General features: G+C 38.9%; 3 protein-coding genes across 5 annotated transcripts in view; 1 reads left to right on the top strand and 2 right to left on the bottom strand.

Annotated features, from left to right (window-relative positions):
* Positions 1-518: 518 nt before the first annotated feature.
* Positions 519-10,650, bottom strand: csnk1db (casein kinase 1, delta b). The gene is made up of 10 exons (XM_053639602.1): positions 10,147-10,650; positions 7,356-7,466; positions 7,055-7,203; positions 6,321-6,549; positions 6,009-6,179; positions 5,428-5,576; positions 5,100-5,268; positions 4,322-4,464; positions 2,300-2,370; positions 519-2,173 (listed from the first exon to the last, which is right to left on the bottom strand). Exons 1-9 carry the CDS (start codon positions 10,220-10,222, stop codon positions 2,338-2,340), a joined length of 1,230 nt encoding a protein of 409 aa, XP_053495577.1. The 5' UTR covers positions 10,223-10,650; the 3' UTR covers positions 519-2,173; positions 2,300-2,337.
* A 7,328-nt stretch (positions 10,651-17,978) lies between these two features.
* On the top strand, positions 17,979-30,494 carry c1qtnf1 (C1q and TNF related 1). The gene is made up of 4 exons (XM_053640198.1): positions 17,979-18,169; positions 26,319-26,494; positions 26,691-26,809; positions 28,375-30,494. Exons 2-4 carry the CDS (start codon positions 26,319-26,321, stop codon positions 28,923-28,925), a joined length of 846 nt encoding a protein of 281 aa, XP_053496173.1. The 5' UTR covers positions 17,979-18,169; the 3' UTR covers positions 28,926-30,494.
* Positions 30,495-59,596: 29,102 nt separating this feature from the next.
* The window catches only part of rbfox3a (RNA binding fox-1 homolog 3a), a 272,370-nt gene continuing 271,018 nt past the window's right edge, over positions 59,597-60,948 (bottom strand). For all 3 annotated transcript variants that reach the window (XM_053639962.1, XM_053639964.1, XM_053639963.1), the window contains one exon: positions 59,597-59,860. In XM_053639962.1, coding sequence (XP_053495937.1) covers positions 59,858-59,860 — 3 coding nt within the window. In that variant the 3' untranslated portion in view covers positions 59,597-59,857. The remainder of the gene's footprint in view (positions 59,861-60,948) is intronic.

The following is a 60,948-nucleotide window of genomic DNA, read 5'->3' as shown; positions in this document are numbered from 1 at the left end:
TTATACTGAAAATGGCTGTGCATGATATTTTCGAATAAATGATAAAGAAATGATATTCCAACAAACTTTTCTGTAGAAGCCTTTCTTTGGAGAATGTGTACTTTATTTAATAACACCAAAAGTCTAGATTTTTTGTTTGCAAATATTAAATTAAATGTAGCATCATTCGCATGAATAAAAGTAAGAATATCAGCAAATACTGATCATGATATCTTGCTTAAAAAAAGAAAAGAAAAAAAAAATCGCTGTTTTGGCAAATTTAATATTGATTAAAATTTTCTGCTGTTCTTGTTGTTGACATTACAGATTTTCACCAGAAGAGGGCAGTTATCAGATGTGTGCACTCCTCCAGTAATAGCAAAAGAAAAAGAAAGAAAGAAAGAAAAAAGTTTATCTTTATAAGCAGAACAGTGTGGAAACTTTGGGATGAGGTGTGGACCTTCTTGCCTCAGAATTATCAATTTGTTTTACAAACAATACCAGAAATAAATACACTCAATAAACAAAGGAATATGCAGTTAAAATAATACAAGTAACTCATTTATTTACACATGTACAAAAAAATGTGGTGCACAAATACAGTGATACAAACTGTAGTAGGGCTCATAGATTGGCATGACAAGACCAAAAATGTGAAGCCCAAATGTAAATGGGCTTTAGGAAACCAGCGACGCCATCCCCTTATTCAGGTCTCAAACACACATACACCCTCCCTCAAACAGAATAGGTACATTATAACTAGTACATGATCATCTATCAGACACATCAAAGAAAAGAGCATGGTATTCTAGACACAGCTTTCTCCAGTCCATCAGGACATGAAGAAAGCAGCTCAGAACAACATGCTTTCTGTAAAAAATATAATACACCAGCGTTTAGGTTAACCTGTAGAGCCAAATCAGTGCTGGAACATTCATTAGAGAGGACTCCGTATTCAACCTTGACAGATGGGCTGCTGTGGAACACATCTCACTGACCACAACCTGGTCACAACTTGGAGGAGTCAGTTCGTTTTAAACATTTAAAACGTTCATCAACCATGCCTCAACATGTTTAAACAACCGATGACTTACTTGCATGATGTGCAACAGTCAACAGCTGAGCCCAAGAGACAGCCGAGTTGTAATCGGTAACCTCTCATGTCCAGCGCTTCATTTTATTGGCTTGGTGTAGAATTAAGAAGGTGGGACAGAAGAATGTAAACCCGTAATGTTTCTGGACTCAATGTAATTTGCATCTCTTTCATAATCTCTGTTAGGTGAAAAATGGAAACATTCACACAGATATATTACAATGTTCACAGCTTAGAAACAGAACAGCGCTCCAACAAGGTAAGGGGCAGTAATAGACCTTAGAAAATGTCAGAAGGAAGAATGGGAGCAAAAAACGAAGCAAAAATTCATTAAACAAAACAGGTGAGTTCCACAGGATGCTGTTAAATGCATGATTTAGGGTTCCAAGATCAGTAAATAATCCAATATGGTTTATCACGAGTTAGAAATGCTGACAATTTGGCCCCTTTGCTCTTCAAACTAAAACACAAACATGCAACAGTAACCCATCTTGCACCACATACAAATAGAATTATCAAACCATAATAAAAATTATAATGGGCAAAATAAAAGCATGGCAACACTTCTAAATATGGAGCCTTGCAAAGACAGTTTTAGGACATGGGAAGGATTTATATATAAAAACAAAAACAAACAAACAAAAAAAACAGTATACCAAATGGAACCAAGTAAACTTTTAAATACATAAATCTTATCAGAAAAAAAACATACATGATGGGTTATGCAGCAGTGTGGATGTACAAAGAAAGTACTAGTATGAAGAGAGACACCAGTGTAAAGGACACTGGAGTTTAGCTGGTTGAGTCTTTGTTAGTTGAGTCCCAAAGTCTCCTTAGACAAAGTATGATCATAAAACTCTGTGTGCACATATACCAGAGTGGGAAAAAAGGAGAGTAAGAGACAGTAGAAGATAAAGTAAGAGCAAGAGAGAGACCCTTAAAGAGGTCAAGTCGATTTGGAACCATTTTGGTTTCATCGGTTAAAGAGACATGGTCTGCTCTGCTTTGTCATGGTACAAGAAGAGCCATGAGTCTGCCATGTGGGTCATCCTCTCCACTCCATGGTCTAGAGTGGGGGCTTCTGAGAAATTTATTCGGAATCTAAAGCAAGAGTACAATATTTTAATATTAAATGACAAACACCGAGGTGACAAATTAAAAACAATTAATTAATGCAGGTTTGAGATATATATATATATATATAAATAAAAGCTAACTCAAACTCACCAGATGTTGCCGCCTTCACACTAGAACGTGATGAGCAGCTATTTGCCGTGATGATCGAAGGGAATGCTATTCTGAGGTGAAGATAGAGAACATTATAGCACCCTTCTCATTCCTTCAACTAATATGTTTGAGAAGTACTGCTATATCTTCAAACAAAATCTCTGCAACAATTTAATTATTCATTTAAATTATTTAATAATAAAATAAAGTTGTAATCATTATTCACAACAGTGATTAATTACTCCATGAAAACATGCAATGTTAGCCAGAGGCATGGTAAATGTGAAAATGATTAAATGCTGCAAAACAAAGATATTTCTCCCCCAAGTGAAAATTTTAAAGAGGTCATAACATGATTTTATGTGTTTCTTCAGTTTGGGTGTGTAATGTATCGGTTTGTGCATGTATAAGGTGTACAAAGTCCCAAAAATCACATTTTCCCCTCCTCCAGACCTGGCTTGAACGCCTCGTTCTAAGTCCAGATATTACTTCCGTAATTTGTCACAGTCACAGCGTGCACTATGACCATAATCCCACCCAAAGGCAGCCAGAAAGAAAGATGAGGCTTCAGTGAATTCAGGTGCCATGTTGTGGAGACGCTGTGTTTCGGTGTGAAAGGAAAACATTTGTTTAGCCTTACGAAAATGGACGAAATCAGTGGTTACCGTTTATTTATAACTCTGTTCCTGAGCAGTACAACCCGAACACATTTGCTTGTGCACAGCACATTTTACGGAGGACAGCTTCCTGAACCTGGGCAAGAACATGGCAGGCTACACATGAAGGTACTCCTGAAAAGTGAGGAGATTCCCACTTTGCTTGGACAATCTTGCTCTTTTGAATCAGAACCTGTTGTGTTTGGTTATTTTATGAAAGTATCTGCTACTGACTATTCAAATGCTGAGTTTTGTGTTGTGGCTCAGTTGTAGACCTCTGTTAACTTGCTACCTAAAGTTTGCCAAGTTTTTTTTTTTTTTTTTTTTTTTTTTTAAAAGTGTTTGTATGTTGATGACAGAGACATTGACTGTAGCTGCTGTTGTAATTGTATCTTGAAACGGTTTATATCAATCGAATCACAATTAAAAAAAAAAATCATAGCTTTCCATAGCTATATTGCATGAGTACCTGTGTACACACAGGGGCTATGTACAGCATAGATAGTCCCGCCGACAGGGTCAGAGTTTACATTATACCTGAAAGGTGAGAGTGTTAAAAAATAAAAACTTACTACTGTGAAATGTTCTGCTCAAGTCGTGTTTGCAAACTTGCTTCGGCTCGATCAACCTTTTCAGAATCGGCCTTGAACTGATGCAGTAAAACGGACGACATGTTTGATTCTTCGCGAACGCAGCAAACTTTTTTTTTTTTTAAATAGACTCGATGCCGAAACTCCTGCTTCACTGCTGCTCACAGCCAGTGTGAAAGCACTCATTCGTTAACATGCACGCCAGGAAAACAACCCCACACTGCTTATGCTCTGCTGCTATTGCTTTAGAAGCCTAGGAGGCTAAAGCTGAGGATAAAGATAATGCTAAGGGACGTTACTTTTCCGACACACGCAAGGCCTTTGGCCAATCACAACGCAACGGGTCAGTTGGCCAATCAGAGCACTCTGGACTTTTCAGAAGGAGGAGCTTTGGTAATATCGGCGTGTTTTAGACAGCCTTAGAACAGAGGTACTTCAATAATGTACAGTATTTGCCAAAGAATGCATTTTTTGAACATTAAAGTAAGTTAACACATTCTTACAACCAATAAACAACATAAGTAACATTTACAAACCATGATCTGACCCCTTTAAATAGTATGTTTGCCCTAAAAAGCCCATTGGAGATGCCCTTTTTGCATGTAGTTTGTGTCTAAAATGCTTTTCCTGTGTAGCTGTTAAGTCCATGGCACTCAGGAAAACAGCAAGCTGCCTCAGCACATTAAAAAGTATCACCTTAATATAGAGTCATATATTAGGTTGACGCTAGAGCTTCTAACAGACGGATTTGCTACGCTAAATCTGCTAATCTGTACCTGTGAAGTGGACATGCGCGAGGTGTCTTGCCGTCCTGTCAAATCTGATGAAGAGACATTAACAGGAGCTCCACGATGAAGCCTCATGCTCACCTTCCGTTCCCGATCTATGCCGGTTACAGGACGTGGTGAGGATGTATTTGCTGTGAAACCAGAGAACGGAATTTATAAACAGGCAAAGTGTCACATATTTAATGTAAAGTAATATAGCCTCCATGCTGTGATAAAGAGTTAACAGGAACACACAGGGGGGGAAAAAAAACAACAAAAAAACACTAGGTGTACATGCTAACCTACAGAGCCCCCCAAGTGCCAGGGTTTTTTTTTTTTTTTTTTTTTAAAAAGGAAAAAAAAAAAAGCCGCGTGTAACCCGTGCCCTCAGTTTTGTAAACCGTACCCTTGGTTTTGCAATCCGTGCCACATAAAAATCTTATACAGTTGCCCAGGTCATGCACTTTTTAGACAGTCCCTTACTGACTCCATTACTATAAGGCGCTGATGACCTGCGTTTCCCAAACGCAAACGGGTGAAAATTTAAAAATATATTCAGTTGTGTTGGTTCTATGTCTACTCAATACACATTAATAAGACAATACACATTATGTCCTTTTTGGGTGTTTATTTCTTGAGAAATAGAAGAGAGAAGCTCAAATGTACAGCGAATGTTCAATATAAACCCAACTTTAACGCGGTGCGTGCGGTTTGCAAAACCGAGGGTACGGATTACACACAGCTGTTTTTTTTTTTTTACCTGGCACTAGGGGGGCTCCGTACTAACCTGTGTGCGAGGTGGGAGTGAGGGGTGTAGGTGGGGCGACATCTTGTGTTCCGCGGGGTCTCCCAGAGGCTGATGGGATGCCACTAGCGGCAGGATTCCTGCTGTGTCTCAGCCTCTCCTCACGGTCTCTCCTCTCTCTCTCTGCCTCCTCTGCTGCACGGTTAGCACCCTGTGGGACAGAAAAATTAAGAAACAAAGACCATTCAAGTGCTTGAACAATTACCCAGAAAATACATAATCCAAAAACATGCTTACGTATATTCCAAAGCAGGGTCAAATTGATTAAAAGACTACTATAATTTAAAAAAAAAAAGTATGTAGTACTTACAAATTTGAGCATGTTCCAATCAAAGACATAATCGTATGAGAAGCCCTGTCTGTGGAAGAGGTTCCTGAAAAGCTGCCTGAGGTAGGAGTAGTCAGGCTTATCATCAAAACGTAGTGAGCGGCAAAAGTTGAGGTATGTGGCAAATTCAGCTGAAAGGAGGCAAACAGACAATGTTTTATTATTGTTTGCGTGAGGTACATCCACGTACACGGACTACGGCATAACTGTTGCTAAATAATTCTCTGCCTACACCCAATCATTACTTCAACAACCAAAAGCAAATCTTCAGATTGTTAAAATATTTTTGATAAAACTGCAAATAGCTATAATATGAGATCCAGGCTAATGAGCCAAAAAAGGTCATATATTCCTAGATATACAGCTCAGTACCTATACTGGTACGGGGTCCAACACCCTGCTCATTGGTGCACACTTATTTCACGATCGCTGATGCATTCCTGTTCCTGAAACACCTTTGAAACCCCTTTGCGTAGCTTTTCTTACTATAATATCTGTTAACCCTGAGAATGAGCAAATCTCAGCAGATCAAAGAAAAACAGTGGAGTCACACAGATACATACAAGGGTAGCCCTTGCAGAGAACTTCAATAGGCGTGGACATTTTCTTCTCGCTGATGCGCTCGTATTTCTGCCTCTTGGTGGCAGCCTTTAGGCCCTGCCACGGCAGTGAACCCAGGTTAAAATACATCAACACATATCCCAAAGACTCCAGATCATCACGCCGAGACTGCTCTGTAGAGACACACAGATAAACACACTGTTGTAAGCATGCATGGTGAAAGGACAAGTTCTGAACACAAAAATGCAAGAAGCATAAGGGAAGTTAACCAGCACCAATGCAAATAGAACTATTGTAAACTTTATAATCCTTACCTATGCCCAGATGAGTGTTGATAGAAGCATAGCGGGCAGTGCCAGTCAGGTTCTTGTTCTCTCTGTAGGGAATGTGCTGGTGGGTGCGAGCGTCTCTGTACTTCTTGGCCAGACCGAAGTCAATGATGTAGACCAGGTTCCCTTTCTTCCCTAGTCCCATCAGGAAGTTATCAGGCTTTACATCTCTGTGGATAAAGTTCTTCGAGTGGATGTACTCAATGCGGCTGATCTGTAGGGAGGTCAGAAAATACGTTGCAGGTAAATCAGACACAGTGTCATGCAGTTATACCTCTTAAAATATTTTTTATTCTGATGTCAATATGCAATGGCAAATCGGATGCTTTTTGGGCCAAATGACCCATCATGAAAAACTGGGTCTTCAAAATCATTCAAATAGATAAATTATGAAGACCATAATTAAATACTAAAAAAAGTAAGCTAAATCTAAGATTTTGGGATTTTCCCCTCTCTGGTAATCAATATGTTTTAATAATACAGGCATGGATAATGCTACATGTGTCTGCCTTTTTGTGAAATAAATTCACATTACCAAGAAGAAAAAGAATGGTTACATGTTCATGTTCTTGCATACTAATTGGTGATAGCTGTTTGAGGGATAAAGACTATTTGTTTGCAAAAAAGAACATTTTGTTCTTCAGTTCTTTTCACCGATATAAGACCAGCTTCGCCTACTTCCTGTCCTCCTTTTCGCTGCTCTAGGGTGTGTGTCTCACCATCTGATCAGCAAGCAGTAGAACAGTCTTAAGGCTGAATTTCCTGGAGCAGAAGTTGAACAGATCTTCCAGACTGGGCCCCAGCAGCTCCATGACCATCACATTATAGTCCCCCTCTGCACCACACCACTTTATGGTAGGGATACCAACTGCCAAATAACAAACACTTATTAATTAGAAAAAAATACAATCTTCAATTTAGAACATTTTCATTTTGAGACTCAAAACTCAAGCTTGCATTGGTGCCTTCTTAATAGTCAGGTTTCCAGAAGTTTAAAAAAATTGCAATGCTATATACTACCTCCTCCCTGCATCATCTTGTAGATCTTGCTCTCGATGTGAAGCTGAGGATGCTTCGTCTTCACACATTCTAGCTTGATGGCCACTTCCTCCCTAACCGAAATGTCAGTCCCTGAAATGAGAAGAAAAAAAAAAAAGGAGAGAAAATATATAAAAAGGGGCCCAATCAGGACTGTGAAACAGGTCAGGGTAACTGTAAACTTTCCATTCAGTATGGCATGATTCTACTTGGATGACTGTAAACTTGGAGCCATGACCCAATATTTAAGCAGTGTCAATGCTGTAGAAAGTACAAGACTATTTGACTGATGAGTATAGGGGCTTCTGATGACCAATAAAAGCCTTGCCATACACTGTTTATACATTTCACGATAAGCACAATTTACATGAACATTTTAGTTTTAATGAATAAGGTCATGCAATAAATCCTTCAATGGAATTTTTCAGGCTAGAAAAAGGAAACTGGTTATAAGTGAGTGAGTAAAAACATTCATCTTTTATCACAAGTCATCAGTAATGTACCGTTTAGATTTCAGTTTTTTTTTTACTTTCTTCTCAATATTTAAAAATATAATAATAATAATAATAATAATGTTTTAGACCACAGCAATCCAGACCAGGATAAACTCATTACCGAATGAGTAAATGAACACATTAATGAGTCACAAGGCCCTGCATCCCTAGCCTATCTAAAACAATGTACTGAACATGACGAATGAATTTTTTGATTTACACTTAAGATGTATTTGTAGTAATAATAATACTCAAAAACAACCAGACACATCCCATCTCAACCAATTAACATTCACCAGAAGTCTTTTTGGAGGACGGCACATTCGCAAGTCAGCACAACCTGTGTGCTACACTTACCCATAAACCCACCAAATACGCTTGTATAAACCAACCCTAACTGCCTATGTCTGTTTTCATTGGCGGATGATCAAAAAAACTAATTACGGGTCTGATATCAGCCAGTCAATATAGCACTCATATCCAAGTGAAATTTGAATCATTAAACTCTGTATTCTGTAAAATCTTTATCTCCTAATGAAGCATTTACCTGACAGAGCATAATTTGAAACACTAATTGTTGAAATACACAATATAGACATTGTCATTCAAATATCAAACAACTTTCTAACTTTAAAACCAATGAACAGTAGATCTAACTTCAGAATTCTTTTAAACAAAATCAAAAACCTGTTACACAGGGTCTACTGGTGTTTCAAATACAAACAACGCTTCAGTGTCAAGCAGATCAACAAGTCCTGACAATCACCTTCTCCTGCCCTATCTAGAAACTTCAGTTTCAGGTCTGAATTGGTAATGACAAACATGCTTGGTCAGATCCTTTTGAATAGACACAGATTTCAGTGAAGGCATTCTCTTAGCACATTGTTGAAATAGTGAGCAGGTCAAGACCCATCCTCATCTGAGAGCAATGTAAACTGTACCGTGTTATCCGGCTGTAATACGACTTCATAGGCTCTGTAAAGACAACGCATCATCTAAACTCAAATTACACATCTGCATTAGATGAAAGGACACACTTCTGGTCAACAAACAGCCACAAAATTAAAACCCTAATTTTCTATGTAACTGAGGCAGATTGTTAGTACAGCTTTGCCACAAAATGCCAAAGACATACATAACATTCACAGCATATGGCACGAACGCAGGAGGATTACGTGAGCAGTATCATACAGAAGCACTGACGTAACGAGGTGCAAATCCTGGATGAATGGAGCAGAGAAACTGCTTTCTAGGCGAGTCACTCACCTGTGGCCTCCCTAGAGCCCAGTGACGTTTATGTACGAAACCTGCAGGAAATCCCTAACAAACAGGTCAAGGAGAGCTAGAGGAATATGTTAATGCCAACAGAAGGGGAATTAGAGTGGCTGCACTGTTATTGAGATAATCATTGTCTACATGTAGTACCGCTAGGCGATCCCAACTATTTTTTGTTTAAAACCTTATAAATGTCTATCTACAGCTTCTCAGGCCCAAGTATTCTGCACTTTCACTCCAAATCCCTCTGTACACTATTGTTTCAATTTAAAGCAGGGTCAGTGGAGCTACAGAAAAAAAAGAAAAGAAAGAAAAATCCTCAATGTAAACAGATCATAGACTACGGATATACAGAAAGGGTGTTTCATAACTGTTTAATAACTCAGCACCAATCATAGCAATGATGCCATTGAGTTATGTAACATACATATAATCATGAGGTTGTATACTTGGATGGTGGTGTAACCAAATCAGCTGACATTATCCACTGGTCTTCACTGGAGACTTCATTTTTTCAGTCATGCTCAAATAACCAATCAGCTAGCTTGAAACTTGTGTGTCAGCTTACAGGAAAAATGTAAAACTTGACACTAAGCACAAAAACTGCACTGTGTCACTGATAACATTTGAAAAGGACACAAGTTTACACAAGATACTGCTTAAACATTTTTTTTAATGTGACGTACCAAAGCCTGATATGATTAATTAGAAAGCTGTTAAAGCAATTTGAGACTCATTTATAAAGAGGTTATGTATACAAGCACAACTTCATAGCCAAGCTATTATTTTATGTTGTTATACATATTGAAATGTCATTATGACAATAATCTAAACCGAGCTAATATTAACTTTAAATGTTTGCTCGGGACAAACAGCTCTCCGTAGCTTATACACACACAGCTATCCTTTCGCAAACTAGCCAGACATTTCGTTTTTAAGCAGAATAACGACACCAGGTCACATTTTCAGGTAAACGTGAAAATAAACTTTAATACTTTACTCACCCAAATAAATGTCACCGAAAGATCCACTTCCAATTTTTCTGCCCAGTCTGTATCTGTTTCCCACTCGAAGATCCATGGCTGTTATGACAAATACCCACTGACTAGCAGGAGAGCTATTGTATTTAAAATCACGAACCGAGCACAAAAACTCGTCACCGAACTAAAACCCGCTGTTTAACAACAAACACCTACAATCCCTTTATTTTTATTTCAACTTTAAGCCACTCCAACCCTCCTGAATCCCTGAGAAGAATTCGGATCCTTTCGTCGGACTTCAGTTTTCACCATCACTTTTCTAACGTACCAGCTAACACACTGCCACAATATTAGCCCCTAACGGAAGCTTAGAAACTGTAGATTATGCTCTTCTAACTTTCATGGTCATTCTTTCTTTCTTTTAAGAAGATGGAAATGGATTTTATCGCTCGACCCGTTCGCTGCTCCAGGTCTCTCCAGTTGTCACAGGCCTTCCATCCTCACAGTGGAACACAAACGCAATGTGGTGATGTCACTTCCTGTATCAACGACTCATCAAAACCGGAACCTTAAACATTAGTCATTTGGATGAAATATATCCGGACCACTAACTGCAGTTAATATGTTACAAAAATATTACAAATAATACAAATGTGACTTAAACATCAGTACAACATCAATTTATCAGTCAGAAATCCATCCTTTTGTAGATATTATAATCTTATGATAATAAAGCCCAAGGATATCAAAATTATATTTTATTTAGATGAATATATAAATATATAAATTATTAAATTACAAATGTACATTTTAACACAGTGTAACTGGCTTATTTGGTTATGTGAGTGTAATATGCACTATATTGCCAAATATTGTCATCACACCCATGCGTGCTTTTTGAACACTCCACTCCAGATTTAGTCCCACTTTACTATAACAGCCTCCACTCTTCTGGGAAGGCTTTCCACTAGATTTTAGAGCATGGCTGTGGGGATTTGCCCATTCAGCCACAAGAGCATTACTGAGGTCATGTACTGATGTCAGGTGAGGGATACAGCTTCCAACTTTGTGAAATCAGTTTGGGGAAGGTCCACATATGGATGTGAAGGTCAGGTGTCAACAAACATTAGGCCATATAGTGTGTGTGTGTGTGTGTGTGTGTGTGTGTGTGTGTATAGCGATGTCCCTAATATTTGATTAGTTGGATTATATACATAAGAACATCTGTGCTGTGATCGTGATTATTATTATTATTATTCATAATAATAATAATAATAATAATAATAATAAACTGGCACACTATATATATATATATATATATATATATATATATATATATATATATATATATATATATATAATAAACCTCATTTGAAAGTCGCTTTGGATAAAAGCGTCTGCTAAATGAATAAATGTAAATGTAATAATCATCATCATCATCATCATCATCATCATCATCATAATATCACTAGAAGGCATCCCTGGGTATAAAAAACCTGAAAAGTGTGATAACCCGTGAATTACACGAAAAGTAAGAAAAAAGGTTAGAAGAGTTGTTTGTTTTGTAACTCGATTTCTATAACTACTCTTGTGAATATGGGTCGTTACACTTGTTACATTGTTCAATTCGGCAGCACGCGTGGAGACACACAGCGCCACGCCCACCAACTCGCTGATAGGTAGAGAATATTTTATTGGTCTCACAAGAGCCAATCAGAAGGCCGCCACCCGCCTCTAGCGTGCCAGCTTATTGCATAATAGGAAACGCACGTGTTCTCCAACGCGCTGCTCGAGGGTTCTCAGATAAACAGGATAGGGACTGTTATTCCTTTTAATATTCAATCAGCTATGACCTGCTTTTTATTGGCATGTATAATAGTTGGTTTAATGACAACTGAAGAGTTTTTTCTTTGTTGAAGGCTACTACTGTTTTATTTGCTACCTGAATAAAGAAGGTAATAGTGCCATATCTATAAATACCTTGGCTAACAGGATTAGGTATTAGGTTTCAGAAGATACAGATACGTATGTAATCAAATGATCACGTCTTATAATATGGCCACCATAATGGAATTAGAAAGAAATTAAATATGTTATACCATTACCCTGTATAATAATAGGAGTAGTAATAATAATAATAATGATTTATTTATAATTATATTATATTATAATTATACTATTTATATTATATATGATTTATAATAATTATTATTTTATTTATTTCTTTTTCACCATATTTTACAATGCACAATTCAAGACTAAATCTCAAGATGCTACTTAAAAAAATAAATAAATTAAATGTCATATAGAATTTAAGGAATGTCAGAGTACAGCGAAACATTTGAAATATTTTTACTGTATAACTGACAAGGGGTTTGTTGATTTACAAAAGATGGCACTCGTAGAAAATATAGAACCCTTTAGGGTTCTTCAGTTGTCCTACTGAAGGCCTCAGAAGTTCTATGTAGAGCTACAACAAAGTGTTTCCCTATTAGAAAAGAAGCTATGAATATTATAAGCTTTTAATAGTGTAGGTTATAAAAACCCAGTGGTGGAAGAAGTATTCAGATCCCACAATACCACACTATGAAAATACTCCACTATAAGTAAAAGCCTTGCATTAAAATTGCACTTAAGTAAAGTATCTAAGTATTATCAGCAAAATGTACTTAGAGTATCAAAAGTAAACATAAGCCCTGTTCACAGCAGGACGATTTTTGCAGCGCAAAAACGGTCTTTTTAACGCACTAATGGCTGTCAGAGTGATAGTTTCACACCCAGGCAAAACGTGTGAAATGTTTTTTAACGACGAGGTTCGTTTTTTTTTTTTGACTGGGCGCCTCAAAACTGGCCGACCAATGAGATTCGCGCTTTTGTTCACGTGCCCGGAGCCGCTGAAGTTACATAAAAGTACGACTTGATGGCACTCAAGTAAAAAACACTGTCTTACGACGAAGAAGATGCCAGTACCCACCATTTTAGTGAGAGAGTGCATAAGTGACAAACACGAAATAAAATGTTCACTGTTAATAAATCCCTCTGCCTACACACATAAACAAGGTGTCCTCTGAAAGCACCAGATACAATATTACACATTAAATACTATAAAAGTGTATTTATTATGTTGTGGCTATTTTTTGACCACACTGAAATGCAAGCATATATTCTAAATTATCCATTTAATTCTTTCAGTGTTGTTTTCTACACTAAATGACATGGTTTGTTTCTTTGTCTCTTCCCTGCAAATGATAATCCGCTGATTGATAGTCCATTGTATTTATTTTGCACCTGGCATATATCAGTAAGTATACAAGTGTTCTTGACCTCTTATTCAAATAGCTAAGTGCCCCATAATTGAGTCGTTGTGTTATCATACTGACCACAAAAAAAGACTATTCATATTCAACATTTCATCAATGTGCAGGAACATTTATATTTTTGGGCACAACAATAGTTGCCTTATACCCACCCCTCCAAAAAACAGAATTAGATTAAAAAAAAAAATCTGGGTCTTCCCATAAGTATGTGAATGCTATCGCTGTGACTTTGATATAATTCAAATAATTACTTATTTAAAATGAATATAGGCCTACTGCTTAAAATGAAAACTTTAAGGATTTAGCTTTAAAGAAGCATTTGTTGCAGTGGCCAAATCACCAAAATACCTTACATTTCACAAAAGTGCATAAGTGCTTTAGCGAGTTTGCAAAAAGTGTATGAAAGGCTTAAAGACGTAAATACTGGCGCTCTGCTACTTCTTCTTCTTCTTCTCAGTGATGAGCGGGTGTCAGAAACGGAAAGTTGTGCAGCGCCACCTTGTGTACCGGAGTATTTCTGCTTTTCAATAAGCGCCATCTACTGTCAGGGAGTGAATCTGCACTTTCATTCAGCGTCCCGGTGTGAACAGGCCCTTACTCATTGTGCAGCAAAATGGCCAGTGTTTTACTATAATTTAGGTCTACGTGATGTTTTTGGATTAATGTTACTGCTGCATTAATGTGTATGTTGCATTTTACTGCTGTAGATGTTTAAGGTTGAGTTAATTTTAAACTACTTTATATACTACGGTGTAGTTTAATTTACAGCAATGCATCATATTCTATAAGATCATCATATGTTTGCAGCGTCACTTTATGGAAAATGTTTTTAAATCAAGCTTGGAAAAGTTCTCAGAAGCTTGGTGATGGTGACATTGAAGTCAAGCGACCGTGGTGTAGTTTGTTTATAGCATACGGTTAGCTTTTTATTTCTGGCGATTGTATTTAGGTTTCAAACTTCATAAAAGTTGTGTTCATTTGTGAAAATTATCTTGATGGACAAAACGTGTTAGTATTTTAAACTTTTGTTGATCACACAGCTTATTTTTAGCAATAATCCAAAAGCCTATGCGAAAATCCTATTGGGTTTTTGTCAAGGGAACCAGTGTGATGCTAACTTCTGGGTTTCGGTACAAAATGACATCATCCCTGCATCACCGCTCTATTGGGTGATTTGGCTGCGTCTCTCCTCCTGTAAACACTGTTATTGCCTTTTATGCATTGGCCTGAATCGTTTTCATTTGGTTGCATATTTTTATAATTAATTGCATATTTTCATTTGGTTGATGGCATTTTTATTTTTACTTATCCTATATTTTGGGTACAATTTTATTTATATTTTGCTTCTATGAGATGATGCATTTTAAGGATCAGTCTAATTTGATGCAAAGATTTGTAGATTAGCAGGAATGTAGCACAACATGGAGGTGAAAGCAACGGTCTGTTTACTTAAATGTGAAAGTGCAATAAAAATATGGTGTCCCTAAAATCAATGAATAATCGAGATAAATAATCGTGATCTCAATATTGATCAAAATAATTGTGATTATCATTTTGACAATAATCGTGCAGCCCTAATTTAAATACATCAGTCTGGGAAGGGTTACAAAGCTATTTCAAAGACTCTGGGACTCTAAAGAACCACAGTGAGAGCCATTATCTCCAAATGGAAAAACTCAAACCTTCCCAGAAGTGGCCAACCTTCCAAAATTCCTCCAAGAGCACAGCAACTACTCATCTAGCAAGTCACAAAAGAGCCAAGGACAATATCAAAGGACCTAGAGGCCTCTCTTGCATCAATAAACGTCACTGTTCATGACTCCACTATCAGAAATATATACAGAGCAATAATGCTCATTTAAATTTTGCCAAAACATTCCTTTATGATCCTCAAACCTTTTGGGAGAATGTTCTGTGGATTGAAGAGTCGAAAGTGGAGCTGTTTGGAAGACAGGGGTTATGTTACATCTGGTGTAAACCAAACAACAAATTCCACAAAAACAACATCATACCTACGGTCAAGCATGGTGGTGCAAGTGTGATGGTGTGGGGATGCTTTGCAGCTTCAGGGTCTGGGCAACTTGCAATTAAAGTTTTGGCGTGGCCTAATCAAAATCCTGACTTGAAACAAACAGTTGTTGGAGGACCTTAAATTGGCAGTTCATGTTCAAAAACATTCCAGTGTGGCTGAACTATAGCAATTCTGCAAAGAGTGTGCAAATATTCTGATCTCCAGTTACTGGTTGCAGTTATTGCTGCTAAAGGTGGCACAGCCAGATTTTAAGTTTAAAAGGGCAATTAATTTTTCACATAGGTGATTGGTGTTGCTTCATTAAAAAATAAATAAATAAAAACTGTATTGTGTGTTTACTTTATTTAGGTTGCCTTTTGTTTTATGTGGTTTTTCGTTTGAATATCTAAAACTATGTAGTATTCTAAAACTAAATAGTGGTTCACACATACATGGACTAGAAATAGTAAAAAAAAATAGTGTTATAATACATATGCATATGTATGTCATGATGTAACCATTAAAAAACAAACATATCCAAAATACTGTACTTCTAAATATTAGTTATTTCCTTAGGATTTGAAATATTTTTCAAATTCTTTGTTGATGGCGACATCTAGTGGCTATTAAAGGATATAATAGAAAATTTACTATTAGTAAAGAGACAAGCGTTCAATACAAAATTGTTTAAAGCTTTTGTTTTTTTGGTAAATCTTTGGCAATACTTAACCAACCCCCTTCCACCCACTCAAATAAAGTAAATAAACCAGATTATGTGGATGATGTAATAATTAAAATTACGTTCACATACTATTTATAATGAGATAAAATTTGACTTACACTATCTTAACAAATGTGTAGTAATTGTAAATAGTGTGCAAAGAAAAATGTCAGATTTCATGCTTCATACACTTCTTGAAAGTAAGACAGTTCTGAACATCTTGTTTATTTGTTTACATCAGAGCATTTGATGGGAGGGGAGTGGAGGAAGGAAACCAGGGATCTTGGGAATGAGGCTGTGACCCCTTACGTTGTAAATGCTAAATGTAATGTAAATACTCCTAAATTAAAATGAAAAGCCACTCTTTTTCAATAGAAAAAGCTCATTCCAGGAGCATCCAAGCCAAAGGCACCCATAGTATACAGTTTAGTTCTGGGAGTCTGGAGGAGGTGGTTTATGTTAGACCTGACACGTCCGTTAGAATTATTGGGTGTAAACAGTTTCTTCAGATACTCTGGTGAATTTCACTAAATACACTCATACGAGGAGAAATTTGTAGTCAATTCTATAAGACATAGGAAGTCAGTACATACTTGTCTACATAAACCTCAAGGGGTTAGAACTGCTTATTTACCTAAGTGCCCAATTCAACACACCTGACTCAGATAAACCTTTCAGGAGAACCTGATTGTACATCTCTATATGAGTAAGGTTGTAAAGAAACATTTGCAACAAGAAAAAAAAAGAGTTGTACAGTAGTCCTTTAGACATTCATAAACATTACAGTCCATTCTCTTGTAAAAAAAATTGTAAATTTTTTTTGTTCATTCTCACTGGCTTATATATTCTGTACAAACATTCTTAGGTCTACTTAATACTTCTCATTCCCTCCTCTCCTGACCCCTGAACACCATACTTCCTCTGTCAGAGAACTCTTTGAATCAGTGATGCTAAAAAAGAAAGAAAAGATAAACACAGAAAGAAAAGATAAACACTGTTTATGCAGTGGCGATCAAAGCGTTTTGATCTTCTCTGCCCCTCATCTGTTTGCCTTGGGCCTGGAGTGTGTTTTGTGGACATGCATAATATAATATAATAACATAAATGTGCTGAGATGGTCATTTTTGATGCGAGTGTGATTATGGATCACTTCGTGCAAAATGTCATATACACTTGGAGTGGATTTCCTTTTTCCATTATGCACGTATGCAATTGCAAATCAATGACCAAAGCAGTAGCAGCACCACTTGACAGATTTCTTCCTTTCCATCCCCAATAACCCCTGTGTCAAGCTTAGATAAGATTTAATCACAGCATTTTTCCTAAAACTTCCCAGCCAAAAAAAAAAAGAGAGAGAGAGAGGAAAATTTGGGCTACATTTCAGAGTTGGCCAGATGTTAAAGCAAAACGTTATCAATCATGTTGTGCTTGGTGTTTGTTCTTTAAATGAAATATTTCAGAGTATTTTCCCTCTTCCTCTCTCTTCATGGACATCAGCTGTTCTGAATGGTCCTCTGTGCTATGGTATAGGTAAAATGAGGCAAGCAAGGTAAGAGACATCTGTCAAATAGTCTGAGAATGTGGCATGACGTAACTTGACTTTAATCTGGTGCCTCTCTTTTTCTCATTTCATCTCTCTCTGCTTTCCCTCCACCCTGTCTTTCTGCATTTCCCCATATTCCTCTTTTAGGCTTTTTATTATTCCTATACTTAAGGATTCTTCTTTTTCTTCTTTGTGCTTGTGTTGTTTTCCCTTCATCACTCCCTCTCGGCTGTATCTGTGCCCCTCCCTCAATCCTCCTCCCTTCCTGTACACTCTCTCTCTCTCTCTCTCTCTCTCCTGATGGCATGCTGGGTTTTGGATTGCAGGAGGGAGATGTCTCACACAGTCTGACATGAAAACACACTCTTAGAGAAGAACAGCAGCATCCATAGTGCAAAACAAAGACGAAGAGGAATCATAGTCAGCCTTTAGCTTGGCCTTTTCCAACTTTAGAGGTAGGTGTTTTTTTTGGACAATGTATGAAATTTAGTAACATCATTGAATAAGTGTGCATTGGAAGTTTGGCTTTTGGATGGCATGAGTGATTTGAAGCAGCAGTCTGACTGGGATGGCTCTTTGTTAACTGAAACTAGTTTCGTTGTAGCACAAATGCACAGTGGTTGTTGCATAAGCTCAACAGTGTGAGATATGATATGTGATAAATGTGTGGCAGGAAAATAACAAATAACAGCATCATGATTTAAATTGTTCCATCCTGTTCCGTTCTCAAACTTTTTTTTTTTTTTTTTTACAGTTAGTGATTACTTTAATTGTTAAAAAAAAGCACACATACAAAACAACAACAAAAAAATGCACATTATTTAAACATATACAATAATATTTGCCTGTTTATTGGAACAAGAACTTTCAAATGAAAATTGTCATTAGATTACAGTGGACATTATTTATAGGTATAATAACTTGCATAACTCCTCACTTTGAGACAACTCATGCTTTGTATAAAGAATAGTAAGCAGCACAGTAAAGTATCTACAAAAATCAAGCTGCACAACAAAAATAAACAAAACAGATCTGTGTTCTATTATGATGCAAGTCTATAACAATACAGTGATTCATTGATGAAATCTCTGGAATCTCTCGTAACTGCAAAATAATTAACTGAGCCACAGGCATGCATGAATCTAGGTCAAGAATTCTTTAGGCATGCACTCATCAAGCCCAGTTCAAATTGCTTTATTATTGGAAGAGGTTTGTGCAGACAGGCTCGAGGAAACATTTCACTGATCTGTGATTGTCAGTGGTGTATGAAACTCAGGATATTCATCATTTTAAATATGTTTCACCTCTCACCAAGCAAAATGAGCACGCAATTCAAAGGTAAGGAGTGAATGAGTAAAACTTGACTATCATTCTCACCATATCTTTACCTATGTCAAATGGATGTGTCTGATCTAATTTATCCTCCAGAACTACTGCTAGTATTGCCTGTTCTTCTGCATCATTACTGTATATAGAGACCACACTGAGGGGCTGGGGATCTTCTAAGGTCATGTGGTTTCACTCAGATTTGTTTACATGGGTTAGACGTGCAGTAATGTGCCACATGGACTTCAAAAAAGTTTTTCTTGACTCTTGGCTTTAATGCAAAGCTCAGGAGCAGATTTAGCTCTGCTTCCTCTTTTCACCAGTAACAATCACACAAGACATAAGAAAAGCAATGTTGGAATTGAATTACTGAGGTTGGAATGATTTGTAATCTCTGACTACAGTTTATATCACAATGTTTTGTCACTCAGCTTCACATACAATAGCACCTTTAAATATCCATTCACAGACAGCAGATGTTTTTGTCTCTGCTGTTCAGCCTTACAGAAAAAGTCACACACATGATTCACATATGAATGTTACACAGGTCGTTTTTAGACACTTCACATGTTACATTTTATGCATTTTTCACACGTGGACTCACATGTACTGTATGTGTTTTTATTTCTCCAGACAGAGGTGTTTCATATGATTCATTTATTTTCACTTTAATTTTTTGACATATAGATTATGTGGTTGTATTTTTCATACATGACCACATATTATGCACATAATGTCACATGAAAAAACACATGCCGTGCATGAAATGGGTGTCATTTTCCTATAAGAGTTCCTTGCAACTGCAAGAGTCTAATCTGAGGAAATGACATATGAAGTGTCATGTCTGCTAGGAGAGTAGTGGATATTGTCATCTAAGTTATACTTGAATACTAAGATGACACTTTTGAAATAATCCTTTACAATACATTTTTCCTTTGTAAGCTTTCCTGTATAGCCATAGTTTTCACTACATATCATAGCAACACAACATATAGACATGTTGGTACACATACTACCATAAAATGTCCCATCTTTTTCTTCTTACTGCAGTTTGAATTGTAGGGTGGGGAAGAATGAAGTCTGCCAAGACGGCGAGTGCAGGTGTGTGATTACCCCAGAGAAAACAAAAGGAAATTTACTCCCTTTCACCCTCTCTCTGTCTGAGAGTAGCTTTTCTTCTTGCTGAGTTTTTATTATTTTTTTTCTAACAGCATTGGAGCATGAGTGCACACTTAAGGAAGCATTTCTATCAGTAAAGTGGTGGCTCTTATGAGAGGATGTTCTGGTGCTCTTTCATCAGGCACCTAGAGCTATACACGCTATTAGATTCTGCATTCAAGATCACTCTAGCTGATCGTTCAGTGAGGTATGGAGGTACTGGCTATGTGGTGAATGAAGTACAGGCATAGATAGAAAGTGAGGAGCGATTCAGGGAAGTTTGGTGCAGTGAGCAGAACCCTGATCAGATGGAAACAGGGCATATCACATGGCTGTGGGTTCTAACAGCCCATATCAAGCAAATCTAATGCAAATGATGGCTCCAACAGTGCAAGGACACTAGGTCATATTATATATAATTCAGTCTGTAATGAACTGGTCAGGGATGCAGATTTCATTGTTTACAATTCTCCAATTCAATTCTTTACTGATAATTTTTTTCAGTGAAAAGAACAGCAAGTGTTCTTGTTTTACTGCACAGAGCCATGGTTTTCAAACTTTTTGCAGCCATGGACTCCAGTGTTTAAAAAGAAATCTGTACCCTTTTAAGATTGCACCACAGATTTATAATTTTAATATTCAAACGTTTCAAACATTAGGCATTTTAGGCATATGGGTTTCATTATGTATTTATGGCTGCACCTTCCACCTACCGAACCCGAAGACATGGCACTCAAAACTTTTCTATCATAATACCATCACTTACCCCTTTAGTTTTATTAAAATTGCTGTAGGGTTATTACTCTTTAGATTAGTAAATGAATAACTACCTTTACAAAACCCATTTGTGCGACTGGTGTAATTTTAAAACAATTTAATAGGCCAGTTTTTATATGTACACCCTTAGAGAGGTTCTATCGAGGACCCTAAAGCATTCTTCATTTTGTTCCTCTGTGCAAATTCCTAAAAGGTACTAGGTACAGTAGAACCCAATAACTCAGGGTTCTATTTTTAGAAAGTGTTGCATGTAGAACCCTTTAGGAAAGTAAAACTTTATTTAAAAACCCTTGGATGAAATTAGTTTTAATTTGGCAAAATGGCAAAATAATAAATGTAACAACTTATGGTCACTGTCACAGTAATAATAAATAAGTGTAGCATGCCCGGGCCTTCATGAACAAAGCAGATGCAAAAAACAAACAAACTTTTTATCCATTATTTGCTTCTGTTGTTGACTTGACTAGCTCAGAATCAGCACAGTAGAATATAAAGGTGTGTAAAATGATCTGAGGAAAGGAGTTGGTTGCTGATTATTTAAAGCTTGGCATGGTGTTGTGCAAAGCAATAACAATCTTATGTAAGACATTTATGGTCAGCTCACAGGACATGTTTATAGAGCCAAGCCAACTTTTTGGCTGGAGTGAAGGCACCACTGAATGACGTGCTGTATGAGTAAACATCACCTCCAGACCTTTACATCCGCAGGAAGGAGAGAGGATCTGAATCAAGGATATCAGATATAGAACTGTAAACATGACTGAGCATGAAAAGGGGGGACAGGCAAATTAACTGGACAAACTGCAGAACAACAAAAAAGAGATGAAACGCCACACACACACACACACACACACACACACACACACACACACACACACACAAATTGTCTGAATTGTCTGTCTGATCAGAGATGAGTAGCAATTGAGGGTCACATGACACACAAGTGAGCATATCAAAAGATTAGTGAGGGATTAGTGCACCCTTCAAAGCAATGATCCACCAAATGCTTTGAACTTCCACAGGTTCGAACCCCATGGTACCTCTCAGACAGTATTCTTACACATCACATAGGGTGTTTTATTGTAAACACTATGAGATGCATCAAGCATGAAAGGATTACTATATGGCTTACTATACAGCATGTTATACACTCACTGGCCACTTTAATAGGAATGCTTGTGAGCTCACTGAAACTGGATAGTTGACGATTGAAAAAAACATCACCTGGTCTTTTTTCAATCTTAACTAACTGCCCAGTATTGGTGAGCGAGTGCCCACTGCAGCCTCAGATTCCTTTTTTTTGTTGACAGGAGTGGAACCTGATGTAGTCTTCTGCTGTTGTAGCCCATCTGCCTCAAGCTTCTGTGTTCTGAGATGCTTTTCTGATGACCCCGGTTGTATAGAGTAGTTATTTGATTTACTGCAGACTTCCGGTCAGCTCAAACCACTCTGGTCATTCTCCTCTGACCTCTCTCATAAAGAAACCCCAAAACATTTCCAGACCAGAGACGGTAAATGAAATGACAAATGTGTGAAATGGATCAGAGGATCTGCTACAGAAGCCCAGCTAATTCATTTTCAGAAAACTAGTGTCACTGAAATGCAGTCAGTTTTTTCTTCTTCGTATGTTGATCTGTTCCGGTGAAGTATTTTGTGAGTATTTGAAGTATTTTGTGAGTTCATTTATTTTATTATTCATCAAATATCTTGCTGGGTCCATTTAAGATAAGATAAGATTAGATAAGATAAAACTTTATTAATCCCCCGTAGGGGAAATTTAGGTCAACATAGCAGCACGAAGGAATATAAAAGAACAGAACAGACACAGTGACAGTGACAACAGTGACAGTGTTGTCAGTTGACAATCGCTGTGATATAAGCTGTGCAAAAAAAATAAATGCACATATTTATTTGTTTGTGAATACAATGTATTGTCAGCTTTATGTTCTAATTGTTTTTTTCAGTTACAATGGAGGGTTTTGTTTAGAGCCATGTGAATGTATGTCCATATTTGATATACTTGTGCTGAGAAAGTAATGCTACTTACAGAAAAACATGTGAAATGCATGTCCTCCCTGTTTGTTGGAGATTTTGCAAAGAGCTCTTGCTGAAATGTGACCTGGCACAACTGTCATACTGTCAACCTAGTCTAAGTGTGTCATTTACTTAGTCTGTAAATCTGCTGTATTTAGTGTCTGCTGAGCTAGAAACAGTTACAGTGCCCTGCATGGTCTTTTTTTCCATTTCTTTCAACTGAGGAGAGAAGACAACATCATTGCTGTGTATTTCTGTGTACAGCCCAGACTGTTTGTGTTAAGTCTCCCACATTACTTGCTTTGTCTACATCCTGGTCATTACTGGCACAGTCTTAGTGTTGTGCATTAGGCTGCACTCAGAATCAGTGCCAGCTGGAGAACATCCATACAGTGAGTCAGAGGCAGGAGTGCCTTTGTCACATGTAACTATTCATTTATTTAAGTGATCCAGCAGTAGCTTGTGCTTGAAAAACGAAGGGCTTAATAAAAACAATAAATCTATATATGAACATTTTAATCAAGCCTATTCCCTGTGCACTCAGTTTCCAATTTTCTATGCAAGGAAATGCATACATTATATTTATCATTGATTTAAAAATAAATATTGATGTCAGCATTGTAAGGTACACTGTGAGTTCTTGTCTCTGAGCTGTTATACCATTTTAGGACTTTAAAAACCCTTTTAGGCCAGGGCTAACACTTATATGGCATCCTGAATGCTCCAGATCTCAGGATAATTTACAGCCACGGCTGTAAAAAAATGTGGCCGCATCCAGAGCTTTGTTCACCAGCACGTTCACTCATGCAAATTCCTCTCACCAAGCCGTTTAAACAGTCGACTAGACAGGAACCAGGCTGTGTATTTTTATTTATTTATTTCTTAAGTACACGGGTCTGCTTTGAAACAGCACATCAGAAAACATCAGATGTATGGAACTGACCTTAGGTTAATTGCCACTATTCAAACAATTACTCAAGTGAAGAAGTGGCAAGTGGACTCTCGATGAGGTCTAAGACAAAACCAATGAAGTGCTATTGTGTAATTGTTGAGGCTGGTCAATCAATCGGCCAAATGCTACTGTCAGAGTTGTTTTTCCTCAAGGTCACAAGGCCTTTCTGAGAGGACCACATTAACCATTTCTTTATTTAGAAAGAGAATGTTCCTTAGAATTGGTAAAGGAAAAAAGGAAATGGAACAGAGGCAACAGTGAAATGTAAATGACGAAAAAAAAAAAGAGTTAGATATTAATTTTACATCATTCCCAGAACTATCTGTTAGAAGCTACTAAATAATTTTGAGTTGCCCAAGCTGTGTTGAATTCAAGATTCTTTCAGTTTAAAACCGAATTTATGATTTACGCCATTACATCGCTAGCTTTATAATCCATATCTTACAACACTGATCTTGCATATACACTTCTAATTGAACCGTGGTCAGTTTAATTAATGTAAAAAGTGTTAGCTTAACAGTGGAGCTCATTCTAACAGTCTAACGTTTCTCGTTTCAGCAGACACTACTCATCCCTTCACACCTCCTTTCAGTCATTTCCTACAGGATGCTATTTAGGATGCCAAAACGAACATTTGAAAGTTTTTCATTCTTTCTGCAGTTAATATATTAAGTAACTAATCCAGGTCATTTTACGAACTTGATTTTTTTTTTTTTTGCAATTCTCATAAATTCTGCTTTTAAATGTTGCACACCTTATGAACTCGATAACACTTTGCACAAGACTTAAAATTATGTCTCTGTCTGACTTCATTTTCAAATCCTAAAATACCCTTTGGCGTTAATTATTTGACCATTTTTGATGTTGAACTATGATCTGTTTTAAGACTGTCTTCACTGCTGCTTCTACATTGTAATTTAAAAGTGTCTGATCTAAGGATGAAACATTACTCTGGTCATGCAAACAATTAAGCATTGCAATACCACTAGCAAAACATTCTAGTGTTTCTGCATTTGTAGTTTGAAAAGAATAGATAACAAAAGAAATTCAACAAAGCAGGTCCAAAACCACTTTAACCTGATACAGGAAGATCTCAGACTGTTTTTGGAATGGTTTGGATAACTGAACCATAATTACTGCCACAGTTATTTAGATGACAATCTGTTGTGTATAAACAGCATGATGCACAATGATGAAAAAAGAACAGAACTGCACACAAAATTCCTGGTTAAAATGTAGTCACTTGTCCGAAGTTTGTAAAGTCTAACTTTTCTCAGATGTGCAAAGCTGATAGATATGCACTTATCAGCCATAACATTAGAATCACCTACCTAATATTGTGTAGGTCCCCCTTGTGCCACCAAAACAGCTCTGACCCGTAGAGTCATGGACTCCACAAGACCTCTGAAAGTGTACTGTGGTATCTGGCACCAAGATGTTAGCAGCAGATCCTTTAACTCCTGTAAGTTGTGAGGTGGGTCCTCCATGGATTGGACTTGTTTTTCCAGCGCATCCCACAGATGCTCGATTGGATTGAGATCTGGGGAATTTGAAGGCCAAATCAACTCTGTCATGTTCTTCAAACTATTCCTGAACAATTTTTGCAGTGTGCCAGGGTGCATTATCCTGCTGAAGGGGGCCACTGCCATTAGGGAATAACATTGCCATGAAGGGGTGTAGTTGGTCTGCAAAAATGTTTAGGTAGGTGGTACGTGTCAAAGTAACATCCACATGAATGCCAGGACCCAGGGTTTCTTAGCAGAACATTGCCCAGAGTATCAATCTTCCTCTGCTGGCTTGCCTTCTTCCCATAGTGCATACCGGGAACACCCCAAAAGACCTGCCATTTTGGAGATACTCTGATCCAGTCACCTAGCCATCAAAATTTGGTCCTTGTCAAAGTTGCTCAGATCCTTACACATTCCCATTTTTCCTGCTTCCAACACACCAACTTTGAGAACTGACTGTTCACTTGCTGCCTAATATGTCCCACCTCTTGATGTCATTGTAATGAGACAATCAATGTTATTCACTTCACCTGTAAGTGGATTTAATGTTATGGCTGGTGTATATCCCAGAAAACTATAATTGTGGTGGCCAGAGGTGGTTTTTACCAAGTATTGACCCAGGTTCTACCTCGTATTGACCCAGGGAGGTAAATACCTATGCAACCAACAAACGTCTGTTTTTTTTTTTTTTTTTTGGTTTAATTTAATTATCTGTTTTATTGTGTTACAATAAACATATTTTGCCAATTCAAATGTTAGACATATTGTGTATATTCAATGGCAAAAACCCCAATAAAGTCCCCAGTTAATTTTTTGTAAGGTTTTAACAGACTTTTACACACGTAACAGATGGCCCGGTTATGCAGTCACCATGGGACAGCTGTGCCAGTGGTGAGTGTAGGATTACTACTACTGATGTGTGCAACATGGACCGAACCATACAGGACCCCTTACAGTGAGACAGACAGTGATCAATATGACCCCAGAGATCACCATCAAAACACAGACAACAATCGAGACACCGGGTATCAGCAACATAACACTAAACATTTAATCCATAAGACCATGAATAGTTTACAATCCACAACTCAACAAATGAATGGAATCCATTCATAATATAATGCAATAATCTAATGCAACCTCCTTATTATACTGGCTGCTAATGAAGCTACAGTAATAATGATAGCAAGCAAGAAGGTGATCAGCTTTTCTCTCCTGCAGTGACAGCAGGACGACCGAGTGCCGGCGATGCTGTGACCCAGGAGAGGAGCCTCTCCAATATGGCAGCACTTACCCACAATACCAGGTGGTTCCACAGATAAACATCACCATCCTTAAAGGTACAAATTTTATACATAACCATAATTTACTTAACTGCACAGGAGTGGTTTAAGAGACAAAAAAATATTCTAAGTATATCTTCAGGCAAGTGAAAATATCTTGAATATGAGCAGATTTATCTCATATTTATTATTAGGAAATTATTATAAAACGTATGATTATTCAGCCACTTTATAGATACTTTTATACAGTTTAATCTTCAAAATGTTTACATCTTTAAATTGTCAGATCATCCTGCTTCTTTCTGGGGAAGAAATGCTTAAAATAATTTCTAAAAACAGGGCCAATATTTAATAATCATATATTTGGTTTATTGTAATCTTATAATAGGAAAAACTACATAAATATGACTATATTCAAGACATTTTACTTGCTAAGATTTTTATTTGTTCATTCTTTTTTTTCAGTGTTCATAATGCAGTTCATTCTTAAAGTGAATTAGCTGCCATAACCTATGATTTCTTTTTTCACTTATACTGTTGTAACCATGTATCTGTAAGCTTATCAGGATGTTGTGTGTGGATGATCGCATAGGTGTCACCAGGGGGCAGTGTTGCATGAAGCAAACCAGAATTTACAAAAAATGGGAACGTGAAATACAGCAGTCTCTTATCCATAAACAAAGGAGAGTTTTGTTCCACCAATGGAATAATAAACAAAAGATATCACAGCTGTAACTTTATTTTACAAGTGCTGGGGGAATAAAAGAGCCTTATGTGATCAATGATAAACCAAGTCATTTCTCACTGGAAGCATTTTTGAAGTGTGCATTCTGTAATGAGCGATATCAAGAGGTTACATATTGAAGCACTTCAGTTAAATCCACAAATTTAGCAATCATGGAATAATGAATGCTTTCAATATAGAAAATGGAGCTACATCACATACATTGTGTCTTTACTTGGAGGCAAGAAGAAAGAAAAGTGTACAGTCCTGTAGAACTTGTAGCTTTCCAGATGCAAGGTTTTTGTCATACAGGAGACATTTTATTAGACACCACCCTAAGAAACTAACAGCATGAATAAATTTATATTTATGGAAAGCATGTTTCAGCAGTTTCTGTACGGTTATTATGTATAAGTTTTTTTTTATATAATGAACTACACTTAAAAAAAAAATGGTTAGGACATCAACTGCGTCCCCCTCAGTCTATGGTAGACAGAAAATGTTGGATGTGACAAAGGAAAACTTATGATGTATTTGTGGCATAACATTTTTGGGTATGCATCTCCTGCCTTAATCAATTGCCCAAAGCCTGGCTGATTCACAGTACCTAGACGCATTGTTAGCACCTCGTCACGCTTACCCATAAATCCCCTCTCTGCATTGTGATGCAAATATGCTTCAGTGCAGAAATATAAACCAGCCCTCAGTAGGATTGTGAGAAGTACGGCTCAGAAGTTGCAAAGGCTCCTGGAGTGACAGTGGTTTTGGATGTGACCCACATACTTAATGATATTTACTTTGCATTTTTATGCACATTAAAAAAATGAAATACAGAAACATCTTATATCAATGCTTATATTCAAACCTGCAGCATATTAATGTTTCCTCTCCCACTCAGGGGAAAAGGGAGAAGCTGGCCAGCGTGGACCCTATGGCAAAGTAGGCAAGACAGGGCAGGCAGGCCCAAGAGGACCCAGTGGCTTAAAGGGCTCCAAGGGCAATATAGGAACCCCAGGAGAAACCTGTAAATCCTACTATTCTGCCTTCTCTGTGGGCCGAAAGAAAGCGCTGCATAGCAACGACTACTACCAGACGCTGGTGTTTGACACAGAATTAGTCAACCTGTATGGCCATTTCAACATGTTTACAGGCAAATTCTTTTGCTATGTGCCAGGAATTTACTTCTTCAGCCTCAACGCGCACACATGGAATCAGAAGGAGACATACCTGCATGTGATGAAAAACGAGCAGGAGATGGCCATTCTGTATGCACAACCCAGTGATCGCTCTATCATGCAGAGCCAGAGCCTGATGCTGGAGCTGGAGAGAGATGACGAGGTGTGGGTTCGACTCTATAAGGGTGAGAGAGAGAATGCCATCTTCAGTGATGATTTTGATACCTACATCACATTTAGTGGCTACCTCATCAAAGCCAAGAGCGAAGGTTAGCAGACCTCAGTGATGTATTAGCAGGTGTAAAATACATGCCTTTGCATAGAGCAATGGAAATACCATCTTATTGCTTATTTTATATGGACATTTATATGGACATTTAGTATTTATAAAAAGTCCTTCTGGATTTATTTAATCTGAGTATAAAGTATACAGAGACAGGGTATTATTAGGGGTGCTGAGAGCATAAAGCTGAACCAAGGACCAAAAGAAAGTGTGGCTTATGACCTCTATTACTCTATTATACTCAAATATTTATTTTATTAAGCTTAGCTATGAAAGAGAGTAGGGTCAATGTGGGTTTGTTTCACAGGTTAACACAACACATGTCTACCTGTCTTTATTATGGGTTTGGTGCTTCATCTTGCACTAGTTGATGGGATATATCGCAAATGGTGCTCTGATTAAGTACGATGCAGTTCGATGGTACTGTTGAACAATCACATATTATCTGGAATAGGAGTCTATAATAATTGTATTTTTGTATTATTAGTAATTCCATTCACAGCATTTTTACACTCAAATAATATAATCAATGCAAATACATGTAGAAATTTTAGGCAATATAAAAAAAGAGATTTAACATTAAGGTGAAATGCTTTATTTATGGTTTGTTACTTTAAAAGTTTGTCAAATCCCTCCTGAAAATGAAACTTTATGACATGAGACAACTCAGATCTCACGGCACTTTACAGGAAATACTTAATAAAAGATGAAGTGGAGGCCTCAGGAGGAGGCATTTTTATTGTCAACAGCTGTAAATGTTCTTCTTTCTCTCACTGACATTAATGGAAAGTGAATCCATGGGTTACAGGCCAGTTATTTAAACATCACTTGAACTTTTCAAATTACCAATATGATGTACATAGCATAGTTATCAAATAAAAATAAATAATAAAAACAGCTGTAAGTGACACTTTTTATATAAACTGGTGTTATATGTGGGAGTATCTTTATTATTTACACTGGCATGGGTGGACTATGAAAAGTGGCCAAGTACACTTGACCCAGAGGAATGTTTCCTGGCTGAGAAGTTTGTAGATATATTGGGGTCCAAATGCTTCACACCCTGTCTGCTTAAAGATAAATGACAGCAGTAGCACTTTCAACAGCAATTCCTTAACCCACTTAGTTGAGATGCAGACATTTGCCTTTGAGTTTAACTGCTGTAAGTACAGTACGGTAGCTTTAATCTTGCGATTATCATTGACAGATTGATAACAGTCATTAATGACCATTGTCAGTGTGTGTGTGGCATGCTCACTTTCAGTTTTATTATAGTCATTAAGACATATATTATGATAATGGATCTCAGCTATGCACATAACACATGATGAGTTTAATAGCATGTGGGTAAACAAAACCATGATGCAGTCCAGATGTCAAGGTCTTTGATGCTGATTCTGGTTTTCACAGGATAGTAAAAAAAAGAAAAGAAAAGAAAAAAACCCTCATATGACACAAAACTGTCTGTAATTACAGTGTTTTTTGTTCCATCTTGTTTTAACTTGTTTTTTAAAAAAATATTATGTGCACTATGGAGACCATCATTACAATAAACAGAAATCGTTTGTCACCCTCTTGTGGTTACTGAATTGATGACAACACATTTTTAAAAATACTGCTCAGTGTAAGATTAAATAGCTTTATGCTTCACTAGGATGATCACTATGACAATCAGTTACAGATGATCTAGCAGGCTATTCATTGTACTCCTTAAACACAACAACAATGACACAATAAACGTGTACCTTTTTCTTTATTCAAAACATGAGTTCCTTTTCTTTATTTAAAACATTAGGTTAGATTGTTCATTCATTCACTCAGTTGAATTCACTCACTCAGGATTGTGGTATAGATCCGGAGACTATCCTGGGAATACTAGGCATGAGGTGGGAATACACCCTAGATGAGATGCCAGCTGGGGTGGAGATTACTTGAGTAATTGCAATTTATTACTATACTTGAGTACTGTTTAGAGCTAGTTATACTTTATGTGCGCATTATTGAAATTCTTGAATACCTGTACTCTTACTTTCTAAGAAAAGGACACACTTTACTCCTTACATTTTTATTTAGTCCTTCATAGAAAGTACTTGTTGCGAATTTGAATATGGATAAGCCCCTGGACTGTAGTGAAGATGAGCACCACTGGGTCGACCTCTGTAAAAATGTTTCAATATGCTGTAATAAAGAAAGACTCGTATAAAATGGAGGCTTCTCCTCGGCCTCCGTAGAAGGAGTGAACTCCATCTAATTTGAAAAAGCATGTTGAAGTAAGTTGAGCTAATTTGCTGATGTTAATTGGCCATGTTTTTAAAAAAAGTTGGATTGTTGTTATTTGTAGGATATTTTACATCTGATTTATTCATAATAAAACCATGTAACATTAGTAATGCACATGACCAGCAAACAGACAGAGACTGAGTGATGTTTTCAATCAGAAGGATGTAGTTGCCTTAGATACATTTTTAGATTAATTTACTTTTTACATGAAAACATCATTTAAACTGAATGTAACCAGTTAAAAACATTTACTTTTTTACTTTTTAATACTTGACTAAATTTCTAAAGTAGCAACTTTGTTTTTACATTCACTTGGGTAAATTTTTTTGGCTAGATGCCACTTTTAACTGAGTGAGATTTTGACACATTATCTATACTTTCACTTAAATATAATTTCTCAGTACTTATTCCACCTCTAGACACCAGACTATCACATGCACATGCACACACATTCACACCTATAAGCAGTTTAGCTTAGCAAATCTTCCTTTACAAATGTTTTTGAAAGGTGGGAGCAAACTGGGCTTCAGCTAAAGCCCCCTAAGGTCAGGATTGAACCGGGGACCCTGAAGCTGTGAGGTAGCAACATTAGCTGCTGCACCACCATGCTATGTTTGTAAAATTGTAAAGTCTACCCATGAAGAGTTTTTGGAGAAACTATTTCCTCCCACTGTCAAAAAACTCGCAGGCAGGCGGACTGTCTATACTAAATTGCCCGTAGGTGTGAATGAGTGTGTGTGTATGGTGGACTGACATCGCACCTGGGGGAATTCTCCCTCTTTGCACCCAGTGTTCCTGAGATAGACTCCAGATCCACTGCGACCCTAACCAGGATAAAGCGGTTACTGAAAGCGAGTGGGCGAGGTTAGTATTATCTTTAGAAGTTCAACATAAAGCCGCAGTCATTTAAGTGAGCTGGTCTAGTGGCAGTTAAAAAAATGTGGAGTCATCTTAATGCAGTGGTGTCCAGTCCATTAAAAACACTGACTGAATAGATGCTGATGTGTGCTTCTCTCTTGATGGGCCTTTATCTGTATGATAATGGGCCATCAGATGGTATAAAAGGGGCACAAAAGCATGTTTGCTCCAAAAGCAACCTTTTTCTGCAGACACGACAACACAGCCCCACGTTCCAGGCCTTTTAGCTCCCTTTTAAGTGTCTTCCGGGAGCGCTTTTCATTTAAACCAGTTAAGCTTATGCTAACTCTGTGCAGAGAGAAGAGAGAGAGAGAGAGAGAGAGAGAGAGCGAAAGAGAGAGAGAGAGAGATGAATCAGATGCTGTTGGTGATAGCACTGGAAGTTACTGCTTGGACAGCTCTACGGTGAGCAGATTTATGTTTGGCTTCTGGTCTTGGCTCTACCACAGCTTCTCAAATTAGATTTTCAGTGCAAGCTCTGGACCACTGCCACATAGCCACTAGCAAGAATGAGCAGCAAATGTTACACAGAAAAAAAAAAACCTGACAAGACATATCTTTCTCTGATTATTCAGCTTGTCTGCTTGATGAAGATACGTAATTTGATTTTAAAACCTTTTTACTAGCAGGCTGTAATCAAATAGAGTATAAAGAAGCCATAAAGCTGTATTAGCAACTCTGAGAAAAATCAACTAGAATGTCTAAAGAAAGCCCAGAGCCAAGCAAAATGTACAATTGAGTGAAATGGCCGGAAACAGTGATGGCTCTGCTGAACCAAACTCATACTGCCTGAAATTGATCAGTCAGAAATAATTTCCTCTGATTAAGCCTCTATTTCCAATGTGTGCTCGTGGTCATATAGCATGCATTTTATTGCATTCATTTCTTTTTCTATTAATACAAAATATTTCAGATCATTATTTCAGAGGTGTATAAAGTGCCACACACAAATATTGGCAATATAAGTCACAGAACCTCTTTTTTTTATTGAGTCCAGCAGGTTGATACTTCTGGTTCAATGACAATCAATTCAGAAGAACCAGTACAGCCTATGAGTGTAGATGCTATGATCACAGATGTTCCTTCAATATAACAGTTTCATTAAATGTGCCAGAAATAAAAAAGCCAAATGCCACTAAATGTAACAAATGTTTAAGTGTACTAATCTCTCACTGCATGGACAACCTGGAAATTTGAAAGTGATCTAGATCAAACTATTTCCAGCATTTTATACTATATCTGTGCCTGTCAACCCAACTGTTTCTGTGAGTAAATTATATTTCTTTTCACATTTCATTTTGGACTTTCCTTCAACCTGTCAGTGATTCTCAGTGGGGTGCATTTTGGAGCACTGGCTGCTGAGGTATAGCTGAAGAAAGTGAACTGCAGATCATGACAGCTTAAACTTTTACATTTAGTTACAATTTATGTGTCAGAGATTTCCCCTCACACCGAGTGCTGGAGTGAGTAGCGCGCTCAGCAGCCCGAAGCGCGACAGTGTGCACTTCCAGGTTTTTGACATTGACTTTGTTTACTGTTACATGTGTGTTTTGTTTTGGTTTCTGTCCTGTCTCCACCCCTGTTATGTTATTGGCTGTCTCCTAATGTGTCTCAGCTGTTTGTGTTTTACCCTTGATTACATTTAGTATTTAAACCCCTCGTGTGTCCTTGTTCGGGGCGAAGTATTCTGTGTTTTCCGCCAGACCCGTACCAAGCCTTTCATCATTGTGTTCCTCGTTCCATGGTTGTTGATCTTGTTTTCGTCCTCACATTTCTGATTCTTGTTTCACCTAGTTTATCTTGTTTGCCGGTCGCCTGACCACTTGCCTGTTTTTGACTATGTTTTTGCCTTACGATTTGGATTTTTCTGCCTCTCTGTTAATAAAGCTCTTAACTGCACTTGCATCTATCTCCAACCGTGTTATGTGACATTATGACAGTATATTTCAAACATCACTCAAATTGAAATACTTCAATGACCTAAATGTATCATTCAAGTTTGAAATGAGTGAAAGGTCAGCTGTTTCATCTGTTTGCTTTCTATTTCCTACACAATTCCAAGCCAAATTATTCATCTTGTGTTTTCCCCCTAGCTTGCATATGCTTAGAATATTATTGAGCCTGCTGAATTATCTCCACTTATTCGAGATCATCAGACCTCCTACTGCATAAGGGTTTCTGCCTTTTCACACCCTCACCCCTCTCATCTTCTCAGCTCCCTCTGACACAGGCCTCTGTTTTTCTGCTGTTCACTTGCCCTAGTGGCCATGAATTCAGCAAGCTGGACTGCCTCTGCATGACCTCTGCTTCATTGCCAGTCATGTACTGTGAACCTCTCTGACTGTACTGCTGCCACAGTGTGGGGAAAAAAGGAGGCAACTACATGTAGCAGGAGGTGTGAGCGCTAAAAGCTTGGTGCAAAAGCCAGCAAAACGCTCCAGCTGTAACCTATTTCCATCACTCTCCGCCCATATAACAGCCATTACCCCATCCCTAGGCCTGGCAGAAGACGAGCTAAGCACTTTTCAGAGGAGAGAGGACAATTTGTGCTCGCTGGAGTGGCTCACCTGTCAACGGCTAGTCCTTGAAGTCCTTTGCTGGTGTGCTGGCATCTGTTTCCAGGGGCTGCTGAGTGCCATCAATTCCCTACTCGCTCAGGGTAGGCTTGTGTGAAGAGACCTGGAACTGACTGCTTTAGGAAGCTTCTCTCTAGGTACTCTGACTTTAAGCTTTACTCCATCAGTTCACTCTATCACTGTTCTAAAGATTCCAGTGAAGTCGGCAAAAGAACGCAAGCCTACCTACTTTCTATTTCGGCAGTTGTTTGTTTTCTCAGAGATTAAATATGCAGTGATTCTGCATATCTTTAAATGTAACTTGACACTGAGGCACAACACCAAGCTGTAGTTATAAACTATAGTTTATAACAAATAAACTACACCTTATTTTATATGCAAACAACCAAATTTGATAGTAGAGACTGTTAATTACAATCTTAATTCCAATATTTTCCACCAACAGAGGTGAGCATTTCTAGTCCTAAAGTGTTCAAATGTAGCAGTTTAATGTTTCCTGGCGGTCTGTGCCTGATTCAATCAATTAAGGCTTAGTAATTAGCTGATTCACTAAATCAGGTGTGTTTCAGACCTGAATGTAAATGTAACACTACTGGCAGGTTTGTAAGAGTCATCTTTGAGGATGAATTTCTGCAGAATTGCCACTTGATGGCACACTTGGCTGCATGTGCCCCTGGCTGTAAGTTTGTCCCTGGCTTCCTAACCAAAATGGCCCTGAATTCTGCACATTATGTTCGTAGAGATCTTATTCATTTTGTGTTCTTTGCAGAACCGGACAACTTAAAGATTTTAATAGAGAGATGCCTGGAAAGACAAGTAGCCCTACACTAAATGAGATCTCTGATCTTAAGAGATATCTGAGACAAATACTCACACCTACATCATCAATATCAAAATGATCTGTAGTCATTAATTTGTAGAACATCTAAACACTACACTTGACTTGTGACATGTTTAAATGAATCATAGAGAACAAAGAAAGTGTCGGTTTTTGGTTTTGGCTCTACATATTGCCAGTTAAACGGTAAATCTCATGGGAGCTTATTAATAAGCGATCTAGAAGGAGCAGCACAATGATTATTAATTATGTCTCCTCCAGAGTACTCACCTGGGAATAACACTGAAATGCTTTAGATAAGGAATATATTATGTGCAGTAACTTCATTCTCTAATCTTTGTATCACTTTCAAATCTTTATATACGGTATTAAATACCAACAGTACAATAGGGAGGCCTAGCGAAGATGATTGGGGTTGGTGTGTGTAAATGCACTAAACTGCTGATTTAATAAAGTTCACTCTCCTGCAGTGGAGATGCTCAGGACTGCAGGTTGGACTGTAACCCCTGAATGAAGTCTGCCAGTATTGAACGACTGTAACAGCACACCATGCATATTCTATGTCTAACGGCCACAAGCAATATCAATTTTTAATTTGATGTGCACTTTGAATATGTCGAGGCATATTTATTAGCATATGCCGATATATAATAAATAATCTACTTCTGAAGCCTGCTGGCAGCATAAATTTTTCATGCCGAATGTACCTAAATGTACTGCTGCATTTTAAAACAAAATCTTGTGGGTTTAATTTTTATGATGTTTTATTATACATTAAAGATTGAACTCTTGCTCGCCTATGTCAGAGATTAAGGAGGGAAAGAGTGTTACATGAACTCCCCATCCCTGTTCTTCACTCCATCTCGCCTAATGACGTGCAATCAGAATCCTTCATTTTTGCTGCCTGCCTCTGCGTGTAATAGCCAGAGACTGCAATATGTTAAAATTGCACTGCACACAGTAAAATTATCACTGTTGAATTAACCCTTGCTGTATTAAACTGGCATTTCATTCACACCCAGTCCAATATAAAGAGTAATTCTCACTCCATTTGCGCCACTGATGTCATATTATATTAGATGAAAGGACTAAAAGAGCTGGAAGCTCACATTATATGAACACACCATTTATCAAATTGTGAGCTTTATTCTTTGACTGAATATAACAGGTTACATCTTATGTCATTAATTCTAGATTGAAATGGCTTCATCAGTTAGGAGGAATCTTTAAGTATGTAACAGAGCCTGATTGTGCTCATGCAGCGCAGTGCCATAGTGGGAAAGCAAAAGTTCAGGTGCTGCATGGAGCTCATACTTTCGCAGTCCCTCAGAACACTCCATAACTCTTTCGGTATTATCTTTATTTCTATTGAGTAGGCCATGGAAAGGTGCTGCACACTGGTGGTAAGAAGAGCAAAAAAGAGAGTGAAACTGAGGAAGAGCAATGGAGAGAGGGAGAGAGAAGGGGAGAGTGAGACAGAGAGTGACAGCAAGATACTCAGGCTCCTCTAAAGCTAAAGGGGTATTTGCTGCTTGAGTGACTAAGGTCTTAGGTGACCTTTGGCCCCTCCTACAGCTAAGCTCTAATGGAGGTCTGCTAACACGACTCCTGGCTGCCCTGGGCCTGAAAGAATGACACCCTCCCTCTTTTTGTCCAGCATGGCAGAATTAAACATTAAGAAGCACTCTAGGGAGAGCACTTCTGAAAGGAACAAAGCGCAAATGATTAAAAGTTTCTTGGTGTTAGACATAATTGTATTTGGCAAAGGCAGTTGTGATGGAAGAACTCCTTGGGCTCTCTCAATCAGATTTTAACGTTCCTGCGGCCCGTCAGTTAAGTCAACAAATATTTACATTAAAAAACCATTAGAGGTCCCCTTCTCTCTTGACGAGGGATCTCCAAGGTGCATTCGGCCAATTGTTCCACTTGCATGATTCCCTTTTAATTGTGGCCGATTGGAGCCTTGGGATGTAGGGAGAGTGGGGAAACTGCCCTGTGACTGTACAACTATAAAACATTTATTGGCCAGTCTTGCTCCATGGTCACAGTCATACTACAAGGGAATAGCTAGTACACAACAGGGAAGTGTTAACGGAGGCCTCCCTTTTTTAATGAACCTTTTATGGGTGTTCAAACAGCAGAATAGTCTCTTTTAATGGGTTGCACACCCAGATGCCAGCACTTTGTCCTGTCCCTCTGGCCTACCCGCCTCACATCACTTCATTAATTGGTCCACTAAAGCCATGTATGCTTCTTTCTTTGCTGTGTTTGGTGTTGAAACTGGCCCCCTTGTCTTGGATTCACAGCCTTGGTTGCTCACTTCCCCTCCACTGAATGGCAGATGCTACTGTTCTGTCTTGATGGCAAAGCCTTCCAACTTAATTAACACTAAATAATTAGCCAAATAAACATATAATGGAGACCCACACACTCACCACTCAATCCTGAAAGGTGGCACTACCCACTCTCCATGTGCAAATTCCATGTGCAAAACTGTATTCTCAAAATTAATTTCCACCTACAATATGCACTGAATGAATAAAAGAAGGGTACAGTGACTGAACTGCTGATTGTGTCTGATCTGAGAACCTGATCATGCTGTTTTAAAGTGTACCTGTGCATCATAAAGGCTTTTCTGGATTAGAATGCTGCTTTGAGTATTATCTACTGTATATGTATACATTATCAATGTGGGACAGTAGTCACAGTCATGTGATGAGGGAATAGCTAGTACACAACAGGGAAGTGTAAACATTTTTTTAAATGAACCTTTCATGGTTGTTCAAACAGCAGAATAGTCTCCTTTAATGGGTTGCATACACAGATGCCAACTTTTCCAGATTGAAATACTGCTGAGTATTATCTACTATACATGCATTATCAGTGTTGGGCAGTAGCTAGTTAGTCCAAAGTAGTGAAGCTATTAGTGTAATTTCATTTTTAAGTAGCAATGACATAGTGCTTGTATTTTTTTTTTAAATTAAGTACTGTTGAGAGTAATTAATATATTGTTTTGGCTGAATAGCAGTGTAGCAATGATAAATGATTTCATGTGCACTACTAGTTTTTTTTGTATATTTTCTGTTCGGAATTAATTCATAACTAATTAGTACATATATTTAGTGAATGCACCAGATATTTGGCAACTTTAACAGCTCATCAGTGCTTTATTTATCCTCATATTCTCACTTTATATCGTAAACCCGATTCTCTTTATTTTTGACTGATTTGGAAACCCTCAATGTAAAGTGTTTCCAGTATTTCTGCTTATTTAAGAAATACTTATATGAAATTGAAATCTACTGGATTATCTTGCTTAAACACCTTTTGCGTATTAATATTATTTTTTATAATATCAACTTTAAAACCCAAACCTGTTAGACATCTTTATGTTAGACATCTTTAGGAAAACACTAAATGAAGGACTCAAATGTTGTTAATTTTAAAGAATAAGTGCTGTATTGTTATCTATGTGTTAATATGTGGCCTCATATACTGAAGAGTTAGTTAGCAGAGTTAGCATGTTTGTTTTTTGGGTTTTTTTTGTATTGTGTGAAATGAATATAGATGAATGATTGCCATTGCCAGGCCAGGTTATCCAGGTCGAGGTCAGTTGGATCTTGGGAGACACCCAGGGGCATGCCTCTCGAATTTTATTGAAACTGAAAGAAGCTACATAAAAATAGCTGGTGCTGTTGTCTTATGCAACCCCACAGTGCTGATTCAAAGGCAGTCCTTAGGGATGACTGGCCTAGTTAATTGTGCTTTCAATACCCCAGAAATACTCAGCAATAACCAAAAACCTCAATAGTAATGATAATACATGAATGAATAGTTTTTCTGGCAACTTCTTTTGATTATTACTTTTTTAGCACAAGAGCTGATATCAACTGTGAATGTAGATGTAATACAGCTACATTCAGCTTAAAATGTAGTGTAGTGGCTACATTTCTCTGAAGGATAGGCTTTAATGTGTCTGAGCTATATTTTTATAGTAACTTGTAGCCTAGCATTTTAAAGTAGCTTTCCCATCATTTCCCATCTAAGTGTTTGGCAATAGGTAGGAATCAGTGACAGACTGCTTGTGTGTATATGATACAGCTTCCTGTTGAAGTTTGATAGGACACTGAGGAAATGTGCTGCATAACGTAAAATGTCTCTGATCTCCCAGCTTAATATTCTGACAAGGGAAGGTGTCAAACAATACATTTATTTCTGTAAATACACAATAAATAATATAAACCTATTTAGAGGAAATTAATATATTTGCTGGGGATGGGGGCTCCTAATTGCTCACAATTAAATTTAAATAAGCCCTTGTAGTTGAGGAGTGATGAATCAGTGTTCAGGCACAGCAAGAATCAGGACAGGCAGAGGCCTATTGTAATATCTGCTTCTGTATCCCTCTTTCTTCATTGCTTTGTTGTGCATGGTCTGCAAAACATGCTGGCTCGCACAACACAAAAAAAGAAAAAAGAAAAATAAGGGATGAGGCTGTTTCATATGTGGAGCAGACATGTGGTGATTATGTGCTAATGCTGCTCATCGCTGCACTTTTGTTTTTTGCTCTTCTCCAGCAGGATGAATAATGAGTGGGGCTGGCTGCTACAGCGCAGGGAAAGTGGTCCATAAGGAGCTGCGCTAATTCAGAAAGTCCCTTATCAAAACAAGCTGATGTGCGCCGAGACGTGTCGAGGCTGTGCCCTGCTGAGACTGAGGCTCTGCCCTCCCCCCTGTGTAGCCCAGCAGCCCTGCGGCCCTGCTAATTAACTGAGCTACACATTCATTCGGTGTCAAACAACAAACGCATACCAGAACAGGGCCGCTCTGAATCCTATCCAGATATACACATGCACTACGTGAGCAAACACTGACAAACTTATATACACATACGCATACTGTATGAATGTATATGGGAATACACAATTGCACCTTCCCATAAAGGAGATTTGAAACTAAATATAGCGTCAGTCTGTCAACATAGCGAAAGGAGTAAGCAGCATGTTCAGTAAGTTTGTTTTGTGCAAGTTTTTTCAAGTTTATAGGGGGTTTATACATAGTGACCATTCGGCATTTGAAGATTTGAGGAATCACTCAGCTCCTGGGCCAGTGTCCATACAGCCCATAAACTTGACACATGTTCATGATGAACTCACATAATAAAGCGGGGCCGAGGGCCGAGGGTATTACTAGACTGCTCGTCACCATAGTTACAATATTCTCCCATAATTAGTGTCTCGGCTCTCTCCCCTGCATCGATTTATATGATCTCCTTAAACAGCTGTAAGGAACAGAAAAGGCCTCTGAGGACCTGTGAGCCTTTGAGGAAGAGAAAATCGAAAGGAAAGAATAGAAACAGGAGAAGAGAGAGAGAGAGAGAGAGAGAGAGTGTGAGAGAGAGAGAGAATAAAGAGGAGACAACAATGGTGTAACAAACAAGCCCTGGCATTATTGTACGATTGCAGGCTTCCATTTTAAATAGGCATGCCGTAACCTGAGGCTGTATTGAATGTGACTGAGATAGATGGGCTGCCTTAAATAGAACTATTCCTCACAGCCAGGAGTAAACACAACTAATGCTCCCAGGACCTTCTTTGCTCACACACATATACCGTATACTGTATATAACCATTCAGGGCTAACCTCTCAGATGAAATACACACAGAGATGTATAGAAATATTAGAGAAAACTTGAAAAAATGAGTATGTTCACGCAACATGTAAACATCTAATATGCCATATTCAGAACAGATCATATTATATGTTTATTAGTAATAAAACATATTTAAGCACATTGTAAGCACAAATATGATTAAATCCAAAACATATATTGAGTGCCCAGAGGGAATTTTTTTAGCACATTCCTGGCTAAGAAATGATATGTCTGTCATTTTAGCTCTTTTTTCCCACATTGACTATAGACTATGACTATTTTTTATTTAAAACAGATTTGGCTGAAAATGAAAGAGGTAAAATATTAAAATACCAATCTGATATGTAATCCTTTTTTCTTCTTCTTCACCAGAGTTTCTACCTATATGCATCCAATAAAACCCACCCATTGGGTTTGAGTTCAAGTACTGGACAGAAGGCCTTATATGTCCAATTATCGACAAACATAATTAGGCCATGACAGTGGAATCAAGCGTGCAAATAATGTCGTCTTTTCCTATGAGTGGGACCATTTCATAAGATAAACCTCACCTCAGGCCAGGCCACATCAATAACTGTGAACACAAGTGGCAAGTGAACTATTAGCTGGCGTTGATTTACACAATCACACATTTTATGCACAGTCAATAGCCACGTATTAAGAGTGTAAGCTGTATGATTAAGTTAATGTAGATCGACAAGCTAGCTGGATTTAATGTCAAAAGAGGAAAAAAGATATTTAGAAATGAGTGATCATTGCTACAGTTACTATCAACTCATTAGTGAGTTACACTGCTGTTTTAAAAAAAAAACATCCATCCATCCATTTTCTATACCGCTTATCCTTCAGGGTCATGGGGAACCTGGAGCCTATCCCAGGGAGCATCAGACACAAAGCGGTGTACACCCTGGACATGGTGCCAATCCATCGTTGGGCACGATCACATACACATTCACACACCCATTCACACACTATGGACACTTTGGACATGCCAATCAGCTTACCATGCATGTCTTTGGACTGGGGGAGGAAACCGGAGTACCCGGAGGAAACCCCTGCAGCACGGGGAGAACATGTAAACTCCGCACACACAAGGCAGCGGCAGGAATCGAACCCCCAACCCTGGCGGTGTGAGGCAAACGTGCTAGCCAGCATATCACAGTACATCATAGTTCATTTCTAGTTATATCCTGTAAATTTTAAATAAAATATAAGCCACTAAATTTGCATTTGGCTGATGCTTTTATACAAAAAACTATACAATTGTGGCAGGATACAACTGAGCAGAGTGTTTAGTTCAAGGATGCAACCATGGCATCCTTGCAGTGATGGTGTCTATGGTGCAAAGGCTTAACCACTGAGACACCACTTCCCCTCAATTAGCTCTACTGTTGAATTAAATCATTCTAAAAGATGAATTTCAGTGTTACACCAACGTTTTTTTAAGAGCATGTAAACCTACATAAAAGAGACTTACATAAAGTTAATTTTCAGATGTTGACACAAAGAGAATCTTTATCATATTCACTCCCCCCTGAAATGTTAGATACACAGATCAGTCATACAGTAACATTAAAACCACTGACAGGTGAAGTGAATAACATTGATTATCTCGTTACAGTGGCACCTGTCAAGGGGAAGGATAGATTAGGCAGCAAGAGAACAGTCAGTTCTCAAAGTTGATGTGTTGGAAGCAGGAAAAATGAGCAAGAGTAAGGATATGAGCAACTAGACAAGGCCCAGTGGCTAGATGACTAGTTCAGAGCATCTCCAAAATGGCAGGTCTTTTGGGGTGTTCCCGGTATGCACTATGGGAAGAAGGCAAGCCAGCAGAGGAAGATTGATACTTGTGGGGTGTTCCCAGTATGCAGTGATTAGTACCTACCAAAAATGGTCAAAGGAAGGACAACCAGTGAACCGGCAACAGGGTCATGGGCGCTCAAGGCTCATTGATGCGCATGGGGAGCTAGCCTGTCTGGTCCAATTTCACAGAAGAGCTACTGTAGCACAAATTGCTGAAAAAGTTAATGCTGGCTATGAAAGAAAGGTGTCAGAACACACAGTGCATCGTAGCTTCCTGTGTTTGGGGATGACTAGCCGCAGACCTGTCAGAGTGCCCATGCTGACCTCTGTCCACTGGCGAAGGCACCTATGATGTGCATGTGAGCATCAGAACTGGACCATGGAACAATGGAAGAAGGTGGCCTGGTCTGGTGAATCATGATTTCTTTTACATCATGTGGACAGCCGGGTGCATGTGTGTCACTTACCTGGGGAAACAATGGCATCAGGAATCACTATGGGAAGAAGGCAAATTGGTGGATGCAGTGTGATGCTCTGGGCAATGTTCTGCTGGGAAACCTTGGGTCCTGGCTTTCATGTGGATTTTACTTTGACACGTACCACCTACTTAAACATTGTTGCAGACCAAGTACACCCTACACATTCCCTAATGGCAGGGGTCTCTTTCAGCAGGATAATGCGGCCCTACCAAAGATTGTTCAGGAATGGCTTGAGGAACACAACAAAGACCTTCAAATTCCCCAGATCTCAATCCAATCGACCATCTGTGGGATGCGCTGGACAAACAAGACCGTTCCATGGAGGCCCCACCTCACAACTTACAGGACTTAAAGAATCTGCTGCTACGTTTGGTGCCAGATACCACAGCACACTTTTAGAGGTCTTTTGATGTCCATGCCTCGACAGGTCAGAGCTGTTTTGGCAGCACAAGGGGAACTAGATACAATAGTAGGCAAGTGGTTTTAATGTTATGGCTGATCCATGTATACAACCATGCACCATGTTTTCTGGTATTATACTGTAGACCAATGCACTACTCTTATTGCCCAATAATTTACAGTATAATCTTGTACAGTAAAAACAGTATTTTGCTGTACGTTAATGCTGTCAATTTACAGCAATATTTCCAGTGTAAGGTTGTGTGGTACTAAGTATTTATTTCTGGTTTAAAAAACAAATAAGAAAAATAATAGTAAATTACACTGAAATTACTAACAGGTTTTATGATGTGTAATAAAGGACAAAAAACAATCATAGGTGGATAATTACTCACTAGTAACATGGTGGGAAGTGCAAGCCTATTCTTGCTTAATTCCATGAAAACGTTGCATGTTTTATACATTAATCCTTTCAGTTATTGTACCAGCTATGATAAACAACCCAGTAAAACCATATTGATGATAAACTCTTTTCTTTAGAGCTTAGAATGCAAATGTATTTTCAATTAAAGACTATTATTATTTGTATAGTGCTTTTAACAATAGTCATTGTCACAAAGCAGGTTTACAGTAATCTGGATGTAGATTAGATCCCTAATGATCAACTCCAGACAACACAAGCAAGAAACAGGAACCAGATGTAAAAGGGAATGATGATGCTTTACCAGCAGAGTGCTTCCTCATAAAGGGCAGCCTCCTCTACTACCATGCCCTGTGCCAAGGGGAGCCCACTGACCTACTGGTTCTGCCCTACTCAAAAATCAATGCAGTTGTGCTCTAAGCACATATACATCATTTGGGACAGAACACATGCACCATAAAAAATACTATAACTAGCCTGCACGACAGGTTATACTGGCCCTTTTGGATCCTGAAGTCTGAAACTTTTGCCAGTGTTGTAAAACATGCCTCTCCCCATTATTGAAGATTAAGAACATTGAGGATCACAGAGTTGGTGGTGTTGCTAAATGGTGGTGCCTCCTTGTTATCCATCCATCCATCCATCTAGCCATCCATTTTCAGTAACTGCTTTATCCTAGTCAGGGTCATAAGAGATTTGTGGCCTAATTTTGGAATACTGGACACAAGTTAGGCATAAACTGTGGATGGGATGCCAGTTCCTCCTGTTATTCCAAGTAATTATGTAATTATTACCTGTTGGTTTAATTTAGACACCATAGTTTATTTTTAACAAAACAAACAAACACAGAAGCGTATTACCTCGATTATGTTTATTTCTTACAATTACCTGTTTAATACCCAAAACCTGTAACTCACACTCACTGGGATTATACTTAAGACATACAGTACTGTAAAATAGAGCATCAACAAGCTTTAACTGTCCTTCCCCAAGCTGATAAACAGATATCAAATTGGAACAATGCAGATTAAATGTCAATAGATGACAGTTGACAAGGGAGTTGAATGAGTGGAAAACCATCTTTTTGTTTCCTCCTTCATTTTGTTCTCTGACTGCGAATTGGCAGTAGCTCAGTAGCTCAGCACTGATGTGGTGGTGTGTTTGCAGGGGGATTTGGAGACCTGTAGGCAGAGCACACACTGGGGAGTTGTGGTGTTTGTCCTTGTATCAGGAGTGTGTGTGTGTGTGTGTGTGTGTGTGCGAGTGTGTGTGTGTGCGTGTGTGAGAGAGAGAGAGAGAGAGAGAGAGAGAGAAAGAGAGAGAGAGAGAGTTGCAGGGTAATAGAGTTGTGATGGCAGATTAGTGAAGTCTCAGACCATAAGTGTGATGAAGAAAACTAACCTGTGTTTAATTAAACAAGCAAACAAAGAAGACAAAGGAGCCAGGACTAGGAGGACAGAGTACATGAGGATTGGGCAAGTACGTAGACTTAGCAGAATGAACATTTAGTTTACCCGTGGAACAAAGCCTCTCTTTCTCTTTCTCTCTCTCTCTTTTCCTCCAGTCAAGTCTATAGTAAATATTTACTCTTATTTGAAGCTGCAGTGTTATCCATGAGCCGGAATTAGGCACATTTCTCCTTGTTCCCCTCACACAGTCTCCATCTCATTTACTTTGTCTTGTTTTCTCTTAGTATGAATAGACCGTAGCCTCACACTTACTTGAAGCTGTCCTGCTAAAACTCAATAAACTGCTTGGTATAATTCAGAAGGTATAAAAAATAATAACCAAAAACTACCAAGAAAATCTCTCCAGGGATACATTACTGAAATATCCTGAAACATATCCTAAATACAGAACACTGGTCAATGTTCTTACACTGATGTTTCCCAGGGTACAAAAGCAATTTGCTTCAATTCTAAATATGTGTAGAGCTGGTTGCATCATTGCACAGAAATAGATTCTCTAATTTAATACTTTTGGAAAAGATTATTTAAGATTATTTAAGAAAAATATTGGAGAATACATCTATGATACATTTAATATACTGTAATTATAATGTACTGTCCCCTCCAAAACTATTGGAACAGCAAGGCCAATTCATTTGTTTTTGCTGCAGACATTTGGGTTTGAGATCAAAAGATGAATGACATAGAACATAGCCCATTTTGTATCAGAGCACCCAATTTGTAGGAAGCAAAAATATTGGAACATGTGACTGACAGGTGTTTCCTGTTACCCAGGTGTGTCCTGTTGGATTAATTGTTAAAAAAAATAAATAGCTCTAAACATATACTCTTGGTTTTAGCCTCCAGTTTAACCTGTGAAGACTGCATTTGTTGTTAAAAAGGATAAGCCAACATAAAGACCAGAGAGCTGTCTATGGGAGAAAAGCAAGCCATTTTGAAGCTGAGAAAAGAGGGAAAATCAATCAGAGGCATTGCACAAACATTGGGCATAGCCAATACAACAATTTGGAATGTCCTGAAAAAGAAATAAACCACTGGTGTACTGTGCAACAGACACCAAATGGGACAGCCAAGGAAAACAACAGCAGCTGATGACAGAAGCATTGTGAGAGCTGTGAAGAAAAACACCAAAAAACAGCAGTCAGTGACATCACCAACAACCTCCAGAGGGCAGGGGTAAGGTATCATTATCCACCTTTCAGAGAAGACTTTGAGAGCAGAAATATAGAGGTCATACTACTCATAAGCAGTAAGAATTGGGAAGCCAGACTGGAATTCACAAAGAAATAGAGAAGAGACACAAAGGCTCTGGAACCAAGATTTACCTCTACCAAAGTGATGGAAAGGCCAAAGGAAAAAAAGGGGAAAAAAAGGATCTGCTCATCATCCAAAACATACAAAACTCCCAAACTAATATGTAAAATATGGTGGACATAGTGTCATGGCTTGGTCTTGCATGGCTGCTTCTGGAACAGGCTCACTAGCAGCAGAATGAATTCAGAAGTTTACAGGAAGGTTTTGGCTGCTACTTTAAAGATAAATGCATCCAAATTAATCAGGAGGATTTTCATCATGCAGCAAGACAATGATCCAAAACATACTGTCAACTCAACAAAGGACTTTGTCTGGGGGAAAAGTGGAAGGTTTTTGACTGGCCAAGTCAATCACCAGACCTTAACCCAATTGAACATGCATTTCACCTCCTGAAGAGGAGACTGAAGGGATAAACCCCTTCAAACAACAGCCTGAGGTAAAAGCCTGGAAAAGAAAACCAACAATTTGGTAATGTCAGTGAGTCCCAGGCTTGATGCAGTTATCACAAGCAAGGGATATGCAACCAAATATCAAGTGTTTTTACTTCAGGACTTATCTGTTACTATACATTTGCTTGCCTAAAATTGGGTGGTGTGGTCTAGATGCAAAGACCAGGAAATAAAAGCTAAAATCCTAAACTCTTGTTCAATATCCATCTTTTGATTGATCTCAAACCTAAATGTCTTTTGGCGTATAGCACAAATAAATGAATTGACCTTGCCATTCCAACAGTTTCAGAGGGGAATGTGTATATATATATATATATATATATATATATATATATATATATATACACACACACACACACACACACACACATATAGCATGTCTTCGGTTTTGACTGGCCAAGTAATGAACTCTGAATTAATGTATTGACAATAATAGTCACAATGTTGACAGTAGGTGATTCTTACTCTGTCAGCTACCTCTCATTAAAAGCCCAACACATGACAGACACCACATAAGCTCCATGAAAGAGAGCCCTTTAGAACTGCGGATTTATTTTCTGGAATTAATTTCCAAGTATAATTAAAGCCTTAATCTCCTTTTTACCCTCAACAAAACAATTTTGTACGAACCCAGAGAAGCAATCCAAAATTAATTTACCGCACCAGTGATTAGTATTAATGCTTTGGCAGTTTTTTTTTTGCTCACTTCTCCCTCTCTCTCTCTCTGAGTGTTCAGAAGAAAGGATATGTCCTGTTGTAACATAGAATATTCACATGTAATTAATGTAAGCCCAGCAGTGCACAGGGGGCTAGCAGGCATGTACTCTTAATAGCCTTCATCCAGGGAATGACAGCTTTATCGCTTTATGTCAGCGGTGGCCTGCTTATGCTATGAGTCTGAACACTTTCATATCAAAGAAAGCCAATTCTTCTGATGCTAGCCAAAAAACATGTCTCCTTTTCTACATGGAAGTATTCCAGGTTTTGGCAAGCAGGATAAACTAATGCAAGATGAATGTTCCAGGAGTTCCAGGAGGAGCCATAACAGGGTATGTTCAAAGTATTGCCTGTAAGAACTCAAGCTTTATGCACCTCTACCTGTAATTCAAGACAGAAGGATCAGAGAGGCTTATTGCACCAAAGTGGTCATAGGAACAAGTAAGCTCCTTTATGTAATTATAACATAAATGACATGGCATACAAGAAGAACTGAAAGAAAATGAGAAACAATAAGAGTGGAGCTCTGCGTCTTATATATACACTGTCGGTTCTGAGCTGTCTAGGCTAGTATTTTTCATCCATTTCCTCAGGTGACATCTAGCAGAGATGCAAAGCTTTGTTTGATTGGACTAGACTCCAAACAGCATGTATAACAAGGTGATGAAAAAGTACTGAAACATGGGATCAATGTGAAGAGTGAAGCCTTGTTTGTTAGTGTAGATGAGTGCATCTTTGTGTTGTTTTGGAGGACAGAGAGGAGAGATCAATGGTGTATTTGCTTTGTGTAGGTAAATGATCATAGGGAGAATGGACAGGTACACTCTATCTTATGGTCATCAGGGGATTTAAGACAAATTGGCCTAAAACTCTCATCATCCTTTTCACTCCCAATTCTGAATCTGAACACTGGCATTGACTACACACCGAGCTCCTGCCAAGCACTGCCTCATTCTTTTCCAGAACAAAGTTGAATGGTCTATTTACACCCAATTTCTATCCTGTCCAAGGGTGTTAAAAGTAAATGTAAATTTTATATTAACAAACAGTTGTTTTATATGTCTTACAAAATTTGGCATTGGAAAGTTGGTAACAAATATCTAGCAGTAGTAAGTCTAGGCAACCGGACATGGGTAATGCCAATAAAGATCCTAACAAAAGGTAAAGTTGCCTAAATTTGTTAATATGAGAAATTAAAAATGAGTTAAAAATGAGTCAAAGTGTTGATTTTATTTAGCCAGTTAAGCTCTAAAAAAAGAACTTAACAACAATTACATACAAAAATACAAGGCTGCAATGTAGCAATGAGCAACAAATATTCTCCATTAACATACTCTGTGTTGCAAAGAATTTATTTTAAAATAACAAAACACTACCATTTCAATAATTAGTCATGAATAACCATGCGTAACATGGTTTGAGATTCCAGATGGTCTGCTTAAGAGCAACACAGTAACACTTCAGAGTTTAAAAGACCCCAAAGATCACAATTTAAAAATTGGACAGTTGGATTCTTCAGGTTGTCAAGTTTCAAAATAAACACCATATCCATAACAAGAAGATGTTTTAAAGGAGTTAACATCAACTTGTTATGGATATGGTGTTTGTTTTGAAACTTGACAATATTAAAGATTCCAACTGTCCAATTTTTAAATTGTGATCTTTAGGTTCTTTTTGCCGCATCACTGTTTGTAGTTATTGTATGCTCCTGAGTTGTACAAATTTCAGATGTAGTCATTTCTCCATTTGTTTCAGTGGAAATTCTTAATTTCCAACTCCTGTGCAACCTACAAAATACAGCTCCTGAACTTATAAAAATACAAACAATTCCAATCAACTTGTGGTGATGTAGGTGACTTCGGACTGTAGTTTTGGAGACTTTCTGACCCCAAGATGCAACTAACTTCTGCAATTCTCCAGCTGTGATCCTTGGAGATTTTTTAGCCACTCAAACTATCCTTTTCACAGTGTGTTGAAGCAATATTGACACACGTCCAATTCCAGGTTGATTCATAACATTTCCAATTGACTGGAACTTCTTAATTATTGCCCTAATAGTGGAAATGGGTATTTTCAATGCTTGTGCTATTTTCTTACATCCACTTCTCATTTTGTGAAGCAAAACAACCTTTTGCCATCACAGCTATATTTCTTGGTCTAACCCATTGTTAAAAATGAATAAAGGAATTTGGCCTCTATGTTACCTCATATTTATACCCCTGTGAAACCAGAAGCCATGGTTGAATAATTTCCTGTGGCACACCTATATTTAACTATTGATAAACCTGTGTTGTGTTTGGTATTCATGTTTGATATCTATTGTTTGATATCCATTGTTTGATATCCATGAAAGCAGAGTATTTTTGTGAATTTTTGAACATACATATAAAAACAATTTTAAACAATAGAAAGACAAATTTTCACAGCCTTCTATGTTCATATTTACCAAGGGTGCCAATATTAGTGGAGGGCACTGTATGATAGTAGAACATTGCTTGGTAGTGGATCTTGAAGAGTGAGGATTAATGGCATCATGAATTCCACCAAGTGTCATTCAAAAACCTGACTGCTTCTGAAAATAGTAAACATGCATCCAAATCAAAATGGAAAGCCAGAACACAGAAACACTGTTTTACAATGGCCAATTTAGTCTATCTTTAACTTTACTGCCAGCCTGTGGTCTGAGTTGAAAAAGGGCAGTGCACATGCACAAATCTCATAATATAAAGGAACTGAAATGTTCAAGCTTAGTGCTATGGAAGCTTAAAAAAAATATTTGTTGAGAAGCCAATAATTTTAAAATCAATGTTTTGCTGAAAAGAAAAATAAGATAACTATTTATGCCCCCAAAATATTGTGTTTAACTAAATCCATACAGCTTCTCGATATGGGGTTGTGTCAGGGGTTGTGGTGGATCCAGTGACTACCCAGGAACACGGAGTGAGGCAGAAATACGTCTGGGTTACACATGCAACCCTGTTCCTTGAGATGGGAATGAGGTGTTGCTTGATCTTTACACTATGTGAAGTGCCTTCTCGTGTGTCCGGTATCTGAAGCTTGTGTAAAATCATGCCTATTTGTAGGCCTGCTGTGATCAGGTGACATGGCAATTAAGTACGTCATGTGGTATAAAATGGCACCTATGAACCGCACCATCAGCCTCTATTATCTGAAGCAAATACGCAATTCACAAGCATGCCCCAGTATGACAAAGCTACGCAACGTATCAGTCCCTTCTCAGGGAACAGTGTTACATGAATAACCCAGACATTCCATTGCAAAGGGAACTCAACATTGTGTGAGCTTCATGCTGTGGGAACAAGAATACCCACTCCATCATACTGAGGGCATAGCCTGTTCAAAAGATCCGAGCCCGAGGATCACTACAAGACACTCGAGCCCAGGGTGAAATGTATATGCAGGCAGTAATATTGAATGTATTTTTGTGGCGTAGACCACCCCGCCACAGCACACACGCTAAGGGTAGCCCTTTGGACAAAACCTTCGAGGAGGCGACCCCCCAAATGGAATGAGCCCTTATTCCCAGAGACGTAGCATGACCGTACGCTTTATAAGCGATAGAGATTGCTTCCATGATACAATTAGAGATGTGCTGCTTTGACACATCATCACCTCTACTGTCGTTGCCAAAGCAGACCTGCAGCTGCTCTGACTTACACTACAGGCCAGACCGGTGAAGCTAAGTATAGAGAGCCCCTACTGGACACAATAGGTGCAATTTCTCTTGTTCTGGTGTGAGGAATGGAGGAGGGCACAAAGCCTGCAACACTACCGGCTGAGCAGCAGACATAGGCACTTTAGGAATATAATCTGGCCTAGGATATAGGAAGGCCTTGACTAATCCAGGGGCAAAGACAAAGCAGGAAGGTGCAACAGAGAGAGCTTGCAGATTTCCTACTCACTTGAGAGATGTCAGGGCCAGCAGAAGAGCTACCTTTAGAGTCAGAAGCTTCTCTGAGGCTGACTCTAAAGGCTCAAATGAGGCACCTGACAGACCTTCCAGGACAACAGAAAGGCTGAGGCCCATCTGCAGACTACACATAAACCTTGATGTTAGAGGATTTTGACCCACAGAGGCTCCATCAATAGGGTTGTGGCTGGCCGAAATGGCGGCCACATAGACCCTGATTGTAGAAGGAGCCAACCCTGCTGAGAAACATCCTTGTAAGAACTCCAGGACTGTAGCTATTGCGCAGTTTACTGGGTCTAGCTGACATTCCTCACACCACAGGGCAAAAAGTTGTTCTTCATGGTTGGTGCTCTAGCATTCAACATCGTCTCATTAACCTCAGTTGCAAGACCAGAATCTATGAGCTGGTGCCCCTCAGGAGCCAGACCCACAGTTTCCATAGTTCTGGCCGAGGGTGATAAATCAGCCCTCTGGTTTGGGACTGTAGATCACTGTGGACAGAAATCTCCCAAAGAGTGCCATCTAGCAGTGATATTATCTCAGAGAACCATATTCGAGCGGGCCAATAAAGTGCTACTTGCAGCAGACGTAGACGGTCTTGACGAACTCTCACTAGAACTTGTGTGAGCAGAGCAATCGGGGAAAAGTGTACAGACGTGACCTCTGCCACGTGTGCACCATGGCATCCAGCCTCAGTGGTGTGGCAGGAGTGAGGGCAGAAGACCGGGCAATGTGGTGTCTCCTCTGAGGCAAACACATCCACTTCCGCTTGGTTGAACCTCCGCCATATGGACTCCACCACTTGTGGATGGATCCTCCAATCCCTGGACAGGATTCCCTGGATCCTCCTGTCTCGACAGGATGTGTGCCCCCACATTCTGGTTGCCCAGAATGTACATTGCACTTACTGACAAAAACTTTCTGTCCGCTCAGAGAAAAATTTGTTGCACCTGCCTGAACAGGGGGCGTGAACGTAACCCTCCTTGGTGGTTGATATATGAAACCACCGCTGTGTTGTCTGTCACAACTAACACATGATGACCTCAATTGAGGAAGAAATAATTTTAGTACTTGAAATATGGCCTGCATTTCTAGGCGATTTATATGCCACTCCAGATGAGGGCTGCTCCAGAGACTGTGAGCTGGACAGCTGTCTAAGGCCACACCCCAGCCCGTGAGGGAGGTGTCTGTTATTACCATCTTGCAATAAGGAGATGCCCCTAGAGTGTGACCCGTGACTAGAAACCGGGGACATCTCCAAATTCTTAGAGCACTTAGGAATTGCCGCGTTACACTGATTACTCTCAGAGGTTTCATCCTCATACGAAACCCCTGACTTTTCAGCCACCTCTGAAATGGTCTCATGTACAATAGGCCCTATGGAATGACGTTGGCTGCTGCTGCTGCCATAAGCCCCAACAGTCTCTTGTAGAGACTAGAGGCGATGCCCAGATCCAGCTTTATCTTACTCAATATTGATAGGATTGACCCTACTCATGTTGGGGATAGAAGCACCCTTATCGTAGTAGAATCTCATATAACCCCTAGAAAAGTTGTCCTCTGCACTGGAGAAAGCACAGTTTTCTTGAAGTTCATCCTGAGCCCCAAGCCCTACATGTGGGCGAGAACAACATTTCAATGTTGAATCGCCAGTTCCCTGGATGGTGCTTGAGTTAACCAGTCCTCCAGGTAGTTTAGTACACGGATGCCCTGAAGACGCAAGGGAGCCAGAATGCAAGGGAGCATCCATGCACTTTGTGAACATACAAGGGGATAAAGCTAGCTGGAAGGGAAGAACCTGACACTGGTATGTGTTGCCTCCAAACGTGAACCTCAGGAACTTCCTGTGATAGTGCAATATTTCTATGTGGAAATATGCGTCTTTTAGGTCTATCTTCACAAACCAGTCCTTGAATTGAATCTGTGGAATGATAAGTTTGAGCATCAGCATCTTGAACCTGTATGTCTGAAGAGTACAGTTCAGATGACACAGATCTAAAATTGGCCGCATACTCCCATCTTTTTTGTAGACCAGGAAATACAGGAAATAACGGCTGTAAAAACCTCCCTCCCTCAGTGAACAGGGTACATGTTCTATGGCCTCCTGTCCAAGAGGGATCTTACTTCCTGTGCTAATGTTGGGCTCTGCTCTCTACTGACTACTGTGGTGAGCACACCTCTGAACCGGGTGGGGGGGCTGAGCTTTGAACAGGACCTGGTAACACTTTTCTATGGTAGACAGAACCCATGGAGACACATTTGGCAGTAGTTTCCATGCTGCCAGATGGTCTTTTAGTGATGTTAACTCTTCCACATTCTGTTGGAGGGAAAGCATCAGATTTTCATTGCCCTGTGACAACTCATTGACCAGAGAACACTGAAAACTTGAGATAGCCTTGGCTAGGGGAGGCCCTATAGTAGTACTGGGGGCTAACTGCCCTAACAACCTCATGTCCCCTGATACACATCCCTCCGCAGCCCCTCAGGACTGCTCGCTCCTTCTTTGTCTGCTTGGCCTTTATGATCATTCTAAGATCAGGCCTATTAGCAGGCTGCGACTGTGGCTGCCCGGTCCTCCTGGCTCTCTGCAGGGGTAGGTGGGCTGCCACACCCTCCTTCTGAGCCTTCCTTGCACTCGTGGATGCCTGGGTGAACTTGACACAACGGGGAAGGGACTGGCTGATCACCACCATATATGTTGATCAGGTCACTCATCAGGTCTGCTTGGTAGGTCTGCAACAATGCCATTGTATTTAGTGACACACAAGCGAGACCCACTGCCGCATAGCCCTTGCCCACCAATGCCAAGGTGGCTTTACATGGCTTGGATGGCAAAGCCAGCCCCCGTAAATTACCTGCCGTTGATGGAGAGAGGTAACTCACAAACGCTTCCTCCACCTTCGGCATGGCTAAATAATCGTGCCATTCATTCCCCACGATGGCCGAATAATCTGACATCGTGGGGTTTTAAATATGGCTAGTGTATGGTTTTCCTCAGAATTGTGATATTTCATCATACACTTCTGGGGAAAAGGGGACTTTTCTGTTGTGTGAGGGAGATTTATTTTCACTGGGGAGAAAGCGCTCATCCAGCCTGCTACGAGCCACTTCCTCTTCTCCGGGCCAGTCTAGATTTAGTTTGTCAACTGCCTTAGTAATCACTTCAAGCAGCTCTGTATATGCTTGAGAGCTGCTCTCCATTTTTGGTGCAGTGGCACCCCTTCTGGCTCCTTGGAGTCAGACCTTGTTTTTTTTTTGGCTTTTCATAGCGGAAGGAGGAGTTGCGATGCGAGCTCCAAAAGCTGGTGGAGAGACGGAGCAAGAGATAGAGCAGTGCTTGTCTCTGGCTCCTATTCCATATCCACATGAGATCCCCTGGACCTGAGCCAGCTGATTGCCTTGGTAGCAGTCGGCCCAGATCTGCAAGGCTCTGAAACCCAACTCCCTTCAGCGAAGAAGAGAGCGAGCTGCCATCAGAGCTGTCTGATTGTAAGGCGTCCACAATAAACACAGTTAGACCTCTTGAGGGCTGCTCTGGCATGCTCCAACCCTAGACACTTCACACAGAAAGTGTGTTTGTGTACACAGAAAGCGTACACAAACAACCGACATGCAGTCTCACTGAAGATAATAAGGCTCATGGCACAGTTCACAGGTGCCGTTTTTATATTGCCGTGCTTAATTGCAACGTCACCTGATCACGGCAGGCCTATAAATAGGCATGATGTTACACAAGCTTCAAATACCGGCCACGTGCAAGGGTGCTTCCCACAGTGTGAAGCTCACGCAACATTGAGTTCCCTTTGAAAGGGAACACCTGTTACTGTTACTTATTTGATATATTACGTTTTGCTTATTTTTCAGAATTTTTAAAAAGTGCTGCTGTTTCTCTAATATCCATAAGCATTAAAACACAATGAAGACTGTTTGTTGAAGAAAGAAATATTTATTAATAATCATATTAATCATGATGATAATAATCATAAGATAATGATATAATAAATAGTATTGGTTGTCTGAAGCACATTGGAAGCATACAGAAAGAGAACAACTCAAATGCAAAGTTAGACCCAGAACAGTCTTTTCATTTTCAATATTGATTTTTCTGCTTATTTTTCTAAACTTGTATTTATTTGGAACAACTGCAAAATATATATGAAGAAAATAACCTGAAAATATTAAAAATAGCTTTGTTGTTACATTGAGCCAGTGTAGCACAATAAGAACAATGTTTTTTTTTTTTTTTTTTTTTTTAAATATAGCACATTTTGTATTGAGCCGACAATAGAAGGAGATTTTGTACATTTGTAGAAAATAAAGGGGCTGGAAGCACATAGACAGTGAATGGACTGACAGATGAATGGAAGGATGGACGTGTGGATACTCTTTCACTGAGATGGCCTTCTCACACCCCATTCAAACCTTTGTGCTTAGGGGAACTGGTGAAGACACACATGGCTACAGATTGTGGAGAGGGTGTATGACTGCTGAACTAGATTTAGGTTTGTGTTCATAAAGATTGGATTCCTTCATCAATCTGAGTTTGACAAAGTTATCTGCATAACTGCTCTTGGGCCTGGTAGGAAGACAAATTTTGTATGAGGGAATGTTAGAGAAGCACATGTTTCATTTCAGCTTAAGCTAAAGGAGTATGAGCGCACTACAGTTTGCATTGCCTTTTGGCTTTGGGTTGAGGAAGACAGGGTGAGCTGACTTTGGTGCTTAGGTGGACATGTCTTCATACTTCAAGGAAGGAAAAAGAGCACAGAGTGAAGACAACAAGCCAAAAGGTACAGTGCAAGGGCTGATACACACCTTACAGCGGTCTAAAACCAGGACATGTAAACAAGATATACGTCATACAGACAAAAGCAAATAAATAAATCCAGAGGTCTTGGATCTCTGTGAAATTGACATCTTTTGTTACTTTGTTCAGTTACAGTCTCTTTCAGTACAGAATCGTCCAGTCAGATTTAATGTCCCTGAAACAGCTTGTCTTGACGGTTAGCTCCCATCCGCCACTGCTGATGCATGCTGATGCTCCATAACTCTCCTCTAACAGTAAACAAGTGCCTCCATTGCCCAGTGTATAGTTAACTTTAATGTACTACAATCGCTGAGATACGAGTTGCCAGCTTGATAGAAAACAAAGTATTGTTCTGAAATCAGAAGAGGAGTTATTTTCATGGTGTGGAACGTGTAAGTTCTGTCTTGACATAACACCTGAGTCCAAGGAAGCTCATGATTTGCAAAGCTTGGGAATGGCATCTGGAGAAGAGGCTTACCTACACACTATTAAATGTACCATTCTTTGACTGAACCAAAATCCTGGAAAATCAGCATGTCTGATTTGCATGTCACATAAAAAAAACATTTTCATGTTTTAATTTCACATATAGAGTAATACATCTTAACAGGAAGCTTTTGCATGTAAGTAAATTTTTCACATTTTGCATCAACAAAAACATTTAGCTGTTTTCTTATTAACCTCAACACATTGTTCCTTTTCTTGAAGCACATTGGTGAACCAATTTTGACTGATCACACTGTCCTGGAGTGCTCCTTTTTATCATGTAACAGTAGTCAACACAGACATCTCCGTTAGAACTCAGGTCCAGTATCAGAGCAGAGACTAGCTAGACCATGTACATACATTTACAAAGTACTACTTAAAAAATAAGGACATATACCTAAAAAGTTCAAGAGTTTGAAGTACATTCAATAGCTGAAATGAAGAATCAGACAGACAGAGAAATGCCACCGAAGTAAAAATCTCTCAGTACACTGACAGTGCAAAACCTGAACCACCATTGAAAACAAGAAATCAACTCATTGTTTGAAGGGTCGCAAAGTCACAAATAGATATATTCATATAGAAATGTTTTTTTCTCCATACTTGTAATACAATAATACAACATTAGTAAATGGCTACAATTGACATTTGACCCATGCTCAGCAGCATGTTATTAGTACAATGTTTAACTATATATGGATATCACTAAAGTGGAGCTCAGTCGAAGTAGAAAGGTAACAGACTTTAGTAAAAATTGCTTGCAACCCTTTGACCAAAACTACCGCCCATCTCACTTTGTTTCCCACATTATAGCAGGCAAGAGCCCATTTTCAAGATGGATGGCCAAACTCCTGTGACAATACAAAGCAGACAGCTCCAATTGTCTTAATTTGTAGCCCCCTGACACCATGTACAAAAGTGGTTTACTACACAACATGGCCACCGCCACAACAACACTACAATGTAATGCTTTTTGGTAGGGTCACGTGAAGCCCCTTTCCACCCATTTCCCACTTACTCCACTGTGACCATTCCATGCCGAAACACTATATCACACACACACGCACGCACACACACACACACACACACACACACACACACAGCCTTGTATGTCTCCGTGCGCCCGTTTTTCTTCACTGGGCTTTTACACGTTGTGCTACTGAAAACAGAGGGCTGTCAGACAGCATGAATGCCTGTATGAACTGCATCTTTTCATTTGGGGATGAGATGGTCATGTAGCTTTAGCAATTGCCACACTTAGCCATAACCATTAAAGTATTCATAATGACAATTTATCACACACTGCATGGGAACAGCCTCAAAGACATCTCAAGCACTCTTTTTTTTCGTGGACAGGCTTTTGGTGGTATATGTACAGTATCTTGACTTGACCTGCCTCTCCTATTTAAATTATAATATTATATGATCTTAACAAACTTTAAATTATTTTAAAAGTATCATCTCTTGACATTGGCATGAAACATAATTACAGTACAGTGGATCTATATTTGCAAAATTCAAATGATTTCTTTTTTTTCCCTTGTCAAGTTTATAAAACTGCGTTAAGCCAACAATACTGACATTTAGGAGAAATGGGGTAAAGGAGTGAATAAAAGCTTCTTTTTGCGGCCTACATCAATGACTAAAGGCCCTTGACCTTTCTCTCTAGGATGTAATCTTGTTCAACAGGAACTTAGCCTTTGTCCACCGAGGCATTAACTGTCACTTCTGACAGAAGGTCAGTGAAGGAAGACTCAGGCCTACCACACACTGGAGCCCTAGACGAATCCAGGCTGCATGGACTTGTGTTTAAAGAGGCTGCAGCCAGACTTGTCTTACCCTATTCCCTCTACCTAGTCTTAAGGACAGGATAAGCTAGTCTGCAAAAGGAGGGAGAGGGTGAGGAAACAACCATGCCCCCTCAACCCCCCTCTCCAACAGCGCTGCATTCATGCATCGTTTACCTCTGCTGAGTTTTTTTTTTAAAACATTTTATAACATATTTATACATACATATATCGCTATATAGATTTATATATATATATATATATACACTCATCTTTTACTCTTTTTGAGATCACAAACTTAAAAAAGTTTAGAAAAATAAAAAAAGTTTTTTATGATGAGCTCTTGTCTCGTCCTCCACCCATCCAGGCTGTCCCAGGTGAAGGCTACTTCTTCCTCCGCTTCACAGCTTGGCTGTCATTCATGTCTCCATTACGATATGATGCCTTCAGCTCACAGCCTTGGTGGAAGGGATCCTTCTTTTTATGTGTTTGTGTATTTTTATGTGTTTTGTTTTGTATCACCTCCTTAATCCTTCTTGTCGTCCAATATATAGCTGATGTCCGTCTCTTCTATGATCCCTCTTTTTCTCTTTTATTTACTAGAAACATAAAAAACAGGCCGATTAGTGGAATGTTATCCTGTAAGCTATTGAATGTTAGCATGCACTTGTTAAACAGCTGAACTAATTAAACAATAAAACAAAACCTACTGCAATGAAAAACTCTGCTTGGTCTCAGAAATGATATCAGAAATACCAGCCATAAACCCTGGATATAATGCTAAACACGCATTTTGGGATTATCTGTCAATTCCTAATACAGAGGGGCTAAACTGAAAACAAGACACATTAAAGGAGCTTTGGCAAAATTGAAGATAACAAAATAGCTCTATAGAGGTTGACAGTAAACAAGAAGATCAGCGGTTTCCACAGAGAAAGCTGGGCAGATGTTAGACAGTCGGAGAAACAGAACAACAGAGAGAGGGTGAGAGGAGGAGAAGATCAGGAGCAAGACCGGGAGTCCAAGGTGTCCTGGGGCTCTCTTCCTGACAGAAGCTCTCTAATTTAGGGAGATGTGGCGCTGAATTGAAGAGGCTCACAAGAGCATGCTAGCCAACTTTAATTTTAACATCACTTTGTTGTTGTTCAGGACCTCCCCGGAGGAGCCCAGAGATGTGCTCTGGCATACTGATCAAGCCCCATGATGGGCTTCTGTTCTCGACATGAGCCACTTTATCTCTTACACAGATTCAAGATGGGCTTTGCTATCTTGCTTGACAAACACAGACAGAAATAGACTCAGAGAAAGAGCTACGAGAGCTGCCCGAGCTGCTGCCTACTCATCTGTGACCGGGTACAGATTCTCTTTCAAATTGTTCCGCCATAGACATTGAAACACATGCAATCTCTGAGCCTACTAATAGCCAGAATAAGTTTTCATATATATACACGCACACATTTCTTTGAAGAACAGATATCCTGTACAGTGTATAGTTTCATTTTAAATTTAAAGATAAATTACATTCATATATATGAGGACACACATGCTAGAATTCCATTTTTATTTAGACACAAAAGCATATCTTTACAATACTATACTGTACAGAAGTGTACAGAACTATAACTACAGAATCTTCAGAGTCCATAACCAACAGATATGTGTAAAATCTTACGATCAGTCAATGTTT

The sequence above is a fragment of the Ictalurus furcatus genome, chromosome 13, assembly GCF_023375685.1.
Source record: "Ictalurus furcatus strain D&B chromosome 13, Billie_1.0, whole genome shotgun sequence".
Classification (NCBI taxonomy): domain Eukaryota; kingdom Metazoa; phylum Chordata; class Actinopteri; order Siluriformes; family Ictaluridae; genus Ictalurus; species Ictalurus furcatus.
This window is presented reverse-complemented; position numbering and strand designations above follow the sequence as displayed.

Excerpts from the sequence above, each read along its gene's own strand:
- csnk1db (XM_053639602.1), bottom strand. The coding sequence starts at position 10,222 with ATGGATCTTCGAGTGGGAAACAGATACAGACTGGGCAGAAAAATTGGA. Across the intron at positions 6,550-7,054 it reads TACTGCTTGCTGATCAGATG|ATCAGCCGCATTGAGTACAT; the intron begins GTGAGACACACA and ends ACCTCCCTACAG. Across the intron at positions 5,577-6,008 it reads TCTCTGCAAGGGCTACCCTT|CTGAATTTGCCACATACCTC; the intron begins GTATGTATCTGT and ends GCCTCCTTTCAG.
- c1qtnf1 (XM_053640198.1), top strand. The coding sequence starts at position 26,319 with ATGGCCCGGTTATGCAGTCACCATGGGACAGCTGTGCCAGTGGTGAGT. Across the intron at positions 26,495-26,690 it reads GACAACAATCGAGACACCGG|TGACAGCAGGACGACCGAGT; the intron begins GTATCAGCAACA and ends TCTCTCCTGCAG. Across the intron at positions 26,810-28,374 it reads AAACATCACCATCCTTAAAG|GGGAAAAGGGAGAAGCTGGC; the intron begins GTACAAATTTTA and ends TCTCCCACTCAG.